Genomic DNA, 72,089 nt, shown 5'->3' with positions numbered 1-72,089 from the left:
TGATTGGTGGCGTGGAGGTGCTGCGCCCTAAGAATTTTTTCATTGATTGTGGGGTTTAACGCGCCGACGCAACGCAGGCGATGAGGCGCGCTGTAGTGGACGGCTCCGGATTAATTTTGACCACCTGGGGATCTTTAACGTGCGCCAAAATCTCGTACACACAGGCGTTTTTGCTTTTCGCCTCCATCAGAAAAGCGGCCGCCGCGGCCGGGAGTCGAACTAAGCATTTTTTCCTCCGCAGTCTTGCTCCAAAACGTATATTTGCGGCGAAACTACTGCCAAGCGCTGCTTCAGTGCTCCGAAAAATCTGACATGACACCGCGGTGTTCAATGCAAATCCATTTTCACATGAAGCAGTGGAAGGCCATACCGAAATACATGCATTGTCTGCAGCCGCCATTGCAAGCGTTTCGCTCATTAAAAAAAAAAAAAAAAAACCAAGTAGCATTGCCGGCTTTGCTGTTCAATCTAAACTGCGCGCCCGCGTCTTGTCATCTTATCGAGAGTGGGTTTGGTGTTCTATAGTTCTGAAGTTAGAATGGTCATGCCGTATCGGACAGGATGAGATAAGAGGCGCTGCCCAGACACCAGCTATAGGGTAGCTTGTAACAACCTGGCCGATATCTGCGGCTTACAATACCGGAAACATTTTTTTTCTGGGTGTCTTCTCCCCCCCCCCCCCCCCCCCTTCCGCCTTCCCTCCCACCCCCGGTAAGCAGACTGTTAATTTACGCGTCATTAGAAGAAAAGACGGGTGCGTTCGATTTGTGCTGTGTTCTACGACGTGCACATGGTTGCGCATTGTTTTTGTACGTAGATATAATCCAGCAATGAGTGTCTGCAGTACGGTCATTGTGTCGCAAGTTTTTTATGGCTACATTTTGTTGGTGTGAACATGATTTCTCGGAAGTGTATGCAGGTTAATGGGCGGGTCAAGGCTTTCTTTCGGAGTTTGCGTTAACTCGCCCGAAAGGCAGGGCTTGAAGCATAAGTGTGCGTGCTTTCATTTCACATATAGGTTCCCAATTATTGTCTCTAAACTGAAACTATTTTTTTTAATGTCTAAAGAACATGCCTTTCTCGAGGTGAGCCCAAAAAATAAGTATACATTAAGTGGAACTTTCAAGTTCTTTTCTTCTCCCGCCGAGGTGTGCACGAAAAAAAATGGTGTATAGGGACTACAACTTTCGAAGTTCTTTCGTAATGAAGTATTGTGTAGCTAAATGTGTATTCATGGCTGTAACTTAAGCGCAACTTTAGACGGAGACAGATACAAAAAGGGACACGAAGACCTGTACCTGTCACCGTGTAAAGTTGCGCAAAAGTTACAGCCATGAATTCAGAATACCAACTAGCCCGCCTAACCGTGTTATTGTAAATGTGTATGTAGCACGTTTTTTCCCTATTGTACAATATTGTATGCCTAAATTTGCATATGTCATATTTTTGCTTAGTCCAATACTGTGTACGTAAAATGTATGTGCAATATATCAGTGTAGTACATGTGTTTTCATGACTTCGAATCAAAGACGTCCTCATATGAATTTTGAATAAACGCAAAGCGAAAAGAATGTGTGTGTAACACTCCAATTAATATCACCACAAAGACAACAATTCGACGCTAGAAAACGTACTATTACCTACATGTTTTCTTCGTTCAATTATTAAACACGTTACTGCACACGTAACAAACGACGGGCGGCGGCCATTTCGAGTCATCGCCGCCGCTCGTCCAACTTTCGCGCCTGGTGCCATTGCCGAGCGGCCCATGAGGCAGCGACCGGCGGCAGTCGCGAAAGTTGGGCGAGCGTCGGTTTCAGGGGCCGGGGCGCGGGGGCCCTTCCTGGCTGCCACGGGAAAAATGACGTCAGCAGCATCCGTGACGTCACCAACCTCCTTTCTCCCCTCGCCACTCGTTGCCATGACGATAAGTGCAACGTTTTTCAGACGCCACGTACCACTAGGGGAGGATTTGGCGCTGTTGCGAATTACGCGGGACCACGGTGAATGCTACAGAGGCCGCCCCGTGTGGCAGCCAGGCCGGGCCCCTGAAAACGATGCTCGCCCAACTTTCGCGACTGCCGCCGATCGCTGCCTCATGGGCCACTCGGCAATAGCACCAGGCGCGAAAGTTGGACGAGCGGCGGCGATGACTCGAAATGGCCGCCGCCCGTGGTTTGTTACGTGTGCAGTAACGTGTTTAATAATTGAACAAAGGAAAACATGTAGGTAATGTTTTATGGTGTCGAATTGTTGTCTTTGTGGCGATATTAATTGGAGTGTTACACACATTCTTTTCGCTTTGCGTTTATTCAAAATTCATATGAGGACGTCTGTGATTCGAAGTCATGAAAGCACATGTACTACACTGATATATTGCACATACATTTTATGTACACAGTATTGGACTAATCAAAAAATGACATGCAAATTTAGGCATACCATATTGTACAATAGAAAAAAAAACGTGCTCCATACACATTTACAATAACACTGTTAGGCAGGCTAGTTGGTATTTTGAATTCATAGCTGTAACTTTTGCGCAACTTTAGACGAAGAGATACAGGTCTTCGTGTCCCTTTTTGTGTCTGTCTCCGTCTAAAGTTGCGCTTAAGTTACAACCATGAATACACATTTAGCTACACAATACTTGATTACGAAAGAACTTCGAAAGTTGTAGTCCCTACACCATTTTTTTTCGCGCACACCTCGGCGGGAGAAGAAAAGAACTTGAAAGTTCCACTTAATGTATACTTATTTCTTGGGCTCATCTCTAGACGGCAATGTTCTTTAGACATTAAAAAAAAGCGTTTCAGTTCAGAGACACAATAACTGGGAACCTATATGTTAAATGAAAGCACGCACACTTATGCTTCAAGCCCTGCCTTTCGGGCGAGTTAACACAAACTCCGAAAGAAAGCGTTGACCCGCCCATTAACCTCCATACACTTCCGAGAAATCATGTTCACACCAACAAAATGCAGCCATAAAAAAACTGTTGCGACACAATGACCGCACTGTAGACACTCATTGCTGGATTATATCTACGTACAAAAACAATGCGCAACCATGTGCACGTCGTAGAACACAGAGCACAAATCGAACGCACCCGTCTTTTCTTCTAATGACGCGTAAATTAAGTCTGCTTACCGGGGGTGGGAGGGAAGGCGAAAGGGGGGGGGGGGGAAGAAGACACCCAGAGAAAAATGTTTCCTGTATTGTAAGCCGCAGATATCGGCCAGGTTGTTACAAGCTACCCTATAGCTCGTGTCTGGGCAGCGCCTCTTATCTCATCTTGTCCGATACGGCATGACCATTATAACTTCAGAACTATGGAACACTAAACCCACTCGCGATAAGATGACAAGACGCGGGGGCGCAGTTTAGATTGAACAGCAAAGCCGGCAATGCTACTTGGTTTTATTTATTTATTTTTTAATGAGCGAAACGCTTGCAATGGCAGCCGCAGACAACGCATGTATTTCGGTATGGCCTTCCACTGCTTCATGTGAAAATGGATTTGCATTGAAGACCGCGGTGTTACGTCAGATTTTTCGGAGCACTGAAGCAGCGCTTGGCAGTAGTTTCGCCGCAAATATACGTTTTGGAGCAAGACTGCGGAGGAAAAAATGCTTAGTTCGATTCCCGGCCGCGGCGGCCGCTTTTCTGATGGAGGCGAAAAGCAAAAACGCCTGTGTACGAGATTTTGGCGCACGTTGAAGACCCCAGGTGGTCAAAATTAATCCGGAGCCGTCCACTACAGCGCGCCTCATCGCCTGCGTTGCGTCGGCGCGTTAAACCCCACAATCAATGAAAAAATTCTTAGGGCGCAGCACCTCCACGCCACCAATCACTGTGGTAGTAGGTACGCCGTGGAAGGCAAGAAGCGCGTACAGTTGAGCTTGCCGTCTTTGTGAGCAGGTGCGTCGTCATGACATTGTATGGATTGAGGAGAGTCACCGGAGGAAACGTCCAATGAAGTCACGAACCGTCCTCGACTTGGGGCCCAAACCAAGACTCATACCTGCTGCACGAAACAACAAAAAAATACCTTGATAAGTATAATGAATCGACGTTCCAGCAGTTACTAAGGCAATCAAAAAAACGGCAATGCCAATCTTGCGCGCAAGAGTGTGCGTGCCAAAGACGCGTTTACTTCTACTAAAACTTTGCGTACCTGCACAGCTGGGATATATTTGCACATTAGTTTCCACTCCAAGACGAGTGACATGTATCATTAACTTCACGTTACATGCGTGAAATATTTTGAAAACGGAAGAGTGCAATCGGTCGGCTTTTAAGGAATTCACTATAACTTGTACAAAGCTAATTTGCTTACCTGTCGTCTTTGGAGAAGGCGAGAAACTTGGCCGAACTGTACCGCCCTGTGTTGCTGCACCACAGAGCTGCGTAGGAGTGGTAATGCTCCTTCCTACCCTGCCCCATATTTAGAATACATTCGAATGTATTTTATAATGCAGCGAAACTTTCAGCCCGTGGAGGCGTTTAGGCAACCCGCGCAACCCTGAGCTCTGTAGATGCGGCTTACAATACAGAAAAGCTTTTTTTGGTAAGCAGACTGTTCACGCGCAATTAAAAAAAAAAAAAGGACTGGTGCGTTCGGTTTGTGGTGTGCGAAACTGCGACGTCGTTGCACATTATTTTTGTACGTAGATAGCATCCACCACTGAGTGGTCAGTAGTGCGGGTAATAGTTTTAGCTGACCGTTTTCGAGGGACCGCTCTGGTACCGGCGGCTCGCTCAGCGCAACCGGAACCAATGCCGTTCGCCGCCAAGCGCGCCAGGCATGCGCAATGGCGCTCCCGCTTGCTACCGGAGCGGAGCTGAGCAACGTCAAAAACGGTCAGCTAAAACTCGCTATTGTGTCGCAACACTTTTTTTTTTCTCGCTGCATTTTGTTGGTGCGAACATGTTTCAATTTACACGGTGCTGTGCCGTCAGCACGGACGCCGGGCGGACAGGATTCGGCCCTAAGGTGCTTCGCCCCTAAAAAGCAACCGCTGAGCCAGGAGGCGTTACACACAGTTTGTGGTGTGCAATGTGTGCGCGAGGTGCCGATATTTCCGTGGAATGTTAGGTTGGTCAGGCTGGCATGCGCGTTTATTTTCCGACGCCTTCATATAGAGTAAATCCAAAAAGTCGCGTTACCTAAAGTACCTAAGTGTGTTTCATTCAACTGCGACATGTTTTCCACATCACACAGATTTCCTTCTAACACTGACGGTTATTTCCCATTCTAAATTTCTGGTGACACGTCTCATGTTATGAGAAGCACTGTAATGTCTGTCGCTGAGAGCGCACCTGTTTCGTGACTCGATCATTAGCCGCTCAAGTGGCGCAGTGTGGCTCAATCCTGCGTTTGCTGCAGGATTTGCAAATGCAAATCCGCAGTTTGCGTGATCGAACTTTGCCATATTTTATTATGTCCAGGCTGAACTCGCTCACCATACCATTTGGCGTCATGGAAGGAAGGTGGGTGGAGGCCGGCAACGGGGAAGCGACGCTCCGTCGTCACAGCCTTCTCCTCCACCTCGCGGTCGGGGTGGTCCTCCTCTTCGCCTTCCTGGGTGTGTTCTTCTTCCTGGCGGTGAACTTCGCCCGCACGGTGGCCCATCAAAACGGGTATGCAATCGTGTTCGCCTGGGAAAGCTTACCCCCCTGCGACCACTGGATGATGTTGTCGCCGAGGACGGGCCGGCCACCTATCTAAGGACTGGTTGATTGACTAGTTCGGTTTCGATTTGGTTTCGATGAAGTTTGACTAGTGTGGTTTGGATTAGTTTGGTTTGGAACTAACCTGGTTTGGATTAGTTGATTAGAAAATTAGAGCCAACATTTCCAACGTGTTTTGGCCTTTAATGGGACAGCCAACCGAAACAGATTTTTGTCGAGTATATGTTCTCTATCCCAAATGAAAAGGCATCCCTTAAGACACCGTAACAACCCTATCAAAAAAAGCCATACGATTTTTATATGGGTCCCATAAAATTCATACGGGTCCGTAAGAATTCATATAGCAGCCTATACGAATTTTTATGGGCCCATATGATGCGGACCGATAAGAAGTCTAACCACATGAATTCTTATGGGCCCATATTAGATCCCCATATGGGATCTTACGGGCACATATGATACGGACCCATATGAAATGTCCATATGGATTCCCACGGGCATATATTATACGGTCCCATATGGGATCTATCCCTATACGAATTCTACGGGCTTGTTTCAACCACCATACAGTATTACATGTGGTTCACGAAGTCATGTGGGGGCATACGGGGAACCATGCAGCTTTCTGTGGGACTTTCTGTGAGTGATATAAAGCTATACACAGACCCACGTTGTTACCACACTGTTGCAGATCGGGCCCGTAATGTTGTAAATGTTTTAACAAATTAAAATTCATGTGCTACACGGGCATTAATTGTGAACTAAATTACATTTATTTTTGTTCCCTCTCATAATGATATCTCAAACGGCGCATTAAATATGTGCACCGTACCCAACTGACTCACTGTCACAAACGGCCGGCCAAGACCTCAAGTTTTTCGTTCGGGCGGCCGAAATGACGGCTTCCTCAGCGGGGGACGGCCATTATATTCGCGCTTCGAGACCCGAGTCACCCCGTCTCCCTTTTCCCGCGTTTTTCTTTCTCCTACCTTTCGTTGGCGCTGCTCCGAAGAGGGCACGCGGCGGAGTCACGGGGGCCCAGGGAGAGAGGGAAACAAAGGTGCGGGACAAGGGGGACAAAGGTGCGGCACCGTCGGGCGATCTGGCGAAGTTTATCGGGGTCAGAGCGGGGGCTAGAGGCAGTCGGCTGGAGATTTTTCAAGGTGTAAGTCGCTGGAAAGGGTCCGGAGTTGACGCGGCTTTAGCGACAAAGTCCATCGGTAGGCCCGCGGCGGAACGACCAGCGCCTCCTCAACGGGAAGGAGTTCGCCTTGTCGTCGTGCGTATCAAGGCCGACCAGACCTCGCACCACGGATCGCCGAAAAACGTCAGCGGCTGCCCGGCGAAGCCGACTCGACTTCGCCGTGACTTTCCGTCCTTGGGCTCGCGGTAACCCATAGCCACGCCTAGCGTTAAGACGTAAGCCTCCTCCTGTTTTTTTTTCCTGTGTCGCGCACAGCTTTCGGACCTGCTACGTTTTTTTTGTTTTGTTGTTGCGTTGCATAGCGTTAGGATGTAAGCCTGTGTGTCTGTATTCCCCCATTGTATAATGTTTTTGTTTGGTTGTCATTGGTCTAGTTAACGCCGTGCGTTAGTCGACCTGCGCGCACATTGTAGTGTCCGCTTAGCGCCTGTAGTAATGCCTTAGCGCCCCCAGCTTAGTGCCTGCTCGCACAAAGCCGATATCCATGTAAAACGTGTTTTTTTTTCCTCGTCAAGAGTTGGCTGTCCCCATGTAATCTCTCCCTCTTGTGCATGCAGTAAAAGTATTTTGTTTAAAACGTGCTTGTGCACCCCTGTACCCTCTCCATTCACTCCAGCAACTTCGGCCCACGTGCGCACGCACGGGCCGGCCACCCTGCAAATAGAAATGACTGTTGTCGCGCCTCTTCGTTTGCGCGAGCGGGCAACCGGGGTCAACCGTGACATTCCCCTGACCCACTTTTCTGAATTTGTAAGCTTTCGCATGAACCATGAAAGCTTCTCAAATGATGGTCAAGTGTCCATGTCACGGTTGACCCCGGTTGCCCGCTCGCGCAAACGAAGAGGCGCGACAACAGTCATTTCTATTTGCAGGGTGACCGGCCCGTGCGTGCGCACGTGGGCCGAAGTTGCTGGAGTGAATGGAGAGGGTACACGAGTGCACAAGCACGTTTTAAACAAAATACTTTTACTGCATGCACAAGAGGGAGAGATTACATGGGGACAGCCAACTCTTGACGAGGAAAAAAAAACACGTTTTACATGGATATCGGCTTTGTGCGAGCAGGCACTAAGCTGGGGGCGCTAAGGCATTACTACAGGCGCTAAGCGGACACTACAATGTGCGCGCAGGTCGACTAACGCACGGCTAACTCTAACACACGACTAACTCTAAATCGACTAACACTAACTAGACCGGTGACAACCAAACAAAAAAAAACATTACGCAATGGGGGAATAGACACACACTTACACCCTAACACTATGCAACACAACAACAAAAGAAAAACCTAGCAGGTCCGAAAGCTGTGCGCGACACAGGAAAAAAAAAACAGGAGGAGGCTTACGTCTTAACGCTAGGCGTGGCTATGGGTTACCGCGAGCCCAAGGACGGAAAGTCACGGCGAAGTCGAGTCGGCTTCGCCGGGCAGCCGCTGACGTTTTTCGGCGATCCGTGGTGCGAGGTCTGGTCGGCCTTGATACCCACGACCACGAGGCGAACTCCTTCCCGTTGAGGAGGCGCTGGTCGTTCCGCCGCGGGCCTACCGATGGACTTTGTCGCTAAAGCCGCGTCACCTCCGGACCCTTTCCAGCGACTTACACCTTGAAACATCTCCATCCGACTGCCTCTAGCCCCCGCTCTGACCCCGATAAACTTCGCCAGATCGCCCGACGGTGCCGCACCTTTGTCCCCCTTGTCCCTCACCTTTGTTTCCCTCTCTCCCTGGGCCCCCGCGACTCCGCCGCGTGCCCTCTTCGGAGCAGCGCCAACGAAAGGTAGGAGAAAGAAAAACGCGAGAAAAGGGGACGGGGTGACTCCGGTCTCGAAGCGCGAATATAATGGCCGTCCCCCGCTGAGGAAGCCGTCATTTCGGCCACCCGAACGAAAAAATTGAGGGCTTGGCCGGCCGTTTGTGACAGCGAGTCGGTTGGGTACGGTGCACATATTTAATGCGCCGTTTAAGATATCATTATGAGAGGGAACAAAAAAGTAATTTGTTCACAATTAATGCCCGTGTAGCACATGAATTTTAATTTTTGTTAAAACATTTACAACCTTACGGGCCCGATCTGCAACAGTGTGATAACAACGTGGGTCTGTGTATAGCTTTATATCACTCGCAGAAAGTCCTACAGAAAGCTGCATGGTTCCCCGTATGCCCCCACATGACTTCGTGAACCACATATAACCTTGTATGGTGGTTGAAACAAGCCCGTATAATTCGTATAGGGATAGATCCCTTATGGGACTGTATAATATATGCCCGTAAGAATCCATATGGAGATTGGTCCATAAGAATTCGTATGTGGTTAGACTTGTTATGGGTCCGCATCATATGGGCCCATAACAATTCGTATAGGTTTCTATATGAATTCTTACGCACCCGTATGAATTTTATGGGACCCATATAAAATCATATGGCTTTTTTTTATAAGGAACACGCGTCATGCAGAACCATGGCTTGTTCCCATCCCGAGAACAAATTATGGCAGGCATAACCAGCGATTTGTAATTGTTGTTCCCATTTGGTCTTGATACATATTTTGCTGTATTTCGAACTGCGTGATGTCGGCATTTTTCGTTTCCTTCGGTGTCATGTCTTACTATCTTGTAACAAGGTAGCAAATTGGGCGAGTTGGATAGCGTCTTTCGGGTTGTGCGAGTTGTGTCTTTCGGGAAAAATGTTTATGTATAACTCGGGGGGGGGGGGGTTGTATCGGCTCCAGAGTGGCGCCTGTGCTTAGTAACATTTTCTGGGTAGGATTGACAGAGCCTTGGAACAAGACTTTGAGGGGATCGCACAACATGTCTTCAGATATGTGGATGACTATTTAGTGTTCGTGGACCGTGCGCATTTTACCCGGAATATGATCGATGTATTGAAATTGTTTAAACAAAGGGGAAAAGGCCTGACTTTCACATCTGAAGTTCCAAAAAAGGATGTGTTGCAATTCCTAGACATGTCCTTGCAGTTCCCGAAGGACCATGTTTGCTGGTCATATCTCCCCCGATCTGTAAAGCCGTTAAGTTTTCATTCCGCACACTCAAAGATTGTAAAAAAAACGGGTTGGCCACGTCGTGTCTCCGCGCAGCACTAAAGAAGTCTTGTGCGCATGTCATGCAAGCAGCCTTTCTGCGCCAAGTTGCCAGATTGGAAGCGGCAGGTTTCCCGCGCCTGGCTCTTGCTTCTGTGTCGCAAAGACTGTTTCATCGCTTGAAGCGAGAACAAAACACTGACCAGGAGGCGGTAGCACCGCTTTCAGATAGGAGAAAACGGTTCGCCGTAATTCTCTATCTACATGCTGTTTCACACCGCCTCAAAAACATTGCCGGGCAGTGCGACGTGAACGTCGTCTTTCGGGCAGGCAACAGGCTGGGGGGTGTGTGTGCCAGCATTGATAGAAAGGTGCAGGACGGAGGAGCAGCCCTTGGTGATAAGTGCTCGGTAAACCACTAAAAGCGTTTCACCAAATGCACCTGTGGAGTTGTGTACTCCATCCCGCTGCTTCCGTGCGGTGGCCAATACATTGGCCAGACGGGGCGGTGCTTACATGTCCGTTTGAGAGAACATGCTGTGTCTCTCGAGGGAGTGCCGTCCTCACACCTGTCCCGCCACTGCAAGGAATGCGGTTGCGCTCCCGCCTTTGAAAAAACGGTCGTGGTGATGAGAAGCAGAAGCCAGCGCACGAGGGAAATTGCGGAAGCGTACAGAATTATAGAAAGCGGCGACACGTGCGTGAGCCACCCGTCTATCGCACTAATAGATGAGGAAATAGATTTTCTTGACAAGTCGTGTGTGTAAAGTGCGTACGTGATATGGTTGTGTGACTCGTGTATGATTTCAAGTTTTTATCGCTTTTTGGTTGCTTAAATAACACGTGTTCTTCCAATAAAATTTCAGTTGCTAGACAACGCCTTTGTGTGTTTACGTTCGCGCCGACCACCATGAATTACTATCTTGTATTTTTTTTCCCTGCAGGCTGTCAGCATTTGTGTACTCTTGAGCCGGTGTACTTGTGTTTTTTAGATTGTATGCCCCTAAATTCGGTGGTGCTGCGGTATTGCTAGCTTATTTTGCTGTATAAATGCGGATTTTATACATGCGCAGTCCGCACTACAATTTGAATGTATACTTTTTACACCGCCTGTATAAAGGGGCACGGACCCCGTCAAGCCGCTGTATTTTGTTTGGCTTTTGGCTTTGTTTTATTTTGGTCCGTGCTCCCGACATCTGTAAGTGTGTGGACGCCAAATAAACTGATTGATTGGACGGTAGGTAGAATGCTGGCTTCATGTTGTGGAGGTCTGCAGTTCGATTCTTCCCGGGCGCGTCCTCCTTTTTTTTTTTTTTTTAAGCTGCTGTTCTCGTTTTTGGAAACTGAAAACGAATATTTCCCAGATGAAATGCCCCTCACAATCGTCAAAGCTCCATCACTGGGTCTGTTTTATAAATTCCGCCGTTGTTTCTGGTACAGTGCCTAGAACAGGGGAACCGTCAGGGTCGGATCCTATGGCTACCGCTGTGGCCGCCTTCAATGCATCCCTGAGATGGCGCGAGCGGTCGTTTACACCAGGCGCGTAGCCAGGATTTTTGTTCGGGGGGGGGGGGGGGGGCTTAGGTTGTTCTCGCCCCCCCCCCCCCCCCCCCCGAAGAAAAAAAAGTGCGGTAGTTTGCAAGCGCCCTTAAAGGCTATGAAGATAAATTACATGTTTGGTTCATTAAAAAGTCTGCCTTGTCCCTATATCAATGACACCAGTTTTATCGCAATCTTCAAAGGAATAATCAAAATATTAAATTAAACGTTTGAAGCAATGGCGAATCCCCGCCCACTTTCCGGCGGCGATTTCACCATGACAGTTCAGGATCTTGTTGGTACGATTGGCGCCCAACGACTTAAGTCACCGCCACGGAACATGATTGCGCGATTGTATAGACGGGCCTCCATTGATCTTATCGTTTGAATTCTAACGTGCAGTTAACACACTCATAACTACGTTTTAGTGCTAGCCTATATATATATATACCACTCCTGCCGATATCACTTCACTGCAGCGCTAAATTAAAAAAAATTTGACATTTGTTGCATTGCTTCTGTTTGAAAAACGCCTGTGATTGGAATGGAGCTGTGCGAGTTACCAAAGGCTATAGTTGCTATTCAATTGAACAAGGTTGTATTGTCTTTAAAAGGCCCTTTAAGGTTCTCTCATGATATTGGTGTTGATTATGATTGTATTTGTGCCAGCTGAAGTTGTAAACTGGGCGGAAATCCGCAGACCACGTGGTACAAATCTCTGCCCGTGATACGGGACGTACATTGCACGCACGGGAACCTTGTGCAGGCATTGCATTAAACGGCCATAGTTTCATGCAATTACTTGCTTTATTTCAACGTGTGGAGAATGATGAGTGTGACATCCGCAATGAAATGACGTAGGCTGTAAAAATTCGATTTTTTTTATTTAGTTGTCCTTGTCCAAAATGCAAAATAAAATGTTTTGCATACGCCTGCACAGTAGCGGCCAGTGTCAGGCCAATGGAGCTCATTCTGTGCAGTATACATGCGTTTTGTGTAGCGCAGGTCTTATCTTTAAAAAAAATGAGAGGCTATGAATTGTACATACAAGAAGCGTTATATCTCTAGCAAAAATTTTAACAAATATCAACCCTAAACACACACACATCATGAGCAATAACAGCGCTGTTAAGGGCGAAAATTACATGATCATGGCAAGATTAGTCCACACCAAAGCGGAATAATTCAGCCATTGGTATTTGTTAAGTCATGCCAGTTTAAATTTGCGCTTCTGTTTTGATACTCAACACAGTCCTTTTCGTAGCTTCTATATCGGGTCTCCGGGCGGACATGAGAAGCTTGTGCTTTGTAACATAATGGGTCTGGTTTACATTTCGGCACAGCCCAAATGTAGAGTCTGCTGTAATGAGCTTGGTGTTCTCAAATAGTTGCATTATTACCTGTCAAGTTTTCAATGCTTCGTGCATAAATGCCCTATAGTCTGCCTGAAGGCGTGTACTATCCAGTAACTTTTCTGGAGCAGCCACCCCATTTAGTTACCACTCCCAGATGAGGTAGAGCAAGTCACTGCAAAGTTCACCATTCGATGCTGTATCGAACTTTATATTTAGCAAGAAAAAATAGTAACGCAAAGACGACGATGTCTGACCATACTCTTGCGGTAAGGCATGTTCTGTGCAATCTGAGCAAAATATTGCTGTTTTGAATTTTGTCGTGAGATCTGAGGAAAGAGTTATAATGCGGTCCTACCATTTCGGTTTCAAACTTTAATGAAAGGACATACTTTTTTAGCAGACGCGTGCACTGCCATTTTTCAGCCGAGTACACACTGCCGGATTTAAAGCTAAACGATAAAAAAATATCAGTGCATAAGTATGGGTGGCTCTGGAATGTATAGGGCGCACAGGAGTTTTGTAGTTTTTGTTAGAGACGCGGGAAATGGAAATTATGTTGGGAATCTCCTTGGTCCACCAGAAAACGGAGGATTGGGCAGCTGTGCAGAGCCAGCATGACCTTCGGGCGTGGTGCGATGCCCGAAACAAGTCAGCATTTCGTTTTCCGGAGTGCACCAAGAAACCATGCGTATTGGCATGGCCCCGCATACAGAAAGACCAAAGACTACCATGCTTCAGCATGAAGCGGACAGTAATGACATAGTTAAACTATTTCCTTGGTTGACAGCGAGCGTGATGTTGAAATTGAAGCATGGTTTCAGGCTACGACAGGATAGATTGGCTAAAAGTTGCAAAGTTGTTTACCGTGATAATTCCCCGGTCATTTCGGTTACTTAAGAAATGCTGACGATTGCTCAAAGTGTCCTTCATGCAACATTTTAGAATGTATACGTAGCAGTTGTGGAATCAGGAAGAAAGACAACAGCGCGCACCCGTATGTGTGTGTGCGGGGGGGGGGGGGGGGATGAGAGGAGGAGGAGAGCGGAGATGTGCTGGTGCTCTTGAGAGGGCCTGCTGTCTGTAGCCCGTTTATTTAATTAGGAAATTCTGTTGTCTTGCACGACCGATTGAGCCTTAAAAGAACGATACTCCTGCGTCCACAGAACTTCAAAGAAGGCCAGGAAGAGTTAAAGGAAAATTCTACCAGAAAGGCACGTTCGTTTCTTCGCCACCAGTACGAAGGTCCTTCACTTGCGCTGTGCACGCTGCTATGGGTTTAAAATTGGGTGTAGCAGTCGATGCACGCGTAGATAAGAAACGCGGTAACAAAAGTCCCGATAACGCGCACACAATGCGACAGCGGCTACATCACATGGAGTTTCGTTCCAGTAAAAGCAAACTATTAAAACTGCAGCCAGAACAAATATATTTTTCACTCTATGTACTGATACTAACGCTGTCCCGATACACTCTGAGTAACCCTCTACAACTTCGTGCATAATAAAATATTTAGGCGTTTACAGGAGTTGAATTTACGTTTTCCCTCATTAAAAATCACCTATCCACTCCACCGTGGGCGCTTTTAACGACCAATTCAAACGCAAATACTGCATTCGAAATAAAACGAAATACACAATTTTAGCTCGCAGACGCAAGGTACTGGGGCATCGTGCAAATATAAAGAAATTATTATTTAAATATCAGAGAATGCATAACTGATCTGCACTGCACAACTTAACGTACAATGCAACCTCCATCGCCAAAAGACATCAGTGATCATGGAAGGATTAATCACTGGAAGAAAATGACTTACAATTCGAGGCCTCTTTTGGGTGTTGGCACTTGCAACATGAGCTTCTCAAAACCAGGTGCGCTTCTAACCTCGCGGCATATTGCCGTTGTATTTCAGGCCCTTAATATACACTGCTCTGGGCAGCCGCCGTCCAGGGAAAAAGCGGCCGTGGACGCAATGGAGGGGCTTTAGTTGTGATCGAGGTAGAACATGGCCATGTGATCGTTGTTACTGTTGCGACGTCGTCTGCCTGTGGCAGGGCTGGTGACCGCCGTGCCTTCACATTTAGGATAAAGTCTGGGACTGGCTCGGGGAGCTGCAGCGCGCCTTTTTTGTCGAACCGCTGTTCTCCAGTTTCCTAGGTTAGGGGAGAATACCGCCGAACAAAGCTGCCTAATCGCAGGGGTGAAATTGATTGTCGCAACATCGCCGTCGGAAGGGGACACTCAGTGCGCGCAATCTCAGCCCACTCCAGCAAAACCCTCCCGGGCTCGACAGAAACGTGAAAAAGGAAGAATGAAGGGCTGACGCGAGGAAGAGGGGCATACCTTGCTGTGTGTCTCATTCGCAAAGGCCCTCTGCCCGCACACGACATTCATCCAGCTAAACTGCATGTTTCATCCATTACGTAGCCCCATCGCATTCTTCAGTTACCTTGCACGAGTCTTGAATGTGTGCCCACGGTCGCTTGATCTCCCCTTTTCTAGGAGATGGAGCGGTCGTGGTCAGCCACCGCCGCTTGCAGGTTGTTCTGCTCAACATACAAAGATCGTCTGTTCCCTTTCGGGCCTGCATCGTACCAGTCTTCAACCATCAATGACCGGCGGTCCCTGTTTTAAAGGGACACTGAAGTGATATGTAAACATTGCGGGATTACTAGCGCAAATTGTAGCCCGGAATCCCCAGGCCATGTTTCGACCACTCTGGGCGCGTTTACGCGATTTTATTTAGTAGAAAAATTAATTCGAAAATGCTGTCCTCCTCTCTTTACGCTCGCCCATTTTCTGTGGCGCTTTCGTGTGACGTCAGGAGGTGCCGAGCTCGCCATTGGCTGCGCTACTGCACGGCTCCCCGGCCTTCAGACAGAGTCAGTCGGCCCAGCGTTTCGTCCGCCGGCCGCCGACGGGTCGTCGCAATTCCTTCGCTCAGTTGAAACGAAGCCAGGACACGTTTGTGAATGGAAGAATGTGCCTTTCTTTACTTGGTTAGTTTGTACACTGTATCTAGCTCCAAGTCAAGGTCGCTTCACACAAGCGCTGCACAAGCGCACATGCGACGCTTCGCTGACTGGTACGCCAGTAGGAAAATATAAGGCCTCTTGAAGGCGGGAGAAGAGTCAGCGAAGTCAATATAGGTACTAAGGAAATAAAATCAACTGATATTTTTACCGTACAGCGTAAAACTAGGGTGCGGGAAGCACTTTTTTGCGCTGGGCGAACAACCACAGCGGTCAGCAGCACGACTACGCATCTGCGAACGCTTTTCCGTCTACGAAATGCAGTTGCTAGACGTGAGCTATTGTGGAAACTCGGGGTACGCTTACTGCACGAGCGCAATACAACAAATAGTCACCTAAGCTGCTTGAAATGCCAAAACTAAATAAAAGTGTAAACGTGTTGTACAATATATACCTTATATAACCAAGGTCTCGTGGCCTCGTGGCCTAGTGGTCTGGTGCTGTAGGTGTGTTGTCGCAAGTGTTTTGCAAGTCACGAGTTCGAGTCCCCGCGGGTACGTGCTTTTTTTTTTTTTTGTAAGTTAACTTTTTCGTTTTCTGCCGATGTTTTCTACATTGAGTTCACCTTTTTTTTGGGCCGCAACGTTCATGGCTCCACGAACTAGTTCAGTCTCCGGGGCATCAGGGTCTGAGAGGTAACGAGGCCGCGCACGCGGCTGCCCGAGCGCTTACCCACCGGGCGCCTCACCCATGCTCTCCCGGCTCGGAGATTAGCAAGCCACTTCTGCGGTTTAGAGAAATCGTAAAACATTACTGCGATAACCGCCGGCTTTACACAGCCCCTGCAAAGGGTCTGAGCAAGGCCGATGAGCGAATACTGCGGCGCCTGCAGACGAACACATTTATGTGCCCTGCAGTAGCAAAGCATTTCGATTCTAAAACAGATTGGCGGTGTCTGCACTGTGGGGAGGTGTCCGACACCTTCCACGTGGTGTGGGCATGCCAGCGCAACCCTGCGTTATCCCCCAACCCTTCCCCTACCAGAGAGGCATGGGAGGCGGCCCTGCTCAATTGCTCGGGGCTGGAGTCTCAAAGGGCTCTAGTTCGACGGGCGAGAGTGGCGGCCTTGACCAATGGGGTCCCGGAATAGGGACTGCACCTGTGCGGAGCGCCACAGGCCCTAACTCTCTTCTATTCTGATCAAAAATAAAGTTTCACTCCTCCTTCTCCTCCAGAACGCGCGCAGACTGGCACTGGCGCGCTAGCGAGTTCTCGTTGGCGTGCTGTTGCCATAAGCACCGACTGCTTGCGGGCAGTGGGCACAGGCCAGAATGAACAGACCCTTGGCCTGGTGCGAACACGCTTTTTACGGTACAGGCATGAGTGAGGCAAGCTCCAAATATGGGGGAAAAGCGCATGACATTTGGGCGTCTGCGGGTACGCGGAGGGCGTCCATGCACTGCGTAGGCCTCGGCTAGTGAATGCTACGATTCCAAGCCGTCCTGGGAGGCTTATCTTTATGCATTTTCACAGCTGACAACATGGCAGAAGCGCGGTACGATGATTACTGAGTTATTGAGAATGCCCATCCAACAACGCCACCAGTTGTGTTTTACAGAACCGAAACCGAAACCGAAACTTGTTTGGTTGCTCACCTTGGGCATCGTCCAATCACGGTGCCCGCTCCTCCTAACGTCACAGCTTTAGTTGGTACTACCAACTAACTACCAAACCGCGCATGGTAGTTTTTCTTCTTTCGCGCTTTGTAAAATAATTATCGATTTGTCAACCGGATAAACCATGAAAAGTGTGCTAATTTGAGCCAGTCTACGCAGTCCAAGCAAAAACGGGAGCTTGACAAATTCACTTCAGTGTCCCTTTAAAGCAAAGCTTTCTACCTCTACCCCCCAAGGGTTCTTTCGCGACCGTTGGTGTCACCAGAAAACTCCCGCGAAGAAATAAAAGAATTTCCTGCACCGCCAGCAATCGAACCTGGAACTAACAGACCAACAAAGCAAGAGCCCGTTGTCTTACCGATTAAGCTACGAGCCCACGTGGAATCAGGGAAGACAAGTGGTGCACTCACCAAGCACATCTAGGGGTATAACCCCTGAATTCTTGCTAAATGCCACGCGAAAGCAATTAAAGCAAGCTCACACCAACCCATGGCATCTCACTTCTAGTACGCCAATGGGCTGTGGCTTCCAGTGTTCACGTAAAAATCTTAGCTCCTTGAACACATTCAAATACTCCTTGATGGCCAGGCCATCACTCAAAGCCCGAGCATCAAGATCCTGGGATTCCATCTTCAGGCCAACACCAAGAGTGACGTATCCTTGCAGCGCCTCAAACACACCATCAATAAATCATACACATGATCAGGCGAGTTGCCACCAAGAAGCGAGGCCTCAAGGTATCCCATACCGTTCGATTAGTTCAAGCTTTTGTCCTCTCGATAATCACTTACGTCAACCCCGTGTCTTCTTCTCGGCAAGGAGTACGTGAACATGCCTTATATAATGATTATAAAGGTGGTTGAGCAAGCCATTGGTCTTCCAGTGAGTGCGTCCACAGAGAGCCTGCTTAGCACGGGGCTCTAACACGGTGGAAGAGCTGATAGAGGGCCATCTTTCTATCCAGAAGCTCCGAATGAGCAGAACTGCGGTGGGTCGCCTTATATTTCACGAGGTTCGCTGGGCAGCACAGAATGTCACTCCGCTTGATGTACTCCTGGACTTTTGGCGACAAGAAACAAAGATGCTCCCTTTGCTTAGAAATATGAACCCCTCAGACTACACGGGTCGCCGACAAGCACGGGCTCAATAGCTCAACACTACTGCTGCCCAACATCGAGGGCAGCAGTAGGCCATCATCGTGGCTACTTTCAGAACCAACCTCCTTGCTTGTGCCTCACTCAATACCGAAGACATGACGGCAGCAGAAGAGGCAGCCATCGCATTGGCTCTCACTCAACCATGGGTTTGTAAGGTAGTCACCACTTCCCAACAAGCCTACCGGAATTACCTGTCGAGTTTGGTGCCCCGACCCGCACTGCGTGTGCTAAAAAACCACTCCCGAAATGGTTCCATTCAGCTCATCTGGATGCCCGCTCATGCTTCCATGGAAGGCAACGAATACGTCCACCAAGCCGTACTTTTAGCCCCCCTGCTATGAAGCTGCATGATGACGGTCACCCGCTTGTCTCAATCAGGGACGTATCCCAGCATTATCGCTTTCTGAGACAGACCCTACCTTCGCCTTACCCTGACCTTTCCATAGAACAACAACCTACCCTATGGCTCATACAATCCGGCTCATTCCCACACCCGACGCGTCTTCACTCAATGCACCCGAATCGCTACGACGATGAATGTAAACTTTGCTCAGAAGTAGGGACACTCTGCCACATAATCGGGGTGTGCGACTTTAGCCCTGAGCACCCTCCTCCCTTTCCGTCAACTACCGAACAAGAGCCATGGAAGATGCTGCTGTCCAGCCCTTCTCTGCCTACCCAACTTCAGCTGGTAGAGAGAGCACACGTGGCGCGGACTGAATATGGGCTACATTGAAGGAGGAATCACTCCCCTGGACCACACTCTGGGCCATTCAGGAATCTGAATAGAAGTATTTCCTCCTTCTGCCTCTCTTACTCCTCCTCCTGATCCTGCTCCGTCTCTGCCGCTGATCTCGTCGCCTCCGTTCGCGACGGCAGAGACGGAGAAGTGAGATCGTCTAACACCGGGTTTGAGCTTTAATTTTGTGAAAGCCGTTTCCACTCATGTGCTATACCAATACAACTCAACCAACCACCATTCATGCTTCATGCATTAATTTGACCTTACCAAGAATATCTGTTTGAAGGAGTAGAGGGTAAGGGTATGCAAAGTGAATTTCACTTCTCTCTGGTTTCAATATTTGTAGAGCGAAGTGAGTGAATTATGTGACGTCGCATTAGTAAGCATTGTGGGTGCCGTTCACAGCTTTGCTTTCCAAACACATTCACAGGGTGGATTGGCGTTAATTTTTTTTTTTTTCGCCGAGAGTTAGTGCGGACCACTCCTTGCTTCCCCGGCCGAGTCAATCTCCTCTGCTGAGAACGACTCAGCTGGCCTATTATTCTCTGTGTTGCCACATGTCTCGCACAAAGGGACACAACGCATGCCTTTGTCGTCCCGTGCGCTGAGCTTACCTGAAGGCGCCGTGGCTTTCGGGGCTGCCCCCTTCCGCAATCATCTCTCAGCGGTTCGCACCCTTCAGGCGCTTCATTTTGTCACGGCCGGACTCGACTCCCTTTCCGCAGCGCGGAAAAAGAGTCAAGTCCGGCCGTGGTTTTGTGTAAACACCCTTGTGTAGGGCAGACATCAAAGGATATGCAGCTTTGTTCACAGGCGACGTACCAGGCATACAGGCAGCCCGGCGACGGCCGGAAAAATTTCGGGGGGGGGGGGACTGAAGCCCGGTCAGCCCCCCCCCTGGCTACGCCACTGGTTTACACGTCGAGCTGAGCGCACTATGCATGGACGTACACGTGGGCTTTCCACTCATTTCTTTGTAAATTTTCGCCGCGCTTGGTCGAAGTTATGCTAGATGTGGTGCTGGCAGTTGGACTGGGATAAGCCACCTCCGTTTTCACTGTTTTGTGCTCGATTGCCCGACGGGTAATAAATGGGTTCAGAAGTGTCGTTTCCTAAATGTTTGTATTTATTTTTACAATCCACCCTTTATAACCTGAACAAGATGTGCCTGTATTTTTTGCAAATTTCTGGAATAGTACATTATGATTTGTTTCATTTATGTGAAGCATGTAAACTTGTTTAATGCTTTTATTTTGTTTATATATAGTGCGTTTCTTCTTCTTTCTTTTTTTACTCTTTTTTTTTGCTATTTCTTTCGATCTCCATCAATTTTGGATGGAAAATAAAGGAGCTATTATTATTACTTGTAAACTTTTTGCCCGTATTTATCGTACTTGTAGTTGCAGTTGTAGCTGTGTAAGTGTTGTTTTGATCATTGTTCTCGCGTACTCTTGAATACCTGAAATTGTTCATGCCGGCTATGTGTGTTTGTCATCGGCGCCCGTCGTTCCCGCGGGCGGCCAAGGAACCCTCAAGCCGTCCCGGAACGGCTTTTACCCTGGTTACCTCTCACTTTTGTGAAGACAAATAAAAAAAAAAGTTGTCACTATTACGGTGTCGCAAGACCAGTTAATGTGGCTCAAGTGGCAGAGCAACACACCTTGAGCCGAGAAGCCGCTCGAACATTTCGATCCGCAGTCAGCGTAGAACGTCAATTTTGCCGCAACACCCAAGGTGAAATAGTCCACTGGCGCAACCATCTCAGCTTTGATGTTGTGCACATGAATTCCAGCTAAATTATAATTCCCCAAAAGGAATGTTTTCATCTCTTTGCATGTGCACGTTCATAAATGCTTCCAAGTTTACAAGCACTCCAACAGGAGAATAGGGGGGGGAAGGGGGGGAGGGTCCTGTATAAACCACCGATTAACACATTACAGTCATTTTAATCCAAAGTAGTAGTCTAAAGTAGTAGTAATTAAAAGTATTTCTAATTCAAAGTGTTCTGAGATCACTTGGATCATCAAGTACCCTTATGGAAATGTCTTTTTTAACTATGTATCTACCCTCCACTGCTGGTGCACCGATCATTTCTCAATATCGAACATCCAAAGGGCGGTACTTCAAAATCGGCCGCATCAGGATGCAACCATGGTTCTGCTATTACCAATGCGTCTGGATCGTACTCGATTATACTGCTTTCTAGACACCGTGTTTATTCAGCACGCTCCATGCATTCATGTTCAATATTTTAAAACTTCCATATTTATTTTCATCGAGTTAGTCATTTTCCGAAGCCGAACGAAGCGTGGCCGTAGAAGGCGAAAACGCGTACTGTGACTGCTTACTTCATCCCAGGCGTAGAGCACATTTTAACCTCTTGTCAAAAGGCCATGTCACCTTTGCTCCGGTTTTCCTTTCATTTGCTGTAGAGTTCCATAAGGTTTTTCCGTGCGGTCACTACTCTTTTGCAAAAACCTTCTTGCACGCTGAACGGGGTTAAATTTCATTGTGAACTGCTGTTAAATATTTGTGTTTCTACCACCTCGGACCGGCAAGGACCAAATCCTAGCTAGTCTTTTCAGACAAACGTTTATTTCTTTCTCTCTTTCTCTCTCTCTCTCCCTCAAGTCTCCTACTGAAAGTATCGCTGACCGATTTGTTCCCGGGATCTTCTTACCTAACTGATTCATTCTTTCGATAGGGTTCAGTTTTTGTTTTAGAATGTAAATGGAATGATCGCGCAGAATCATCTGTGGCTAGGTCAGGCTATGTTATGCCTGTAGTAACGATCAACCAAGACAATTGAAGCGTGAAGACGCTTCGTCCTGTAAGCCCACTGTTGTTGCAGAATCAGGGTTTTGCTCTTGTCGCAAGGGAAGCTCTTGCATAGAACTGGAGGCAGGGCAGGCAAGCCGCTATCGACAGCACATGCCGCATTTCTCAATGAGTACGCTCAGCCTAGTCAGCTATAAAGGCTTGAAGGTTGGGCCAGTTGGATACTGTTCAGCACAAAAACAGCGTGCAAACTAGACATGACGAGGCCACAAGAAGACACAACAAGCGCTGTGTGTCACGACAACCCTTGTGGTGTCCTGTGTTCTCGTCCTGTCTGGTTTGCGCGCTGTTGCTATTATGATGACTAGTCAGCTAACACGGTGTGCCGTCCACAGAACTTGACCAGTGACATCGGACAAGGTTTTGCTGGCGAGCAACGTGAACGGTGTACTCTAAAGGGCGCGGACATGCCACTGCATCCCCCAATATCACCGAAGTAACATTGGCCAGTCTTTTCAGCACGGGACGCCGGATCGCTTCCGTGCTCCAGGCGGCAAAGAATATCCAGTCCAGGAGAGTGGCCTCTTTGTTTACCAGTGCGGGAGGACGAGAGAGCTGAAGGTGTGCTCACTGGACGTAGTCGTGGCGGCAGTAGACGTTCCCGTGGCGCACGAAGCACGACGGCTGCCGGTCCAGAGGCGCGCCGCACACGCAGCAGCGTAGGCAACGAGCGTGCCACGAGCTGTCGCTGACACGCAGAAGGAAGCGATCGTTGATCAGCTCACCGCAAGCACTGCACAGCTCCGCTTCACTCTGCAGCAAATCCAATCATTGCGTCTTTTTATTCGTTTATTTGAAAGAAACGCCCCATGGCGACCACTAAAAGAGCGAAATAGGAACACATGTTTAAAAATAGACTGAACTCCCGTTCAGACAAACTCGAAGGGGACATGATAATTTGTTATCAGAAGGCCTCCCCCCCCCCCCACACACACACACACACAAAAATCTTGAACACGCCCAGATGCATGCAAATATCTTGCTTCGAGACGGTGAATGAAGTAGACTTACAATAGAGGAAATACACAAAAAAATCATTTCAGTGCGCAACTAGATAGAAGACGATCTTCAGGTGCTCTTGCCTGGTTTTATCCAATACAAGCGACGACGGATAGCGTACACCCGCTACCTCAAGCGACAACGCAACACAGACAGAGAGGGAACTCCTGGCTTTTTCGGCGGTGACGCGGTACGACTGGCAACGCGAACCGCCGCGAACTAACATGATCCCGATGAGAAACGGCATTGGTCAGGCGACCTGCTGCGTTCGCGAACAGGAAGTCTCTGTCGTCACTTTTGTTTTTAATTTTTATCGTCCTAGTTTTGCTTCTCTCTCATGAGCAGAGCGGCCGCAAAACTCACCCTCGCTCTTTTTTTTTTCTTTGCTTTGCGCTGGCTCCGCGGGTTGAAGGGTGGGAGAAGTGGTAGCTTTATCGGCGTGTCTTTTTTCCTCGCTCCCCCCCTTCCTCTGTGGCGCGAATTCGCTTCAGGCTGTGGTTTTCTTTTGCGGTTCTTTCCCTCTGGTCGCGTGAATGCCGCGCCGCACCCCGCCAAGACTATCGTGTTCGCTGCCCAGAATCTCCAGCATTGGTGGTCCCCTCGAAAGTTGTTCGTCTTAACCGAAACGCACGTGCAAGGCGTCTTGAGCGGACTTTTTTTGCGTTGGGTCTAGAGAAAACAAAACAAACATTCCTACGTTGTTCCGCATAAACGAGAACTCGTCTTAATGGGAGTTCACTGTATATTTCAAAAAAACTTCCTTACGAGGACAAGCTCCTCAAAACAACCTTTTTTTATTAATGAGGCTAGAAGTCTGAAATTTTTGCAGCTTGTAAAGATTGAGTTCCTCTTGTCATATATGCAATCAGATTTCAAATATCTGCTCCGGCTGAAATTTTACGCAGCATGACGTGCAGAAAAATGGCTTTTTTGTGCACACCATAATCTATAGTAAAAATTTGTACTTAAAGTTTTAAAATAGCTTAGGTGGTTCCTTTTGAACTGCAGAGTGCCGAAATCTACCTGAGAAAGCCGTATATTCTATTTCCTCACCACGAAAAAAAGATGACTGGAAGTGTGCCTTTTCTTGTTCTGCATATTTTTGTTTTATGACTGTCAGAAATATCGGAGGAGACAAATGGCATAATTAACAAGATTCCGGCACTCTACGTGTTATAATGAACATATGTGCAAAATTTCATCGTGATACGACAACTTTAAGTGGGAAAATAAGTGTGCACAAACTCAGAAAACGAACAAAAACAACAAACTGAGAAAAACGCAATTGAAAGTTTATTTCTTTGGCAGATTCAGAAATTCTTTCTCAAACAACATGAAACTTGGTGGGGATATAGTCTGAAATGTCCACATTGAGGTACTAAAACTAGAACGCTCCTGCTGCATAAGTCACCCTCACGGTTCTTGCGGGTGGAGTCCTCGGTACAGGCCCGTTTCACCAGGCTGTGGCGATGGGACCCAGCCTCAGCAGTCAGCCTGGCAGAGATCTGCCTGATCCTCCGCTATTCACTTGCACTGCTTAGTCTAACCAGTTCTTCTGAAGGGAAGATTCCCAGTTCTTGGAGAACTTGCTCAAAGCTAGTGTGGCCCCTGCTGAACCACAACACCGTGAGGGCAGTGGCCGTCTCCACTACAGTGAACTGCAGGTTGTACGTTACCACCCTGTGCCAGCTAGATGCACAGTGCTGCTTCCGTTTCCATGGCATGGGATGAGCAGTCGACATTTTTTTCACACACAGAGGCATGAAAGGCTTGCCACACTTCCTCCTCTTGCTCATCAAGCTTTTGGTGGCGGCTGCAAGTAGTTTGACAGCACCTCAAAATCCAGGCAGAGACCAGTGTCTAGAGAAATGGCAGTGCCAACACTGTTGTGGCTCTTGTGTCTTTGCTTCTGCCAAGTACCATCAAACATCACACTGACGTCAGTATGACCAGCTTGCAACGCAGTTACTTGCCTTGCTTCAGCAAGGTTGTCAGAGACGACTTTTGTGGCCGCAACATGAACTTTCTTGGCAATGTTGTGGAACGTCTTGTGGTGCAGTGGTTTCGGTAGACCAAAAATGGCACAAAACCTGCTCAGATGATCGTGTTCGATGCCAGCCGCACAGGCAGCGAGTACCGCTTTCACATTGATGGCGAAACTATCACGGGGACTTCCCCTGCAGAGTTCCGGGTCGCGGCCTCCGCGACTGATGGCGGCAGCGCGCTGCGACGAGTTAACAGAAGAAATCCCTCCCGCAGGGCACTTCTCGTTTTTGCACTTGAGTTCCAGTACCGATGTGAGGCCCTTCCGCTTGTTCGCAACGTCAACTACGATGAGTTCGCACTTCGCACACGTCGCGCACACGGCGTCACTCTCAAGGTCAGTCAGAGCGCTGACTTCACAGATAACTGCACCTGCACCGCTCCCGTTGCTGGCTGTCTCCTCACCTTGGAAGGCTGCCAACTTCTTCTCCGATGCGCTTATAAAGCCGATATCGTCGCTGATAAAATCAGCCCCGCCTAGTTGAGCCGCGCTTGCAACGCTTGAAGGCCCGGCGCCGTCAGGCCTCACGGTGCCGGTCGTGCCGGCATTGGCCGTGGTCGTCGCGATGCTGCGCCGCTTGCGATTTCCTTTGTACCGGCATGAAGTTCACTACTTCCGGCAACAAAAGTCACGCTTCTCCTCAACGTTCACGATTAAAAACACACGATAAGGAAATAGAAAAGATAGCGCGAAGTAGCGAACGGAACGATGCAGGCGATGGCTAGAGTTCCTGTATATAGCTCCCGCAGGGAGCTAAGAGTTGCGCGACCCTTTTCCACGCGCCGCCATGATTGCGACACTCCGGTTATCCATGCCGCGCAGAGAAGCCCCCACTACGGCTGCGCCGCAGCCGCCGACGCGGGCGGCACCGCGCCCCGCCCAGGAACAGCAGCAGCAGAAGCGTGAGCGACATCGCAGGAATCCAGCGTAGCCGCCGTAAGGCGCCGTCGACCGAAGCGCCCCTACCACTCGTCGGCCGCCGTCGGAAGCGTGGCGGCGAGGCTCCTTCACTCGCGACGGGCGGCTTTCCCGCCGCAATCCGGATAACAAAGATGGCGGTCGGTCGCGCAACTCTTAGCTCCCTAGCGATGGCGGCTCACAAGCAGCAAAAGCCAACGGCGGTCCCGATTTCGCGTCACGTGATTTAAATGCCCAGTAGGAGCTCGCAAAACAAGCGGGAAGAAATACTTTTTTTATTTTTTATGCGGAGATACGAAGCTGGCGAGCGGCTCAATCGAGAGAAGAAGGCTTGATCTACCTCTCTCCCAAGTGACCGAAATGGCGACGAGCTACGCTGCCGTGCGGAATAAATTCTCAAACATGGCCGGAATTCGGCTTGATTGCGCGATTTCTTGGGTCACCGCGAGTCATTCAGACACATTTTTCACTAAGTTCTCGTTCGTATTTCGTTTTCATTTTTTCACCCATGAAAGAAACATAGTCAAAGATGATAATGCAAGGGAAAACAAAAAATCGGCACATTTCGAAAAAAAGCCCAGTTTGTATTTCGCGCGTTCGGTTTTCTGACTGCCTTGATGGTAGTTCGCGTCGCAGCTGAAAGATGGCGCCACCAGTCCACGGCGCGCGCGCCGCTCGTGGGACCTTGCTCTCGGCGGTTGCACTCGGTCTTGCAAGAGGTAGCGTCAAATATCCCCCTCGCGAGGGGCACGATCAAATGCAGAGCATTTCCGGGGGCGCACGACGTTAAGTAGTTTGCGTTACGTTAATGTTGTTGCACTTGTGGCAACTGCTGGCGAGAGAGCGCTCGTCAGCAGTAATTTGAATGAGTCAACGATATAAGGCACGTTCGTAGCGTCCCAATCTGTGAAAAAAAAAAAACGGCTTTGTGGCGCAGTGGGTAGAGCACCATGTACATTGCGTTCCGCCCGCAGGGTCGAGGGATCGAAACCAGGCGCCGGATAGTATTTTATTTTATATAGTGTAGGGGGAGGGGTGCGGACAACGACGGTGCGGACTACGACGGGACAACGCGGGTGACATCGTGAGTTACTGAAATGCTCTGCATTTAAAAATCGCGTTTTTTCGACCCGCGTGTCCCCTTAAGCATACACGTTCCTGGAGGGAAATGAGGCGGCTCACACCGCTGCCCGCGCCCTTCCACACCGGGCATTCCCTCAGGAACAGAACCCACGGTCCAGCCTCCTCCACCTGCGCTGTTCCATCACGCTACCACGACATCCTGCACCATTATCGCAACCTTCGTCTCACTTTGCCTCAACCTCACCCTCAACTAACCAAGGAGTCATCTGGCGTCGATTACTAACAAACGCCCATTACAACGCACCCATCCTCCACGCTATCTCCCCTACCCAATACACCCTCACCTGTCAATTCTACCCCTCTCTTAATGCTACCTACCACACGGTGTGGGCCTGTCAAAAACCACTTGTTCAAGTATCCCCTTCCCTTTTGGCCGGAAGGCTGAATCGAAAGAAAAACAGCACATACTTTCTCAAGCTGCACTGTAGCGCGTGGTTGCTTTTTGCGCATCATACACCGTGCTCCAAGTTTGGGGCTTGCACGGCATCAACTGAGAGAAGAGTGCCCTGGCTCTCCCCTAGGCAAGCTATTCGCAGTAATTGACGATTATGTACTGTGGCGTAATCGCTGTATAGGGCTGTTGCACAGAATCGCAGGCTACGTATGCAGTGACACTTGCTTTCGTTTTTAAGGCAACACGTCGTCACCTTTCTCGGAGGCGAGTAGGCCCTGTTGGAAGAGGAAGAGTTTCTGCGACACTAGCCTGCCCGGTTTATATACCTGTCGAACAAAAGGATTATTATTCATGCCAGTTTTCCAGACCTGTGTCCTTAGGGATTTGCGTTGTTACAATTGATTAGTTTCTTGTTAGAATTGGTTGTTATTGTGCCACAGTACTCGTTGTGACATTAACACCACCCTTGTAACGTAAATTGCTGCATTCTTCCGCTCTTCAGTTTCCGCTCTTTTTCGTCCAAGCGAACGACGTGCGTATGTCCCATAGCGACTTAACACCTCGAAGGCCTGGACCTTTATTCTAGCCGACACACACGTGGTTGTCCCTTTCGCTGCCCATTTGTAGGCACGTTATTGTCTGTGCAACACACCAACCCAGACCCAAACTGCTTGCTTGTGGAGGACATCTGACAGGGTGCATTGAGCCATGAGACTTCCACGTTTAAATCTACCACCACAACGGGGATGTTATCGGTAGCGGCATTAAGCCCTGCTGTGCGTGCGTGCCCCCTCCCTCCACCCCAAACCCGTGCACGCCTAAGCCGGCGAACGGGGATGGGCGCATAATTAGGCGTGAATTACACCGGCGAAGGGAGAGAGAGAAATACTTTATGTGCGGTCAGATTACAACATTTATTATTATTCTTCGGCCAAAAGAACTATGACCAGCTGGTCAACGAGGGCCGCCGACGCGACAATGCCGTTTGTAATGGCTTTCAATCTAAATAATAATGATTTGCTCACGACGGCGTTCCAACAAGGCAAGTTCCGACGGGGCAAGAAAAAAAGCTTTCAACTGGCACGGACTCCTCCGTGGAGCGCGCAGTTGTGGTCACCATGCTCACGAACCACCAGCTGTATTACACCTTCCGGTCGTCCTCTAATCTTGAAAATACTCGTGAAGGCGTGGTGCCAAAGGGCAGTAAAGGACCGTCACCCACTGTCAGTGCGCGTGGCCGACCGGAAGAATGCTCCTCTTCATGCGCGGGCAAAAAAAACAACAACGATACGTTGGCTGCTCCATAAGCGTGTGACGAGAGAATGGGCATGAGCCATCCCTACTGGCATCTCTGGTGGCCAATAGCAGCCACTCCATTGATCGCCCAAACAAACCTCCAGAGCGGCACGACCGCCGGGCAGCAACTAACAGAACGAAAGCACGCCCGCAGACAATCATCCCGAAAACATGAATGCGCACTGCACTCCTTGGAAATCTGGGAACAGAATTATGCCCGAGGTTGCCTGAATGAAAGTTTTGTCTCGCCCTCCAGAGCTCGCAAATACGACAAAAGCAGCGGATAAAGTACAGCATTACACACACTTACTGACATATTGACTCGACATTTGGCTCTCCTGTTCTACTTCTGCCTGTTAAGGGCTCGGCGATCCCTACCCCCACGGAAGCGATCACTACCCAGCCGCCTTCAAATGCGTAGGCACTGTCCCTAACAGTTCTATTTTATACGGAAGTGTAAAGCAGCTGGTAGAAACTGGCTGAAATAGGAACAAAAACGTATGTTTTATAAGGATCTGTAAATTGATTAGGCATTTACGAAGCTTATGATCTGGTTACTCCGATATCCTGAGGGCTAACGAAAAATCTCTTCTGCATTCTTCCACCACCATACGTAACGCAAGCAGGACTTGGTTGTATGAAGTGTGTTGACGTAGACGAGAGACTCAGAAAGAAGGTGTTCTTTCCCGACCGCCAAATGCACAAAACCTCATTCATTTCAAGCCCGCAAACCTATTGGAACCGCCCATTTCCGGGCAGAGAGAGTAAACTGGCGTTTGGTTCTAGCATCAGTGAACTTCTCCCAGGTGTACCACACAGGTGTACCAGATGTGAAATATATATATATATATATATATATATATATATATATATATATATATATATATATACTATAGAAACCGTAGACAAAAACGTTACTTACCGCTGGCGACATTATTGAGTATCAAATAAACGCACTAGTCGAACTAAACGAGCACCTACCCAAGTTCAATAAAAAAAAATAGGAATAAACCCACGAGAGGTAATTACATTCCGGCGCATCTTACAACTTTCGATTTTAGGGGTAACCGGTTTCGTAAGGAACAATACTTTGTTAAAAGAGCGTATGATATCCTTGGTGTAAATTGAAGCGTGAACCCTGAGAGTGAGAGAGGCAGATGGAGAGAGACAGTAGGCAGAGATAGAATGAACTTTATTTAAGCCCAAACTGGTAAGGGGGAGAGAGAAGTCACCTGGCCTTTCCCGTTAGATGGCGGCCATGAGACCGTGGGCCCTAGCGGCAACTTCTGCCAGTTCGACGATTTGTTGCTGTGAGCAGTGATGTTCCGTACTGGGGAGAAATGATTCCCATTTCTCGGTTCAGAAATTCCCTATTTTTAGCATATTTTCCCTGCAGGTGTTTTAAGAATTCCTTGCAAAATTCCCTGCCTTCTGTCTCTGCAGCTGATGGTTTCCTGTTAGGTTTCCTGCTCGGTTTTCGTCCTTAGCCAAGGTGTTGTGCCACCAAATTTGTTGCTTGTGCATTCTTTGTTGCAAACGTTTTATAATTCGTTAGAAAGCATGATACATGCTCTCACACGCACATATTCTGAGTGAAAAATTTATTATCGCACGATTCATGTGAACAGGATTCGGTTTCGGTTTCTGGGCGCCGATTCAAGCAGTGACGTCAATGCGTTGCGCCATAGCCTCCTTTAGTAGGTTATATAGGAGGCTATGGTTGCGCGGACGCTCTGCCACGCGTGTCTACCATGCGGCGCTGCGGTACGTTGCGACTTTACTGCGGCGTCTGCTCCTCCACATACGTGCTTCACCACGGAAGTAAACACGCCAACTCGTCACGTCAAGCCGCGACAGCTCCGACCTGGATTCTTTGTCTGCATCCTCGGATGCAGACAAATGAAAACCATGGATTTGCAAACCATTAAAATGCTAAAAAAAACGCTAAAAAAAAAACTGCCCCCGCCGCGAATCGAACCGGCAACGTTGACCGGACTGGCGGAACGCGCGAGACCACTGAGCCAGCGAACAAACGATTCCGCTTCGCGATATGGCCGGTGTACTAGATGGAGGCCCATCCTTGGAGTCGTACGTCGGTGTTTACTAGCTAGTTTACAGAATTCCTGGCTTGTAAACTCACATTTTTTAAATAGCGCTTGCGCAGCAAGGTTCCGCGAAGCCCCCGCGACAGCTTATCGCCATCAACTCTGCTCTTCTGCGAAAGCGCTCGCAAAAATAAGTGTGCCCGGCTGCGACTGCGATTTTGCACTGAAGGGATAGTGCTTGCCGTACTTTGGTTTTACGTTTTACGTTAAAAACCTTTGCCGATACTGATCCCTTATTACCCAAATTACCCTACGTAGCTGTTCTTCTGCACGAAACTGACCTTATATTTTCAACAGGCGAGCCGATCGCACACACATTCCGGGGTAGCGGCGTCGCCGAAGAGCACGGCCGAAGCGTCGAACGCCAAAATACGGATCGCATTAGCGCTAGTGTTGAGTTGTATGGGCTTCATGGAACTTACTGAGCTTATTACCCTCCAGAAACTAACAAAATAGAGCCGCGTTCATTGCGGCACGAATGTTGTCGGGGCGCAGTTCTCGCTTCTCGGTCGATTGACGACGCGTCGTGCGACCAGTCAGGCGACCGGTTTTGTTGGCGTCTTCGGTCGGCGAGTCAGTCACACTATGGCGACTTTCCATCGGCCGACGTATTTGTGTCGCCGTCGGCGTGGTGTGACAACGCGGTCTGGCAATTCGGCAGTCGGCCGATGTTTTAACTAGAGTAGTTCACTCTAGTTTTAACGACTCGCCGGCGTCGCGTCGTCGTCGCCGTCGTATCGGTATAGTGTGTCGATACGACCAAGCGACCAAACAAACTGTGGTAACTGGAGTTCACGTTCACGTCGCCCGAGTCGCTAGCGTTGTATGACGTCACAAACTTTGCGGCGCTGGCAATTCACTGACGTCATGGTTAGTGGCGCTAGCGATGGGTCCCGATTTCCAGAAGAGCATTTAGGTAATTTTTAGAAGCGAATTAAAATATATATTAAGCGCTTGCTGTACCCAGCACTTCGTGTTGAGGGTCGTTGCATGCAGAGGAAGCCTACAGCAGGCTTTTTACAGACTTAAAATTTGGTGGCACAACACCTTTAGCCAACGCCGCCTATGTCTACTTTACGTAGCCTTCCGGAAGCAGACGCCATTCAGAGAATCAGTTTCGGCGTGAACCAAATTCCACTACATATGCCGCTCAGCAGCGTTTGGCTATGCATTTCACGTTTTATACCAAACAGCACGCTTACTTCGCACGCTAAAGATCGAAGTTCAAACACCCAGTATGAAAAAGAACAACACACATTTGGGAAATCGAGGTAATTTTTTCTCAGCACCGCGACTGCTGGCGCCATCGCTTGTTGACTGCTAGCACGCGGACTAAGTCACACCCGAAATACTTTTGTGTACACGCCTCGAGCGCGGCCTGTAGGGGCTAAGGTCCCTGAAATTACTAAGGTAACGCCATCTTTAGATCTCGCCGCCTTTCGCCCTCGCCCGCGCTCCTTTCCTCCTTCGTTTTTTGCCATTTTCTTTTTCGCCGGCAAACGACGCGCGCCATTGGTCAACGGCCAGTGACGTAGTACCTCGTCCCCGCGTTGTTTGTTTTTTCTTCTCTTCGCCGCCACTGTCCATTTAAATTCGCCATTTTAGGCTCAGCTGCCTCGGAGCAGGCCTTATCGAAGCCGCCAGCGTATAACAACTGATAACAATCGAAGAGTTAGCTGCTCGTTTCAAACAAGTGTTGCGTCGGCGTCACTTTATGTAGCTTCGCGATGCCGAGTTGTTGTACCTTCGGCTGCTCGAATAAGGTCAGTGCAGTCACGGCCAGCTCGGCTGTAGCAAGCTGTAATTTATCAAAGCCCACACATGAATCAATGTTAGCTGTACAGCATAAAAAGGATTCACAATTGCGCTTGTTAGCGCGCTTCTGGCCTTGGAATACGGTAGTTATTATAGAACTAGGCACTACAGCTAATTGTAAGCTGATCGCATTCTTTAACTGCACGTTCTTTGTGCCAGCCTTTTCCAGGTATGCCCTACAGGACCTTACTCGAAGTAATTGTGAACGCCAATCGCACGAACATTGCTATGCCACGGACGCACTGCCAAAAGTACAGCCGTCATGGGCGAGGCCAACGAGGAGACGCGAGAACTTTGACCCTGACAGCAGCCTATAACGACGCGAAGGTGACATAATTTACAACAGCGTCAAAGCACCGGATAGTGCACGGAATAAAGGTGGCATGAATGTCAGTAGCTAATGCGGGACGCATACTGAGCGCTGCCTAATTGATCTACAACTAACGCAAAAAACGCGAACGCAAAAAAGCCAGCGCAGCGCTCGAACTGCCGCGAACCAAGGTCACCGCGAACCATGCGCAAGCCCTCTGTGCAGCGCTTGCACGACCACAACTTAATCACGCAAATGCAAGAACGGAATTACTGTAACAGAGCAATTTGAAACGTCCACGTTCGATCCTTTCGCGTTCACGAACTATCCTGAGCATGCCGCACACGTAAACAAACACCGCGCTGTCCGTATGCGCCCGCGGCATCCACCCCGCAAATATCCCCTTCTAGACAGAAAATATACAACAAAACAGCCTCACTTAATGCGTGTTGGTAAAACGGGGCTCTAGAAATACTATTAATGCTACCAAAGAGCGATTGCGGCGCGAAAACAAGAGCAAACTGCACGAAAAACTGCAGCGAGCGGTCCGAAGCGTTGCGAGGGCGTCTGCTCTGAGGAAGCCAACAAAAATGGCGGCCCCGCCGCGGAGTTAAAGGGACCGCGCCGCCGCGGATGAGGGGAGAGAAAAAAGAGGAGGGCAACGGAGAAGGAGGGAGCAGTTGGCGCTACCTTAGTAATTTTAGGGACCTTAGTAGGGGCGCTACTGAAATCCCCCTAGCGGCCCGTTTCGAAAGCAGCCGCGGGAGTCCGCGCCCCGCTCCCCAGTGCCGCCGCTGCTTTTGCGGCACGTTCACGACTGAGATTTACGGTTTGCGGGCGTTTGAAATCCATGTTTATGTGAAGCAGTCACTCTGTTCGCAAATGGGATGTGTTTACGAGAGTGTAAATGTTTCTGACGCGATATTCGGTCTGTATAAGCGCCAGGAGTGTGTCACAGGCTAGCGTCGTGAAGCAGGCGTATGATGGAGCCGATTGTAGTTACACTGACCTGAATTTACTAGCCATGTCTCCGTAACCACCGGTTCCTCAGATGTTCATGCTACGGCTATACACTACGATTTAAATCGGTTTTGTGCGCGTACATAATCAGCGGAGCACTCATACCTGACAACACACCAGTTACGTTTGCCAATATTATACCTGAGATATTGATCACCACCATTTACAAGTCAGTCTGTGTTAATTTCGGGAATATTCAACAAAAGCACGATGGCCAATGCATAATTATACTCGGGGATCAGAACACGACAGAGTGGTCTTGTCGTGAGGTGAGCGCCCGCAAACATTCACCTGCTACATATATCCTCTGCGAGCAGCGCGGAGACGGGCTTAGAATATAATCCGCGTCCGCGACTAAATGCTTCTTCGAAATATCGTCATATGGCACAGGGAGCCTGCAGAATAAAGAAGAAACTGAAATCAGAGGGCCTTATCGCATACCACACTCTTCCAACGACACCTTTCATGATTCATCGCTTGTTGAACAGCCTACCCTGTATACTTCCAAAAATGCGTCCGCCGTGCGATCAGCTCTTCGTTGAAGTAGAAAAAAAGGAAAGTGAACGCGAGATTTGTGTGTGGGATTACTAAAACGTAGCCATGTGCGAATAGTCATTTTCTTTTTCGAATCGAATACGAAGCGAATAGTGATATTAATCGAATATTTTTCGAATAGTATCCAATATTTTCGAATCGAAGGGAATATTTTCTAATTGAATGTAATTCATAATAAATATATTAAATGGAGCAATTATGCTGGCATAAAAGACAATGGTAGTAGTATTAACACTTATTTTACTGTTTAAATGCAAGACAAAGGAAGTGACAATAAACTCGGGTTTAATGCAAGTTTATTGACAAAATGTTATGTCTGGCTCTGTGGAGGCATTGCTTGGCTTGCATGCACTACTTTTGTGGCGAGCTATTGCTGTGGATGAACACGAGCTGTTCCGCATGCTCGGGAAGGAGAAGTTGCCTCCTGCACGCGACGACATTTCCTGATGCCGAGAAAAGTCTCTCGCTTGAGACTTGCGTGGCTGGGATTGAGAGGTACATGAGAGCGATCTTCGACAGTACTTAGTAGCGGCTCTTCCCCGTGTTCTTCCGCCAGAGATAAGGGTTCTCAGAGCGAGGTATCACGGGTATGCGGAGATAGTCCTCTACCTCTTCTTGTGGCTGCTGTCGGCTGCTCGCCTGCGATGAGGAGCTAGTAGAGGCCAGTGCACCAAAGACGTCCCAGACATCACTGATCACAGGTGCAGGTGTGCAGCTGGCATCAGCTTCCTTGCCACTGTCCGGAGGAAGGACCTTCTCCACGGCTGAATTGAGGTGGTTCTTTAGCCACTGTTTCTCGGTTGCTTCTGTGTAGCACACTGCCTTGAACCTCGGATCCAACAGAGTACTTAAGGCATGTGCACTCTGCATCTTGATGTCCACAAATCGCGACTTCATGCTCCGCAGAAGGTTTCCCGCAAACGCCGCTTCTTCGCCACCATTTTGACACTGACGAGATAGAAGAATCTGCATACAGTGCACCAGTGGTATCACTTGAGCTAGTGTGGGATGCTTCTCAGAACACGATTCCCGTGTTGCCTCCTCGACACACTTCAAAACTGACATGACAGCAGCCATGAGACGCCATTCACTGCAAGTCAAGTTATCGATCGTGTCTTGTTCGGAGAGATCAACTGAAATTGCTTGTCGCAGCTTAAGTAGACGACACATCATCTCATACTCGCTGTTCCACCGGGTGCAGACATCCTGAATCACCTCAAGCGGTTCAAGGCCCATGTTCCCTTGTGCTTCTCTTGGGCGGCTTCTTGCTTGCGAGCTCCTTTTGTAATGGCCCACAATAGCTCGGGCCTTAGAACAGAGCTCCTCGAACTTCGGTGTCTCCTTTTTTGCACTCTGAATGCACAGCTGCAGTGTGTGCGCAAAGCAACTGATGCTGAACCATGGCGTTCGCGACACTGCTCCAAGAAAATTCCTTGAGTTGTCTGTGACAACAAAAACGGGAATACCTTGAGGCAGGCCCCAATCCTCTGCAAGCTCGAGCAGCACGTCCTTCAGGTTAGCTGAAGTATGGCACTCAGGCACATGCTTGCACGCCAGGTTGTACGTGTGCACTCTGAATGCACAGCTGCAGTGTGTGCGCAAAGCAACTCATGCTGAACCATGGCGTTCGCGACACTGCTCCAAGAAAATTCCTTGCGTTGTCTGTGACAACAAAAACAGGAACATGCTTGCACGCCAGGTTGTACGTGTGCACTCTGAATGCACAGCTGCAGTGTGTGGGCAAAGCAACTGATGCAGAACCATGGCGTTCGCGACACTGCTCCAAGAAAATTCCTTGCGTTGTCTGTGACAACAAAAACGGGAATACCTTGAGGCAGGCCCCAATCCTCTGCAAGCTCGAGCAGCACGTCCTTCAGGTTAGCTGAAGTATGGCACTCAGGCACATGCTTGCACGCCAGGTTGTACGTGTGCGGTTGAAAGTCAGAATCAAGCAGGTGGCACGTCATAGAGACGTAACTGTCCCCTGTCTTTGACGTCCATCCGTCAGTAGTTAGGGAGTAGCACGGCGTCCCCTTCTCGAAATGATCGCGCAACTCGCTCAGCACGTTTTCCTTTCCTTTAGTGTAAAGCTCTGGAACAACACTTCGGGAAAACGTGGTTCTTGACGGCACTTTGTACTCGGGTACGGCGGCATGCATTAACGCCAAAAACCCTGGCTCTTCAACGAGCGAGTACGAGTGCAGCCCAGTTGCAATAAATTCAGCAACCTTTTTTGTCAGCACTTTAGCCCGCTGGCTGTCGTTACTTAAAGGAGCCATGAAGAGAAAACAAAAGTTTGTTTTATTCGAAAGATTAGGTGTTTCATAGTACCCCAAGCGCTTTCCCGGAAGCAAATGATGCTTTATTCACTGAGAAATAAGGCAATTTAAGCCAAAATTTTAAATCTCCCGCTAAAATTGAACATTCCGTGACGTGTACAATGGCGTCATAGAGCCGGTCCATGAAACAGATACTTAGTATGTCGACTCCATATAGCACCCACACGCGGGAGTCGATCGAGACGGCGGCCATTTTAAAAATACTAGTAAAACCTAGTGCACCCGCAGCCCTAGTCATGGAATCGCCTGATCCGGAGAACAAAACTCTCGCCGAGGAGCTCGGGCTTGCATTTAACAACCTCACACCACTTGAACGCTCAATGCTTCTAAGTGCACTAGCGGCAAGAGTTGTGGGATACGCGGTGGACGGGAAAGCGACCATTCCGCGATAGCCACAAGAGACGAACGCCCAGCCGTCGGCACCGCTGCCTCGTCAGCCCCGTCGCGACGGACGAATATAGACTGGTACGTATGTGCCGTATTTTGATTACGGTTAATCAATTTCAGTAGCAGTATCACTTATGCCAGTTGGCCGGTGTCGTGTATGGAAAGCCGTTCGCGCGAGCTCTCTGCTTCGACCAGAAAGATACGAGCGTCAATGCGCGGTGTTTACAGCATTTTTTTCCCCAAGGTCAGAGCGATTTCACGAAGTCGGCGACGAGCGCCAGCATGTCCCAGGAGTGAGCTAACGTAAGGGTCAATGCCGTAACTGAACAAACTGAAGTTTTCAGTGGTTGTAAACTGGAAACGAGCTCGTAACGACAGCAGCAAGCCAACACCATTCTTTTTTTTTTTGCGAGAGTTTGCCTTACGGCATAACAGTTATATGTACAACATCACATTTGTGTCACGCAGAAACGTAAGCAGAGACCGGTACTGCGGGCCCCAGATCCACCGCTGTAGATCAGGGGGTCTCCCAGGATGGAGCCCTGTGCCTCGGAGGTGTTGCAGGCGAGAGGTTTGCAGGGCAGGGCAGGTCCATAGAAGGTGGCTCGTGGCGGCTTCGGACGCAGGGACCATACAAAATGGACAGGTGTCCGCAAACGGTGAATGATAGCGGGCAGGCCAAGCGTGGGTCACTGCTGGGGATAATGCCACCCCAACTCGAAGCCTCCGCAGCAGCACCTCCTCCCAGCGAGCGAGCCCACTGGGGAGGTCAGTTCCACGCGGTGGAAGTAAAGCACGCGTGGAGCGGTCGAAACTTACGCGACGACTGGCACTATCTCGTCGCTTCTTGCTGTTCCTTACTCCCCTCGTTTCTATTTTTACCTTTGCTGGTTGGCGATATGACGGCCAACCTCCTGTGAAGGGATTACGATACGAAGCAAGGTCGCGGCTGTGCGTGCTGGAACGGTTCGTTGGCCCCGAAGAGCCTCGAACCCGAAAATTCGTCTGCGCGACGGCGAGATGTCGAGCTCGGCCGGCGCGCTAGTTTCGTATGCATTGGCGCACACGCTTGCGAGTTCGTTCGGACCTTCAACCGTTTACTCCACCGTTCTTTGTCATAAAAAGAATGTGCAGTATGTTTCACGGGCATTTAGCTCGCTATGCAAGCTCTAAGCCCTGCCTAACATGCGTTTGCTTTTGCCGGCCTCCGCCAATCGCAGAGCATTCCCAAGTGACATCACAGGTTCTGTTGCGGAAAATGAGCTGGTGGGTCGCATGGTCATTTCCTTTTTTTCTAATTATGTAGCTTATTTGAGCGAAGTTTGCGTTATAAGTGGTGTCGTTATGGTTCTAACGAGGCAATCTTTCGAATGAACCAAACTTGTGTTTTCTCTTCATGGCTCCTTTAACAGAGGCTTGAAGTAATGGGGTGGGCTGGCAGAACTCACGTTCGACCTTTTGTCTGCTGACCTCTTAGTACTGTCAGCACACTCAGAAGCGCGGATCTTCTCGTACTCCTTGAAGGGTCCCGGATGAAGCCGCAAGTGATTCACGAGGGTTGTGGTGGTGCCCGTTGGTGTTTTCAAAGACTTCTTACACGTGCGACACTTCGCAGTCGTAACTGAACGTTCGAAAAAGTTCCATATTGCACTGCGAGAACTTCGTTGAGGAGTCCCGTCCATGTTTTCGGTGTGCGCAGATCAAATTTGATGAAAGTTCGCCGCACAGCCCTGATACCGAGAAGGGAATGAATAAAGAATGGGCGAAATGCGCGAATGCGACGAGACCGACGCGACAAGGCGATGGACCAAGGAGGTATGGTCCCATATTTCTAGGGACCATAATGGAGGAAAGAATGGACAAAGCCAAAAGCTTCCCGTGTTGCCAGACTAGCAACGTCGTAGCGAACAAGGCTTTAAAAAATGACACAAAATAGTCATAAAAATCTGCCGCTTATCTTACATTACTTTATTACGTATCAACTTGCGTTTTCAAAGGCAGTTTGCGTGCCAATTCACGCCCCAGTCTGACGGTTGCTTTTACTGGGACGCTACGCTTTTGCGGGTTGCGTGTAGCCAGTTCTTGCTTAGCCGTTCGGATTTGTTCTTGTTGCTTCGACAAACCAGTCGCACACAATGTTTCTATACTTACTTTTTTTTTAAATATATATGTGTTGGATAGCCAGGATAGCTGCTATAGCTGCACGAGCTGAATTTTTACACCCCCCTCCGATCGCCAATGGCATCACGGGTGTGTTTGTTTACATTCGCTCGTCCTTGCTTGAATTCGTCACCCGCAGTAGGAGTGGACAAGCGCGCGGCGGTCGGTAAAACATTTTGTAAGCGTTGTAGCACATGACTAAAGACACGGTCTCTCGTTCATTAAATCAAAATCTTGCGAACGTGCAAGGGAGGTTGATTCACTGATGCACGACCGGCTTTATAAAGCCGGTCGTGCACTGATGTATATTTAGGCGCTAACGAACGGGTGAACAGAACGAATGACAGATGTCACGCAATTTCTTGACTTGTGTGCGGCCGTTTGCGGGCGGATTTGCGTTTTTTCTCTGATTGTGGCGGTTCACCTCAGCAGAACTGCCGAACTTCGAAAATATTCGAACTTTTCGAATGGCCAAATTCGGTTTCGAAGCCGAAGTCGAATATCGGGTATTCGCTTCGAAATTCGAAAATTTCGAATATTCGCACATGGCTAAAACGTTCATTGCTTGATTCCGCTCCGCATTTGTACACAGCGTCCCCCTCCCCTCCCCTCACCCCCCCCCCCCCCCTCCCGATGTCTCACGAAATAGCAGTGCATTTCGCGTATAGTTGGTCTAGTGAACCCTACCTGGCTTAAGTTTCGACGAACGTCTTTAGCATGTCAGAAGCTGCACTGTTTTTTTTTTTCATTTCCGATAGAGCTATTATATTTCTTAATTCCGCACTTGCACAGCATTTATTTTTCCGTGGTTTCATTAACTTGCCTTGGTTCTTGCGATATGTCGTGTGTGGACACATATTTAACGACGCACAGGCTTGGAATATACTTAACATTTTCGCATGGTTTATATTCTTATAAAAGGCATGAGCTATTGTCCGGGATTGGTAATCACATCTCCGAAACATATTTTTCTGCGACGTATATATTCGAAACGAAGCCGCATTCGATGTCCACGCTGCAAAATGAAGCCAACCTCTCATTGTGCCAGTAGCAGGTCTAAACGAGGCGACAGTAGAATTCATTTGTGCCTGATGTTTTGCAGGTGACATGAGTGATATGTTGCTGCCATCGCCGACGCCCAGAAGAGCGGCGACGAAGCGCGCAGAACCGCGTCCCCGGGTAGCTCTTGCAGGCGATCACGTACTCTACGAAGACGCAGCTGCTTTTTAAGTGACCTAAACGTACTCTGTGCCTATAGACGTCACCATAACAAGTTTTTTTTAGGGCGGGGAAAGGCGAAAAGAAGCGAAACAGAACCAAAACACTGCACGAACCCCTATCAGCCACGCAGCGCAAAGCGTGTTTCCGTCTCCAAAACGCTGTACCGCAAAAACTTCCGGTGACGTCACACAAAAATAAAAAACAAAAAACAAATACGCAGAAGCCGCCTATGCATTAAGTAGTAATAAGGATAATCATAAAAAGTAAAAATATTGCTGCGGGTGTAAGCATTTGCATCGAAACGTTTCACGCATTAACGAAAGTGATGATGATGATAGTTGGTGTTTAATGGCGCAAGGCCGACGAGGGCAAAGAGCGCCAGAGAGGTTATTTAATGAAAAGAAGTGATTACCACAAAAGGTAGGTATAAAATGTGTAAACTGGACATAGTAAGATCAATAAAGATAATGGTGATGGCTGGTGTATAGGGCCAGATTTGGTTATGCATGATAGGAAATGAGGTTTAAAAACTTAACATCTGACAAATATTTAAAAACGCGTTTTACAGAAACCATGGCATCGTCACCTAGAAACAGGAATGGGTGTAGGGGAATATGTTGTCTGTAGAGTTCTCTGAAGTGTTTGTGTCGTGTTGTGTCAAGTGCCTTACATTGTATGAGGATGTGGATCACGGATAGGGCCTCTCCGCACCTGCTGCACTGGGGTCTAGAAGATCCCGTCAGCAGATACGAGTGCGTTGCATGGGTGTGCCCTATCCGTAATCTGGCCAAGGCGACTTCAGAGTATCTATTGCGTGTGTCGGTGGTGTATGGTCCCAATTGAGGTTTTATTACGTGTAACTTGTTGTCTGTTTGTTCACTCCAGTGTGTTTGCCATGTTTTGCGAAGTTGTTGTCTGATGTGTGGTTTCACGTCGGTGTAGGGTAATGTGGTTATGTCTACTGTATTCGAGAGTGTAGCAGCAGCAGCCATTCGGTCCGCTGCTTCGTTCCCGGCAATACCACAGTGGCCAGGGACCCAGCAAAGAACCAGTTCAAATTTGCGTACATACGCAGACATAATACCCTTGACAATCAGATTGACAACGTGGTTTTTCGAAGGCACTGTTGACCACAGTGCCCGTACAACACTGAGGGAATCTGTATAGATAATGGATTGTGGGATGTGGTTTTGAAGTATATGATTGACAACAAGAGGTACACCGTAAGCCTCTGCCGTAAAGATACTAGTATGACTATTCAGAGTTCGAGTGACACTAAGGCCGGGCCCATGCGCCGCGCAGGACACAGAGATGGCAGATCTAGAAGCGTCCGTATAAAATTCAGAGCACTCATACTTCTGCTGCAGATACAAGAAATGCTACAGAATTGCACATGTGGGAGCTCGCTTTTTATCTAGATGTGTAAAAGATGTGTCGCATGATACAGGGCGGAGATGCCATGGTGCTATAAAATCCGTTAGAGAACTTTGGATTGTATCTAAAAAGGAGACAGCAATCTCTGACGCTTCCTCTCTAACTCTGTAAGAGAAGGGCGCAGAGAACGATGGTCGATTTAAAAGGAGTTCAGTCATGGACGTATCATGAAAAACTGATTTAAAAGGATGGTGAGGCATGGATGAAATTTTAAAAGCATAAAGGAGATCTGTGTATGCTCGCTGACGTTGTAGGTTCCATTTGTTGCACTCCACATATAGGCTTTCGACCGGGCTAGTGCGGAAGGCGCCACACGCCAGGCGGAGCCCGAGATGGAGCACTGGGTCCAGCATTTTGAGGGATGTTTTACTTGCTGACCCATAAACAACGCTACCATAGTCCAGTCGTGAGCCTATCAAGCTGGTAAAAACACGTAAAAGAAGTTGTTTGTCATCACCAAAAGAGATGTGCGACAGAACCTTCAGGATATTCATTGTTTTTAAGCATTTATGTTTTAGTTGTTTTATGTGGGGGTTGAATGTGAGCTTTTCGTCAAAGATTACACCTCAAAACTTGTGTTCCTTTTTGACAGGAATAGAGGAACCGTGGAGTCGAATGTCTGGATCCGGCCGAATGCCACGCCTCTTAGAAAACAGAACACAAGCGCACTTTCCTGGATTAAATTTAAAACCGTTGTTATCTGCCCAGCCGGCTAGCTTGTTAACACCAAGCTGGACTTGGCGCTCGCAGACAGACAGGTTACAAGACTTAACGTCGTCTACATAAATGGAGGAGGAAATCGATGGTGGTAGCGCCTTACGAAGAGAATTCATTTTTACAATAAAAAGGGTGCAACGTAAAACTCCACCCTGCGGCACGCCGTTTTCCTGCACATGAACCCTAGAAAGTGCAGTTCCAACTCGCACGCGAAACGTTCTTTCAGACAGGTAACTGGCAAGCGTGTTCATCATGTTACCCGACATGCCTAAGGACTTCAAGTCGCTAAGGATGCCGTACCGCCAAGCAGTATCGTACGCCTTTTCAAGATCAAAGAAGACCGTCATGCAGTACTGCTTGTGGAGGAAAGCATCTTTGATATAAGACTCTAACGCAACGAGTTGATCGTTGGTAGATCGCCCCGCCCTGAAGCCCGCCTGGCAGCTCTCGAGAAGACCATTGTACTCTAAGAAGTACACAAGTCTCCTGTTTATCATCTTCTCGAAGAGCTTACACAGGCAGCTTGTCAGGGCAATGGGGCGATAACTGGCAGGAGAGGAAGGGTCCTTCCCTTCCTTTAGGACAGCCACTACTATGGCCTCCCTCCAAGAGCGAGGAATGTGCCCCGAAAGCCATATTTTATTGTATAGGTGTAAGAGTGTTTCAAGAGTGTATGGGTGTAGGCAGGGTGTCGAACCGGAACCGGAACCGAACCGAAAACCGGAACCGAACCCGAATTTTTGCCCGGAACCGGAACTGAACCGGAACCGTATTTTTTCCGCCATTTTGGAACTGAACCCGAACCGGAACGAATCGAAGGAACCGTTCCGAACCGGTTCCGGGGCCTCAGAAATGTGATTTTTAGTTTTCCATTCCGGTACCCTACCTTGCGTCTGAAGATATTATGCCACTCGCCAGACAGAATCATGAAATATTTTGCGTAGTCTGCAGTTCCCAAGGCCCATTATGTTCTCTTCTAATTATTGCCCTCAATTTAATGTAAAGTTGTCCGTATATACTATCAGTTTGCGTTAGGTACTGCCCATCTCTCCCAATTATCTTTTATATTTAGCATAACTTAAGTTATAACGCATATTACAAGGCAACATATCATGAAATATTCTTCATGGTTTCTATCTACATGGTGTTTAAAATCGTGTAAAGTTTTCAATGTGTTGTTAATTCGCATGCATCCCTGCCCACTTGTGAAGGCCTTCAGGGACACCATCAACAATAAATCCATATCTTCCACTTATTCTAGTTTGAATGGGCAGTTATATACAAACAGCACTTAGACACAAACACTCGCAGTTCTAAAAATTAACGTCAGTTTTTCTTGTATACACTGCCGTTGTATCCTTTGGTTACTGCTCTAAGAGAACATGAGATATAAAAAATGGGGAATCCTAATTTACACTTTTAAAGTATATTTGATAGCATTTTTATGTTATTTTGAATTTGCTTAACCGTAATCTTAAGAGGCGGGTGGATTGAAGTCGATTAGTGCGGGTTAGCGAGTAGACTGTGGTGAATTAGTTAGGTGAGTGAATGAGCTAATGTGAATTAGTGGGACTGGTGTGTTGATTAATTTGGATTAAAGGAATTATCGGGTCAGTTAAGGCGGATTCGACGGTCGGACCAAACATGATATCTTTGGGGTCCTTGGCATTTGGAAATTTTGCAGCGTTCTCCTTCACGACCAATCAGAAAATTTTGTCACACACAAAGTAGCCGCAGAATTATGTGACGACCGCCTGAATGCTCTAAAAGGTCTTTCTTTATGCCCGTATTGCGCTATTATGTTGTTGCTATATTAAAATTGACATCTCGCACTAAAGTTAATAACTAATTGCCTAATGCATATTTTATATTCATCAAAGGGTTTTCAAAACGTGTGTATATATATGAGGGGAGACAGTTGGAAAGAAACTAAACTCCAAGAAAAAAGGGAGGAACGATCAACTGGTTTGATGCAAGAGACGCCCGATAGCATTCTTCAATACCTTCTCTTTCTTTGTGTTACCGTTCTGCAGCCTCCCACAGGTGTAGTATATCAACCCCCGAACACAGCCCCCTCTAAGCTGAGGAAGCGGCGATAGCCCGTGCGCTTAACCAAAGCGGCCCCAAAACTCTCATAACAGACTCTTAGCAGGCGTGGTCCAACTTTGCCAACGGTCGATTGTATGTTACAACACTTCTGATGATCAATCAGAGACCACCAACGAGGCCAGTCACGATTGTATGGGCACCAGCTCATACTGGCATCCCCGGCAAACAAGATCACGAACCTCGTGGGTCGAGATTTGACTCGCTTAGCCAGCGCTGATGAAGCCCGGCCCGAGTGCATGCATCCTGCAGTCACAGACCAGGAAGTTACTCAGCACTATGACATCTTCTGTAGAACGTATTCCTCTCCGCACAAATCACTACCGATTAACCAGAAAAGAGTACTCCTCACCCTGTGGGCATACACCTTCCCACACTACACCAGACTTCACCTCTTTGACGGAACACAACTCTCCATTTCGTTGCTTCTGTGGAGAGCCTGGGAACCTCATACACATAGTAGGCGGCTGCGACAAGTGTGCCGTGGATCCATCCAACCTGCACGTTTCCATAGAGAATTGGGAGACAGCCATGGCCAGCTCCGGCCTGGAAGATCAGTGGCTCTTGATGGAAACGGCTGTCGATTCGGCCCCCTCGAATGAGGACGCCTTTTTGAAACCTTGACTCGATTGAATTAAATAAACTTCACTGTCTCTCTCTCTCTCTCTCTCTCTCTCTCTCTCTCTCTCTCTCTCTCTCTCTCTCTCTCTCTCTCTCTCTCTCTCTCTCTCTCTCTCTCTCTCTCTCTCTCTCTCTCTCCAAGTGATCATTACTGCTGCTTGTGACTTCACTTGGCTATCATCTTTCCTAGAGCCCAATCGCTGTCACCGGTCGCTGAAGGGCCATTAGCAAATTCCTATCTCCGGTGGTTACCTATCCAATGCCGTCCTATACACGCCGTCCAATGAGTCTTTAGAGCCATTCTTTCTTTCGAACAGCTCTGTTAGCAGATAAAAGATGAGCAGAAGGAAATTTCTCTAAATGCCACCTGCTACGCTTGGCAGTCGGCGCCACATACTCGTCACACTACCATGGAAAACATTTTTCAGGTACAGTTAAAGGAGCTCTTCAACAATTTAGATAAACTCGCCGCGGTGGCTCAGTGGCTAAGGCGTTGAGCTGCTGAGCACACAGACGCGGTTTAGATTCCCGGCCGCGGCGGCCTCTTTTTTATGGAAGCGAAAAGCGAAAACGTCCGTATGTCCGAAATTTCGGCGCACGTGAAGATCCCCAGGTGAACAAAATTAATCCGGAGCCCTCAACTATGGCGCGCCTCGTCGTCGGCGTTGCGCCGGCGCGTTAAACCCTAGAATAAATAAATAAATAAATAAATAAATAAATAAATAAATAAATAAATAAATAAATAAATAAATAAATAAATAAATAAATAAATAAATAAATAAATAAATAAATAAAAATGACAGTAACTAAATAAATCAACTTTCCATAAACGCTTTTACTCTTTTTCGCATTTGGAAGCATTGCGAAAACTATAGCTATTGCCAGCACAGAGCAACAGTGCGTGATTTGCTAGTCGCTGCAAATGCACCTTCCGTTTCTGGTTCGCTTTTGTGGCTTTTTTTTAAGTGGCTATCAAATGCGTTCTATTCTGCAACTTAAGGAAAGCCGGCAAACAGCCGCTGCACCGCTGTAATGACGTCATTCAGCGGTCGAAGAACGCCGAGACCGGGAAGGAGAGAAAAATATTTTGCGCAAGTTTCTATGTTATCTGACGAGGAGAGAGCAGTAATTTTTGGCTGAGGCACATTGCCACCCCATAATCTAATGTGTTGGTTGACTACTTTCTGCAAGCACTCAAGATTTAGCAAAAAGTTAAAAAGTGTTGCAGCGTCACTTTAGTTTGGCGAAGACAAAATATTTGGGCAAAGAAACCTTCATTATGACTTTGTTTTTATGCCGACTTGATAAGGAAACGAAAACGAGCGCAAAAAAATTACCAGAAAAAAACACGCCTGCTTTTTTTATTCGAACCCGCTTGAACCCGTTTGAACCGGTTCGAACCGGTTCGAACCGGAACGGAATGGTGCTCTGGAACTGAACCCGAACCGAACCCGAAAGGCTTGAACCCGAACCCGAACCGAACCCGAAAAAATTCCGGTTCGACACCCTGGGTGTAGGTGTTGTATCATGGTGTATGTGATTTTGTCTGCACCTGGAGCTGAAGGCTTACATGTGCTCAGAGCAACCTTCAGCTCATGAATTGAAAAACAAGAATTGTAAGAAGTGTGCGACTTGTTGTTATCACGCAGGGACTTCTTTTCTACAGATGTTTTGTGTTTTATGAAAGTGTTTGTGTAGTGTGCTGAACTGGACACGTGTTCGAAGTGTTGTGCAAGTGTGTTAGCCTGGTCTTCCAGTGTGTCCCCTGTTGTACTAACCAGGGGCAGGCTGTGTGTCTGTTGTCCTTTTAGTTTTCGTATTCGTGTCCAGACTTTGTGTGTATCAGTGTATGAATTGATGGAAGTGAGGAAGGTGCGCCAACTCTCCCTTTTCGCCTCACGACGCACTCGCTTCCCAAAAGCCTTTGCCCGTTTAAAAGAAATGAGGTTGTCTGACGTGGGGTACCGGCGAAGGACACCCCACGCCTTGTTCTGGGCCTCTCGCGCCCGCCTGCAGTCCTCGTTCCACCAGGGCCTCCTTGGGCTGCGGGACCCACTGGAGGCCTGGGGAATGGACTTTTCGGCGGCATCGAGGATGTGCGCCGTGACGAGTTGGGCGGCTTCCTCCACGTGTAGGTGTTCTATGGATGTGTGGTGTAGTTGAGATGTTTGTGTGAATGTGCTCCAGTTTTCTTGTGATTCATTAAACCTTTTATGGGAAGATGGACTGCTCGGGCCTGTACCTATATACGTCAATGAAGTGGGGAAATGGTCACTACCATATGGGTCTGTGCCCACACCCCACTCAAGACATGGAAAGAGAACTGCGGAACCAATAGCCAAGTCAAGATGCGAGTATGTATTGTGTCCTAGGTTATGGTATGTAGGCTGTTTTTTGTTGAAAAGGCATGCTCCGGAGGATGTAAGGAACTTCTCTATCAGGCGACCTCGGGCATCCGTTCTGGTGGAGCCCCAAAGAGAGTTGTGCGCATTAAGGTCGCCTGTTAGTATGTATGGTTCGGGCAGCTGGTCAACCAGTGCCTCGAAATCAGAGCTCAGAAGTGCAAAATCAGGAGAGATGTAAATGGAGCATACCGTTATCAACCTATTAAAAATTATGGTACGGATCGCTACAGCCTCGAGGACAGTGTTTAAAGTGACAGGGTGGCATGCTAATGATTTCCGGGCGATAATGGCCACACCTCCTGAGGAGTGGGTGCAGCCAATCCTGTCCTTTCTGAATACCATATACCTATTTAAGAAATTTGTTTGTTTAGAGTTGAGGTGGGTTTCCTGGAGCACGGCCGCTCGATGGAAACTAGGTCCGGCCTGCTCATTCACGCGCCGGCAATGGGCGGCGGCGTGAGAGCGGAGTTGTCAGTTGCCGCCGCTACTTTCGGCGGGGGCGCCACGCATCGGTGACAGCTCCCGCGGCGGTCGCTTCGGGGCGCCTACGGAATACCGACGGTCATCGTTCCTTCAAACGTCGTTCACTCGCGTTGTAACATGCGTATCTGGAAAATAATAACACCACAATTTACGGCAAAGACATGCCTTCAACATCTAAGAATTTCATCTGTTTGACGGCGGTAAGTAATTCTTGCTCGCGGTTTAAAAGGACGAAAGCGATGCGACCGCTCCCGCGACCCAGTTCCCGCGATGTTCGGGAATATGACTGTAGATGTTACAATGCCAATTCGGTTTGAACACTGCAGCCCGTTTGTGCTGGAAAATAAAATTCCGTTAAGCTGCCATTCACCATATGCTAATTGAAGGACAATGTTAAAACGGCCGTGTTTTAACATGGCCAAGCACAGGCTCAGCAGCACCAGGGCTGTCTCATGTTTGAATTCAGGCACGGTAATTTTGCCCCGAACTACGTGTCCCCAAATGCGGAGAAATAGTTGGCCACATCACTTAGTAAACCAGTTATTTACTCGTTAAACAGGGACGTAAAATGCTGAGATGCGCTGCGAACCTGATTGTTTTGCTAGAGAAACACCTGCGTGCTATCGGTAATGTGTTTGTGGTTTGCTTTCTTCTTTCCGTATTTCGTTTGAATCGTGGTTTGATTTCGCATGTGCGATCGAGTGTCCCGTATGTGTGAAATTTGTTGTGTGAAGTCTGAAAGGCCGCTTGGGTGTGTATTCAAAGATGTAATAAAAACTGCGTGCGAGTGAGAACTTGTGTATTTCTGCGTGATTCTATGTCGTCTAGCATTTGCACTGCTTGTCGTGTTTCATTTTGAACAGCAACGAATTAGCTCAGCTTCCAGTTTTAGTAATCCGTACATGTTAACTTCAGGAGAACAGCAACGAATTAGCTCAGCTTCCAGTGTTAGTAATCCGTACATGTTAACTTCAGGAGAGTGGAACCGGAATAACCCGGGCAAGCAACACGGTTGGAACACGGCCCCTCGATGGGATCCATCGAGCAGCCGTGGTCGGAAGGATTAATGCGGCTTGCACCATCGCGCGTGGGCGACGGGCGAGGTCATGAAAGCGAAGCTTACGGTTGCCGCTTGTACTCGCAGTGGGGCGCCACGTATCAGCGCAGACTACGGTTTGGGCGCGAAAAGCAGCAGTGGCGGGAGTGTTGAAGCTCGCGTGAGCGCTTTGAGCTTTTCGTTTCGCATACTTCCGCGCATTGCGCGCTTAATATAACGTACTAGTGTGCTTCAGGCTATGAAATGCCGAAGTACTGCTGCGTGCCGCGCTGCAAGTCGAATTCCTCGAAAACCTCGGACGTCTGCTACCACGAATTTCCGGCCAAAGAGCAACTCCGTGACGCCTGGCTGCACAACATCTCCCGTCAAGGTATCGACAAGGGCAGCCAATGGAAACCAAGCTCCTGATCAGTCGTTTGCTCGCTGCACTTCAAAGAGGATGACTACAAGGTGGGATTGAAGCGCAAGTTCTTGCTACCAACAGCTGTGCCGACAAGATTCCCGTCGTACCCAACGTACATGCAGCCGGGAAGCCCGAAAAGAAGGAGGGCGCTTGTTCGGCCGCCGCTCGAGGCGTGTGCGCCGTCATCTCAAGCAAGCAATGAAGAGCAAGTGAGCACAATGGTTGCATAAAATTAAACGATTGAACGTTCAATTCTGGACCTAACTGGGAATGAAGAAAGAGATCAACCGCACTCACCGGCAGAGGAAGACACAATCCTGTACGCTCTCACGGACATGCTATCATGCGGCCAACGTAATTTTGAGACTCGAGAATGCCAGACTTGGTTCGATCTGGCAGGCTTTTTCGATAACACCAAGAGAAATGCCCGCCGCCTTAAAATGAAAGAAAACAGACTAAACGAAAAACTAGAAAAACTGAAAAAACGCTGCGACGAATTTCGCGAACAAGTGAAGAATTTCGAGGAGGACCGCGCTGTACAGGCAGTTCGACACAGCAGACAAATTTGTAAGCTCCTTTCAGACACCGTATTCCCACACCTCGCAGACTGTCCGCTGATGTGGTGCGCCATCAACAGGGACCCGTACCACTGTCATGAGCTGTGCTAAATGGTCTTGAAAAAGCTATCGAGGCTGCTTCTTGCCACCTGGGCTGGCGACGTTAATAGCTCTGTGGAGAATTCACTGAAGCTTTCGCGAAAACATTTCTCGCCAAAGGTTTTCCGCTTGTAAAGCTGATGGCCGGTGAGCCATAGGCGAAGAGGACTTACATATTTTCTGACAAACCCAATAAATCCCCCTTTAAATGGTGTATTAAATTTATCCTTGATGTCCCAGCGATTTAATTTCAATTACCTTTCAACTGTATATTACTTTTTGCAACTAGTGTAAACCAAAGAACGACTGCCACAGTTTTACCCCATTCCAACTGCATCCTTTACGAGTTTTGGTTCCCATGTAAATAGTACTCTTGTTGCAATTAATCAGTTCATAGTTGCGTTCACCGTGTCCACTTTATTCGTGTGTCCTCCATAATTTTGTGTACCCTGTAACCTAACGCGCAGTCTAACAATATTTCCAAAAGAAATGGGCCAATGGACCCTGAAAGGTATTAAAATTATTCCAGTTCCCTTTGAAAACGCAGCTAAATCAGGGTGTGAAAATATTCAGTCACATTTGTCAGACGCGCATTGAGAAATGGGCGTGTACGGCGCAGCATAAAACGTTTACGTAATTTTTACGTACGCGCAAGTTATAACGTCTTTTGTTATAAATAAATGCGGTTGCTCAGACTAGCTTGCCTCGCCAAATATTATTCCTGAAAGCCTTGGGAAAGTCTTTAGAAAGAAATCCGCCTATTGCGCTCGACTTTGTCAATGCGCCACATGATAATGTCGCATGCGGTGCGCTAAAAGGAAAACAAATTTAGCGCTGTGCCTACTTCTGAAATAATAGTTAGTACGTGACGCCTATATTGTGAGTTTCCCCCTCACGTATCACCGCATATTATTATAAATTATATAGATGCTGACTTCTGCCGTTCGTGCAGTCATGAACAACTTACACCGCATTGAAACCGTGACCGCGGCCGGCAGCCGCCGCTCTTCTTTCACCGATGATTAGCGCCACGACTGACGCTGCGGCGGAAAGGGAAACTAACGCCGTCACCGGCGGAGAGGCGCGTTCGGCAGGCCGGACCTAGTTTCCACCGAGCGGCCGTGCCTGGAGACACATAATACTTGGCTGACTGGCATGCAGAATCTCATACACATCGTCAAGATTTTTAAGGAGGCCTCTGCAGTTCCATTGGATGATATTTTCGGTTCCCATTATTTAAATTTAAGAATGACTGGAATGTGTGTGTTCGTGTGTGTTCATGTGTCGTCTTTCGGGGCTGTTACTCTTGGATTCGGCTTTTTGGGCCTTTCTGTAGGCTTGGAAGTCGGTGGCCGCTCCTTGCGCTGCGTTGCAGGCAGGAACGGCCCAACATCCATCTCGTCGTCGGATGTCCGAGGGGTGCCCGACGGACCGGGCCCCCCGGACTTGGCCCCCCTTCGGGAGCCCTTCGTTTGAGCCGCCACCGTCAGGGGCGCCAAAGGTGGCACAGGCGGTGCGGTGGCGGTGGGAGCCGGTGCGGGGCCCGTGGTGTCCATCACCTCGGTACCCTCCAACGCACTGGAGGACGGGGAGACAGAAGCGGGAGCGGCACCGGTCCCGACAGGAGTGTTTTGCGCCACAACCGCTGCTGCCTCAGCAAGCGGCGTGGTGCGGGGTTGGGCTGCGTGAGGCAACCCAGCGGGGGGCGGGGGCGGGACCAGGTCAGACTCGCTCAACTGGGTCCCTGTGGACACCAGACGCCGCTCCGCCCCCCGGCGAGCCGCGTGAGCGTACCTCCCCAGAGGGAAAGAGGCGAACCTCTTTCTCGCCTCCGGGAAGGTGATGTTCTCGGTTACCTTGATGTTGATTATCTTTTTTTCGAGTTGGAACTTTTCGCACTTGCGGGAGTACGCTGCATGCGGTCTCCCGCAGTTTACACAAGTGAGGGTATCGGATTGGCAGTTGTCACTAGGATGATCGTGTGCCGCGCATTTCGCACACGTCGTTCGGCCACGGCAAGAGTTCGTACCGTGCCCGAACCGCTGGCACTTAAAACAGCGCCGCGGGTTCGGGATGTACGGACGTATTGAGCAACGGATAAAACCTGCATTGATGTGTTGTGGAAGAACTGCGCGGTCGAAAGTCAAGATAATGTGCTTGGTGGGAATCTCCTTGTCGTCTCTACGGATAGTGATGCGTCTCACGGCAGTGACGCCCTGATCCTTCAAGCCGGCAAGGAGATCCGCATCCGTTTCGTTCAGGAGGTCTGTCTCGGATATCACACCCTGCGAGCTATTGAGGCTCCGATGGGGTGTGACCCGGATGTCAAGATCAGCCAGTCTAGTCTGAGCTAGAAGCTTTGCAGACTGCTGCTTGTCATTTATTTCAATTAAGAGTTCACCAGACCTTTGTTTTTTGCATTTATACGATTTTCCTACTATGGCTTCAAGATACTTGGCAATCAAGAAGACTGACTGAGATGCAAGAGGGTGGGTTGGATTGAGCGATTCCATCACAAGAAATCGAGAAAAATTATCTGGTTCAGGAAATGTCAAAGATGGCAATGGGGGAAACGATACTTCGGTGCGGCCCCTTTTAGGGGGCCGGTCACGGTTGGAGGGGGTTTTAAACAATACCATAAAGCATAGTATAGAGGCAGGGAGACGGGGGTACTTTCTCCTTTGACCTTACCCTGGTAGTCAAAGAGGTCCCGGAGCTCCCTGCCTGGTAGACAGGCAGGGAGCCCATCGGCCGAAGCTTGACCAAGGCTCCGACGGCCACCGTTTACGGCTTCTACCCTTCACCTTTAAACACGTCGCCACGGTTGGACACGGCTTATGTTGGGAGCTCGGGGTCCGCGGTGTCGCTGCTCACCGTCACCATGAATACTCAAGGTGCCCCGTGCGGGGCATTAACGAAAGTGGGGCGGATGCGCCACGAGCGCCTACTAGTGGTAGATAAAGCCCTCCATCACGGACAGGGCCGCTTTTTTAAGTAGCGCCATCCTTTGAAGAGTGCCGCCGCCGTGTTCCGCTTCCGTATCCGCCTACTTCTGCTTCCGCAACTGCGCTTTCCGGTTCCGCGGGATGCGGAATATCTGCTTCCTTCCGCCAAGAACTGTCACACACATGGCGGCCCTCATGTTTACTGGCGCATTTACGTCGCTTTCTACGCCCAAGTAGGCTGTTTTTTACACAACGTGAGAAACAAACAGTTGTTACGGTTCCTCCGTGACTGATCCCGACCCGTGGGAGTCCTTCGCTTGATGTCTTCGGTGCGTCGCGAAGAATGCCGTCGTGGTGCTGCGCCCCCGGCTGCTCGACACGGTCAAACAGGGGAAAGTCTCTTTTCTCGTTACCATTTGCGAAGCACGACACCGAGAGACTGGACGTCTGGTTGCAACGCATTGGACGCGCAAGTTTCCAGCCTAGGAAGCATTCCAAGCTCTGCGAGGTACGTGCATGCGTGAAAAGCTTGACCTCGTCAGGTATTTACGTTACCGGGATGTGTATATCAACTGGCGTAAGAGCAAACTTTGCGGGGTAAATAAAGCGCGCATTACTTATCAGATTTCAGCTGGCTGCCATTGTCATCCTTGAATGCACATTATTACATCAGTATTGCTGTGTAAGTGTCGCTGACGAGTACATTCGTACTGCACACGCAATACCGGCTTTCATTACTTTCAGGTACTTTGGCGGTTACTTAAACTGCGAAAACGAAGCTGTGATATGTCGCGTTCGTTCAGTAAAACATTCGAAAATCTTCTCTGATCTGTGATGCACAACTTCGTAGAAGTAAATTTCTCTTTAAAAAAGCGGCCGTGAATGCCGATAGAGGATCTTCGCTACAAGCGCATCATTTTGCGATTTCCAGCTGTTGTATTTCAACTACACCTTCATAAGGTTCCAATCGTGTAGCATAAATTTTCGTAACAGGAATGACAAGGAAACAAGTTCTGAATTTAGTCATAACTCACCTAAATTCGTTTACTCACTGGGCGTAACTATAGACATTGCAATCTGTTCCTGATCCAAATAACTCTCAGTAAGCACCCGTGCTTTAGCTGCTGTGCTACAAAGGACGCCATTTATTGGTGCCGGTTTATTTCTTCAAAGTACAGGTCACAAGCTAGCCATCCTGGCTTGAACATGTTTGAGAACTAATAATTCTTTTCACCTGCATAGGACCACTTTGCGGACGACCAGTTCGAGCCTGCAGTGCTTAAAAACTATGGTGTGAAGAAGCTGAAATGCACGGCTGTGCCTTCACTGTTTCGTCTCGTACCACAGAATCCAGGTAGGCACAAACGACACATCGCAATGCCACAGTCTCAAAAGGGAACATTTTCATAATCGTTCATGGCATGCAGTTCAGCCAATTTTATTTCATTGCTGTGCAGGTACAGTAAACGACCATGGATGATTGTCCAGACAACCCGGAAAAGAAAACGAACAAGGTACGTTGAAAAAGATTTCCAGTGACGGCTTGAAAAGATTTCTACCAATAAATCGTTTTGCGGATTGTCATTCCTATCAATTGTAGTAATCATGCTGAAGTTTAGTGCACACAAACTAGCCTAACTGGTTAAATGTCTGGTTGTTCATGATATTTTGTTACACTGAGTAATTTACTCCATGCACTGCACTTCCAGGAGGACCATCAAGCCACTTGTTTTCACAGGTGGCTGTGCCGTCGCCTTACTCCGAACAGTTGGTCCCTCTACAGCCACTCGCTCCATTGACCACACTGACACAAGGTACATAGGACTGCCTTGGAGAGGTTCAAGTAAACTAGAATGCATCATGAAATGTCTCGTGGATTGGTTAGAATAACAGTGACAAATACCTTACGCTAGCCTTAAGTTTCAGAACCTGCTTTGCCTCAATATACTAGCTTTAAGGCTCCTCTATACTGGTCTCATGCACAGCCATAAGCACCAGCCACTTTTACCACTGACCTCAGTTTCTGTGAAATTCTTCATTTACCGTGCTTAAGGTGTGATACGTGTGCGACTTGTGTGCTTCCGTAACGTCACCAGGTCATTAATTGTACTTTTTGCATTCACATTTTTCCCAGACTCGGGCTGTGCGAGTGCAGCGGTCGGCAGGTCGCTGCTGACGCCCCGGCAGGCATTGCCCGCCACGTCTAGCCCAGGGCCAGATCGCAGAGGTCCTGCCAATGCAATTGACGCAGCTGGTACGTGCACACAACGCGTGGGGTCATGCAACCGCAAGTGCCTTCGTTCCTGTAATGTGCTATTGACTTTTCATGCGTGCAAACTTTTCAGTGTTCACCGTTGTGAGCCCGCCTGCTGGCCGGTCAGTGCTCGGAACACCGACAAGGTTCTCCCCTACACCCAGTCGGCACCGTGGTAGGCACAAATTTGTCAAACTGCAACATAGTGTGCGACTTGTGTGTTTCCGTAACATCTGCAGGTCATTCATTGGGCTTTTTGCATTCACATTTTTCCCAGACTCGGGCTGCGCGAGTGCAGCGGTCGGCTGGTCGCTGCTGACGCCCCGGCAGGCATTGCCCGCCACGTCCAGCCCTGGGCCAGATCGCAGAGGTCCTGCCAATGCAACTGACGCAGCTGGTACGTGCACACAACGCGTGGGGTCATGCAACTGCAAGTGCCTTCGTTCCTGTAATGTGCTATTGACTTTTCATGCGTGCAAACTTTTCAGTGTTCACCGTTGTGAGCCCGCCTGCTGGCCGGTCAGTGCTCGGAACGCCGACAATGTTGTCCCCTACACCCAGTCGGCACCGTGGTAGGCACAAATTTGTCAAACTGCAACATAGTGTGCGACTTGTGTGTTTCCGTAACATCTGCAGGTCATTCTTTGGGCTTTTTGCATTCACATTTTTCCCAGACTCGGGCTGTGCGAGTGCAGCGGTCGGCAGGTCGCTGCTGACGCCCCGGCAGGCATTGCCCACCACGTCTAGCCCAGGGCCAGATCGCAGAGGTCCTGCCAATGCAACTGACGCAGCTGGTACGTGCACACAACGCGTGGGGTCATGCAACTGCAAGTGCCTTCGTTCCTGTAATGTGCTATTGACTTTTCATGCATGCAAACTTTTCAGTGTTCACCGTTGTGAGCCCGCCTGCTGGCCGGTCAGTGCTCGGAACGCCGACAAGGTTGTCCCCTACCCCCAGTCGGCACCGTGGTAGGCACAAATTTGTCAAACTGCAACATAGTGTGCGACTTGTGTGTTTCCGTAACATCTGCAGGTCATTCATTGGACTTGTTGCATTCACATTTTTCCCAGACTCGGGCTGTGCGAGTGCAGCGGTCGGCAGGTCGCTGCTGACGCAGGCATTGCCTGCCACGTCCAGCCCAGGGCCAGATCGCAGAGGTCCTGCCAATGCAACTGACGCAGCTGGTACGTGCACACAACGCGTGGGGTCATGCAACTGCAAGTGCCTTCGTTCCTGTAATGTGCTATTGACTTTTCATGCGTGCAAACTTTTCAGTGTTCACCGTTGTGAGCCCGCCTGCTGGCCGGTCATTGCTCGGAACGCCGACAATGTTGTCCCCTACACCCAGTCGGCACCGTGGTAGGCACAAATTTGTCAAACTGCAACATAGTGTGCGACTTGTGTGTTTCCGTAACATCTGCAGGTCATTCATTGGGCTTTTTGCATTCACATTTTTCCCAGACTCCGGCTGTGCGAGTGCAGCTGTCGGCAGGTCGCTGCTGACGCCCCGGCAGGCATTGCCCGCCACGTCCTGCCCAGGGCCAGATCGCAGAGGTCCTGCCAATGCAACTGACGTAGCTGGTACGTGCACACAACGCGTGGGGTCATGCAACTGCAAGTGCCTTCGTTCCTGTAATATAAAAGCATTCTGATTAGAGTTAGACGGGCAAAAGTACTGCATTGCATTGTTTATTTTCAGGGCCAAACGGTGACGATTCCTTGCAAACGGAAATCTCCGAGCTGAAAAGGAAGCTTGCTTTGGCACAGCGAAAAGTCAGCGCCCTCATGGTGGAAAATGAAAATCTTCGAGCAGGTGCGCAGTGCAATTCCATCAAATTCATGACATGATCTATGCTTTCATATAAAGGGCCATTTCCAGATTTTTTGCATTACCTATGCAGGCGTTGTTGGCTACCTGAACCCCGACCAGGCGACTTGCCTGCAGAAGAACACTATGCGAGGTTCAACATGGAGCGATGAAACAGTCATGAAGGCTTTGAAACTGAAACTCTCCTGCAGATCTAAAGGCTACGGCGTAGCTAGGGAATTAGGAATGCCTCTGCCATCAGAAAGGACGCTGCAGCGGAAAATAGAGAATTTCAAGTTTTCCCCTGGACTCCTAACAGAAGTTATGGACCTTCTTAAGATCAAGGTTTGTGTCTACACTCTTGTTTTCTAACAATCCATGATGCTGTGGGTAATTTGTTTGTCTATTTTTTCTGTTCAGGTGGGCGAGCTTTCTGAACAGGAGCGTCATGCAGTGCTGATGCTGGATGAAATGCAGATCGCAAAGGGCTTGGATTTTGATCCTTCGACGGGGACACTTCTTGGGCGACCGACTGTTCCATTGTGCAACAACTCCTTGCCGGAATCTTGCCATGCAACACATGCACTCGTTTTCATGCTGGGAGGCATTTCCACCCGGTGAAAGCAGGCGGTGGCATATGAATTGACTGGACATTCGTTTCATGCCGAAACCATTAAAAATAAGATTAATGCCATAATTTGTGCTTGTGAAGAAATTGGAATTAAGATCCAAGGCATCGTCACCGACATGGGCCCTTGCAATCAAGGGCTGTGGAGTTCTTATGGTATTAAGATTAGTAGGAAGAGTCGACAGTGTCATGTACCGCACCCTATTGACTCCAGCAGGCGTCTCTACTTTTTCGCTGATGCGCCACATCTTTTGAAAAATCTGAGAGGGCAGTTGACGCAAGGAGACAAAATAGAGTTGCCGGACGATATAGTGACGAAGTACAAACTCCCCGGTAGAGTGGTTTCTCTTGAGCATGTTGAAGAGCTGCTAGAACTTGAGGAAGGTAAGGAATTTCAACTTGCTGCCAGGTTAAAAAAGTCCTGCCTAAATTCCTCACATTATGACAAGATGAAGGTTGGCCCTGCGTACGCGCTGCTGAGCCACGACACGGCAGCTGCGGTGCACTACAATGTGCAAAAACGGGAACTAGATGAAGAGGCAACAACAACTGCGTGGTTTATAGACAAAATAAACACCTGGTTCACGCTGCTCACATCGCGAACGAGAAAGCAGGCTGAAAGACATCTAGGTGTACAAGGGGATGCTTTCTTTGACGAGGTGATCACTTTGTTTGAGAACATGAAGATCGTAGGAAAAGATGGTAAATGGAAGCCCTTCCAGACAGGAGCTATATTAGCTACAATGTCGGCACAGTTGCTACAGCAGCACCTTGTCACTATGGAAGGCTTCGTTTTTGTCCTCCTTTCTCGCTTCAGCCAAGACGCGTTGGAAAACTTCTTTTCAACGATAAGGATGAATAACGCTGTGCCCTCGCCGCGCGAGTTCAAGTGTGCACTGCGCAGTGCAGCACTCTCGCAGTTTCTGCGTGCAAACCCAAAGGGCAACTACATGTGCTCAGATGGTGTTGCACTAGTGGGTATTCAGGGCAAGCAACAGCCGTGCACTGTTGTTATCTTTCGCCCGACGCCTGAAACCCTAGAAAACATAGTTGTTGATGAGGGGTTTCGGTACGTTTGCGGCTACACAGTAAGCCAAATAATGAAAAACTTTAAGACATGCCACAATTGCGCCGAGGCCATCACAGGTAGCTGCTCAGACCTTGCAGAAAACGACTGGCTTCGGGTCAAGTCTTATCTGCCCCACAAAGTTTCACTGGTTGTGCCTTCAAAGGCAGCTTCTGAGCTGTTGAAGCTCTGTGAGGCCTTCTTCGGGAGCAATGTGGAAAGCGTTTTGCAGAACAGGGCTTCATTGGTGCACATCAAGAAGGAAATTTTTAAAGATATGATGACCGACATACCAACATGCCATGATGTGCCACGCAAACTGGTCACTGCATTTTTGAGGACGAGAATTCACATTTTTCTCAAAAACAAGAATGAAGCCCTAGTCAAAGAAGCGCCGCAACCGAAATGTGGAAGCCGAAGTGTCGGCATGCGTGAGGCAGTAAGGGCAATTAGGTAAGATGAGGTTGTCAGAAGTATGTAGCAGGTTCATAGTCTCAGTTCATACTGGCTTATCAGCTTGGCTAATAACGGATTCCACTGCAGAGAGTTCACGTAGGTATTCGTAGAACCGCATTGCACCCATATTGCAAGTGTTACCTCTGTCTGTTGAAAGGCGATCCTTAGTGTCAACTATCTTTTCTGTGTCGTGTGTGGGGCTGTTATGGGTTGTTGGAGTTTTTGAATTTGTGTGCCAACTAGTTTGCATGCTTAAGGGTCTTGTAATGAAAGTGTGCAGTTTCTAGTCAGCATGTTCTCTTGTCGCATTACGCTGTTTTGAGGTTTCGAGTCTCAATGTTTCTGTATTTGTGTGTACCACTCAGTTTGAGTGCTAATCTAGTAGCTTTGTTTTATCCATATGCCTAGCCATTGTAGTTCTGTTGACATTTTGAGTGTCCATGCCATGCAGACTAGCATCTGCCGTGGCCATGGTTGGTTGTAAACAGCACGGCATACAGTCAACAGTCCTAGCAGTGCATCTCTCTTAGGAGCCGTAAATCTCGCTGCCCAATATGGCAATATTCACGGGCGCTTGTCTTCGCACCGTTCTCATCAGTCTTGGGTAGTAACTAGTTACTTGTAACTGTATCTAGTCACTTTGAAGTTAAAGGGCCCTCTTACTGTAACATTGTTACCTTTTTACGGAGTAACTGTCACACTAGTAACTACCATTGCAGTTACTTTATTTTTTTATAGAAAACTATCCTATAGCAACACTTGTTAAGGGCCGACGTACAGTTTATGCTTTCTACTGCTTCGGACTTTTTTGTATCTCCACCTTTTTCCTTTCCATAACACTGCTTTGCTCACAGTTTAGAAAGGGTCCCGAGAGAGTGGATTTTCTTTCCAGCAAAAGATCAAGGTCAGAGGTTGTTGGTATCTAAAACTATTCCTTCGCCTTGAGCGAACAGACACACACAACAAAGAAACTGGAAATTACACCCCCGAAAAAAGGGAATCTTTCGGTTGCAAACTTTGAGAAACAGCGCACCCTACGTTACAATGAATTTTGTCGATGAGTTCCTCCACACAACGGGTGCATCAGTAAAAAAGTTAATGCAACAAAATTAGGCGCACATAAGGATTGTTGTTGTTAGGCTTGAGTGCACCCCTCTTTAGGTTCCCTTCACCTACAGTTTTACTAAAGCCCCTGCATGCTGCCCTTCTGCACTGCCTAGGTTGAGGGGCTTTAGGTTTTACCATGTGCAATATAAACTTTATCGTTTGGTTTGTGATATGTTGCTTTCCTAGCGTCGGTAACGAACACTTACTTTTTGCTGGTAACATGCCCACGACTGGTTCTCATCCACTATTCATTGGCACAGCATTTGATGTGATGCTGAAGAGTCTTTCAAATGTAGTGTGCAATTCCTAGCTGGCATGTTTTTTTGCCACATAGTGCAGTTTTTAGGCTTTGCGTCTTGATGTTTCTGCATTTCTGTGTGCCGCTCAGTTTGAATGCTAATCTAGTAGCTTTGTTTTATCTACATGCCTAGCCATTATAATTCCGTTGGCATTTTGTGTCCATGCCATGTGAACTATCATCCGACAAGGTAATGGTTGGTTTTAACAGCCCGTGTATAGGGCTATGGAACAATCCCACCTGTGCGTCTTTCTTCAGAGCCGCAAATCTCGCTGCCGAAAATTGCAGTGTTCAGGGGCACTTGTTGTTGTACTGTTCTCAACCACTATTTATTGGCTCGGCAGTGGATGTGCATGCTTGAAGGTCTTTCAGCAAAACTGTGCAGTTTCTAGTCAGCATGTTTTTAATGCATAACGCAGTTCTTAGGTCTTAAGTCTGTTTCTCCATTTCTGTGTACCCCTCAGTTTGAGTGCTAATTTGGCAGCTTTGTTTTATTTACTTGCACAGTCATGGGAATTCTTTGTGTATATTGTATTTTTGTGCAGTTGTTGAGTGCTTAGTCGTGTTACGTTATGTACCATACGTAGTCCTTGCAATTGCGTTGTTTACGGTTTTTCTGTGCAGGTGGCTACCATAATTGAAGGATTATTTTGCAACTTTGAAGGAGCATGTTCTGTGCTTTCTAGAGCTTACCAGCTGGCAGATGCTTGGTTGAAATGAAAACGGCCCAGAGCACAACTGAAAGCACTTATGAAAAACTTAGAATATGAGGTCTGAGTTCTATCTGGAAACTGATTTGTCCGAAGTTGTGAACGAAATAAACATACTTAAAGGAGCCATGAAGAGAAAATACAACTTCGTTTAATTTGAAAGAACTAGGATTCAGTATCTCACTCAGCTCCATTAGAGCCACAAAGGATGTTTTTTTAACGAAAAAAACGCAAGAAGTATTTAAAAACTTTCAAATTTTGCGCCACAGTGACGTGTTATGAGCAACAATGACGTCATACGGGCCAACAATAAAATATAATTTTCAGTGCGTTAACTGCACGTTAGAATTCAAGTGATGCGGTCAAATGGAACTAGAGGCCCCATTACAGACATCCAGTCGTGTGTCCTCGCGACAGGTCAGTTAGGCGGCCGTCAATCGCACAAACAAGGTTCCGTGACGTCATAGAAAAGTTGCGGGAAATTGGCTAGGGTGTCGCCTCGGCTTTACACGTTTTCTTTAATATCTCCGTTATTTGTTCGAAGATTGCAATGATATTGGTATCATTGTTATCGGGACTAAGCAGTCCTTCTAATAAACCCAACTTGTATTTTGTCTTCATGGCTCCTTTAAGTGGAAGGTTTGAGTGCTGGTTATTTTGGCAGAAACCATAACAGGCATACAAGATGTACTGCTTTCAGTAACTAATGCACCGGTGCGGTGGAAATGATTGTTTCTATTCAATTGTTTTATTAGCCACAGTAAGCATTGTACAATGTGTCCGCTCACTGACTAGCCGGAGTCATTGGCCACAAAAAACAAAAACAAAAAAAAAAACGGCGCGGGGAAAATTCGTCAGTAATCTCGACGAAACCCACTGACAATCAGGTGGTTTTCCTTCCTTTTTTCTGGGCGGAACTTGCACACTTCACGTTAATTTCGTCCAGACAAAACACTACTAGACACAGCCATAATAAAAATATATGAACTTGTTCCGCACTGCTGCCTGTACTCGGCAGTGAGAACTGCGCATAGCTCTTACAGCGAGAGCGCAAGTGCTCCACACGAGGTCGCGGGTTCGATTTCCGGCCGCGGCGGCCGCTCATCTGATGGAGGCGAAAAGCAAAAACGCCCGTGTGTACGAGATTTCGGCGCACGTTAAAAATCCCCAGGTGGTCAAAATTAATCCGGAGCCCTCCACTATGGCGCGCCTCATCGCCTGCATTGCGTCGGCGCGTGAAACCCCACAATCAATCAAATCAAGTGCTCCGCTAATCACGAATACATCACTGCGTTCACCACCACACCAAGAACTCCCGGCGTTGACTTGCAATTACTGGTCGACGGCCTCCGACGTTATAACCACAAAACAAACGTTTTAGCGTAAGTAGTGCTGCTTCAATGAACGCTCAACCAGGGCTACTTCATAGTGCTGCATCGCCGCGGGACGAAGGAAGCACGGCAAGCGGGATAAGTGTCGCACGCGTACATTGATTCACAGTCCGCGTCTCGTGCTCACGGACGACAGACATCACTCATTATGGAAGCGCAACATCGAAACTCGCATGAAGACTGCAAAGCCAATAGCCTGTAGTTACAACCGCTCGCTCCGCTCATGCTTTTTCATGCGCACTACACGTAGCCTGAGTAAACCTTGTCAACATCACATCTTCTCGCTGCAACAACATACGAAATAACGTGCAAAGCAAAATTACAACTCAAACCAGTGGAATGCTTGTGCGTGCCGTCAGCCAGCGACAGCACAGAGTGACAGCGTCGCGGAATTCGGCGGCGGAAACGGCGTCACTTGCGCCCCTACTCCATGGCGGTTCTTCCGCTTCCGCAGCTCGGGGAAGAGGACGGGGAAGGGCAGGTTGGCGCTACTTAACCTAGGCGGACGAGAGCAGTATGGAGGGGCTTTAGTGGTAGAAAGCACCCGTGAAAAAAAAAAGGCTGTGTCTGCTGCAACCCGGGGCTTCCGAGCCGCGTCTTCTGATGTGTGCGATTTGTCCACAAAGTTTGTGCAGGAACTGTTACGAATGTAGTGCATCATAAGGCTCTAAAGTCGTCTGCGCCGTGTGTGTCTTGCCAAGTCGTCATTTGTACGTGAGGAAGTCGTGGTGGGCTGTTTTTACTCGTAGCGTCGTCACCTATCTCCTGCCGAGAACGTCCTGGCTTTATTTGTTGCTGGTGTGTTGTGTGTCTGTGTAAAATCTCCCTGATGGAATCTGAGTGGCTTTGTTTTACGACAGCAGTGGTGACAAGCTACAAGGGTTCTTTTTCTGGCTGTGAACATGGGCTCACCCGACGTTAAACGTGAGGCCTAAGTAGCTGGTGTTACAACTCACATTCTAGTTCACTCTACTGACAACGGAAGGTATCCTTTACGGAGTGGTTTCGCAAGTTGCTCTGGGCGGTAGTACAATCGGAGCAACGATGCGTTTTTATCCTGTACACAATCGTCTGAGACTGCGTATCTTACAAACAAAGCAGTATGAATGAGCGCGAATATTGTTCAGGTAATCAAATGCGCTGGCGTTATATAGAGTGTTTCATGACTGCTATGGACTATGGTTGTTCGTAAGCATAAGTAGTTATGTCGGCTGTACAGATACACTGCACTGCACATCGTGTGTGTGTGTGTGTGTGTGTGTGTGTGTGTGTGTGTGTGTGTGTGTGTGTGTGTGTGTGTGTGTGTGTGTGTGTGTGTGTGTGCGTGTGCGTACGCATATTACAGAGGTGGTGCCACATGTTGGCATCTACGGATAATATGGCGGCACATGGTGCTTCTGCGGGCCACTACATCTTTCTCTCCCGGGGAACAAACAATCATTAGACTAGACATGCCTGTCTGCACAAATCACCAATACGGTCACCGTTTGTGTGCAGAAATCACCAATACAGTCACTGTATGAGCCCTGACAGCTGTCGAATCACTGCACGTAATCTTGGAAGTGCACTGGAGGTCTGCGATTTCTCCTTGGCCGGTCAGGTAGTGGCCCTGGCATTGAGTCCGTTTCCCTCTACCGGTACACTGCACTCCTCAGTGCCAGAGCCTGGAGCCAGACTTTGTGGCTGCGAACCTTGCAGCTGTGGTGGGCTCGGTGGCACATGTGGTGGTACAGCGCGTGAAGACTCAAGTTGATCTGCGGATGAACTCGCAGATTGTGGTTGTGGCAGACCCCCAGGTGCAGTGATCCAAGTCTTCGATGGTGCAGCTCTACTTTGGTAGTCCGTCAACGGGGGCATGTTGTACGTGCAAGAGTTGTCCTTAGTTTCTTGCCCTGGTGATGCCTCTTTTGATACCGCTGATAGCTGTGAAGCGTTCCAAGTTCGACCGTCTTCCAGATAGAAGGACCAGCGGCCAATTTTTTTAGGATTTTTAATAGTGGTCTATAACTTGGAGCCAGGAACTGGTCCAGGAACTGGTTTCTTCACTCGTATGTAGGTGCCAACTTGGAACTTGGGGACTCTTGCAGCTCGCTGCTGTTCAGCGTATGCCTTACTTTTTCGTTCACACTCTGCGACTCTTTTTCCGAGCGGACTCATCTCCCGTGAAGGATTTGTGCTGAAGTCAGCTGTCAGCTGACCAATGACGTCCAAAGAAGTTCTTATGTGTCGGCCATGTAGAAGAACGGCCGGGGAGAGACCGGTGGTGCTGCGAGGGGTGGCTCTGTATACTCCCAAGTACTCAGTCACAGTTTCCTTCACTGGACGCTGCTCCAGCAGAGCCAGTTGAATGTATGACTTCAGTACACGATCAAATCTCAACGAGGCCACTTGCCTGTGGGTTGTACACGGCAGAAAAGATGTAGTTGATTCCACGGTCTTCAAGGAAGGACTCAAATTCCTTTGATGTGAAGTCGACCGTGAACAGACACTATTTCAGTAGGTAACCCTCACGTACGAAGAGTGCTAGAAGCAACTTTGTCGCCGTGTGAGTGGTAACGTCAGTGCAAAAAAGCCACTTCTGGCCATTTTGAAAAATAATCAACTACTGAAATGGCAAATCGGTAGTCTCCAGGTGCACGCTGAAAAGGAGCAACAACGTCTATAGCTATCTTGTCCCAAGGTTTGTCAGGAAGTGGAATTGACTGAAGTGGTGTGGGTGAGATCTTGGCACTTTTTTCCGCGTGCTGACAAATGGAACTGCGGATAGCTGTTTCATCATGTTTGCCTAACCCTGGCCATCATACTTCTCTCATAGGCATTGTTTGGTTTTCACGATACGAGGGTGCGATTTGTGAGCCAGCTGGAGAAAAGTCGCTGTGAGCTTGACAGGAACTACGATGCGCTTAGTACGAAAGAGCATGCCATCAACTGCTGTCAACTCCTTTCGGACTTCATAGTATGGAGTCAGCTTAGGTGCCCAATTCTTGCGGGGTGGCCACGATGTCTGCACGTAACCGGAAACTTCTCGGAGAGTGTTATCCTCCACTGTCGCTTGTCTCAGTTCATCTTGATGTACATACGTCACCAGAGACACTATTTCTTCAGACTCGCGTGGTTTCGTGGTGGGCGGTGACAACTTGTTTGAACGCTGTGGATTCATTTTGGGGCCTTGTGTCAACATTTTACTTGGTTTGTGTCAATGTTTGGCCATAGTAAGGCAGTGTAATTCTGTGCCCACAATCTGGAGACCAAAAGCTTGTACGGCATCAATACCCAGAAGTGATGTTCCACCTTGGGTAATGTGGAAGGTCACTACAGCTGTTTCCGATTTGTGCACAGTGAGGGCAGGGAACTGTCCACGCACAGGAATTTTTCGACGTGAAAAATCCAGTAATGTTGGTTGCGATTTCTTCAGCTCAACTTGGTCTCTGAATAGGTTTTGAAAGCTTTGTTCTCCCATTATCGATACAGCTGAGCCAGTGTCCACTAAAAATTTTATGATGCGCCGGGGTGATGCCAGAGAAACAGGTTGAATCAAAGTAGACACCCGTACGCTTAATTATCAGTGTGAACAGTAAGAATGTTCATGACACTCTCAGCGTCTTCCTCTGGAACAATTCGGCGGCCGGCCTCTTTCATGCCCATGACGCAAACTTCGACAGTACTGTTGAAAGTGACCTCGAGGTGGCCGCACGTTGTTAAAAATATTAGAGGAAGAAGAGGTAGATTGGCAACTGCCTCCTACTATCACTATCATTGTAAAGTCCCATCCGCCATTAAAACGAATCACCCACGTCCCGCGGTCCCCGCCTCGGTTCTTCAACAAAATGGTGCCGTGACCAGGATGGGAAGATCTACACAGTTGGAGAACGGAGTGTGTGGGCCGCCATCAACGATGACGCGAGTGACACGGCTGCGATGGGACTGAACGGTGACCGCTGACCACGGGCCGCAGGCGGACGTCACTACCCACGGATCAATTGAGGGCTCACCAAGCAACTAACGACCAGGCGCCCTCACCAACGCTACCGAACGGACGCCTGCGGGGACCAACGGAATCAACGACTTCGGTTTCTCGCCTATCATGACTCTTCTCGGCGACCTAAAGATATTAACGACGCCGAGAAGCGACATGGAGGCCTTGTGTGAACGAAGAAACCTAATCCGAAACGACGCCACCACACTGATCGACGACATAAAATCACGGATAAATGCCGATGCACCATCAATCGGTAAGCTAATTTTCCTCAAGAAGAGCCTGATGGAAAAATATGAAATACTAAAGAAACTGGACAGCGAAATCGAAGAGCTTGTCGAACTGGATGATTTAGAAAAAGAATATGAAGCCGCCTATGAATTCGAAGATCTTATCCTATTGACGAAATTTAGAATGGAGCGATTGTTCCCAGAATTGCAGAAGTATTCCACCGATGACACTGCTACAATAGCCTTGAAAAAGCAAGATGGTATCGTAAACGTCAACGAATCGGCTTTGGAGAACAGTCATCGTCCAAACGAAAACAGCGATTTGACGACTCCTCTGAAAGAACATCATGAGCCAGAAGTCAATGAACAAGTTGTTTCCTTCAAACAAGGGGTTAATTCATGTAATAACCAAGTGGAGGCACCCGTTCCTGCTGCACGCTCAGACGAGTGCAACCCTAACGATGAAATTTGTCGATTACCGGCCACAAAAAGGACGAATAATTCCATCAATGCTGTGCAGGAACCTGCAGATCGGTTTTCTGTGCAAGGTTTTAGCGGCAAGAAAACAAGATCAATGCGCAAGAAACAACCTAATCAAGGACCACACAAACAACCACAGGTCAACACAGAAGCACAGCAGAGTTATGTACGTTACAAAAGGAACTCTGGCTCACCCATGGACACGCCTAATACATTTCATCACAGCAGCATGGATTCAAAGGGCATTTCGTTTACCAAGGAAGAACGTAAAAAAGATCTGAAAACCCCTACGTCCAAACGAAGACGGAGAATACGGCAAAACCAAAATGCCCTACGATGTGCATGCCAAACTTCCGTAAACACGGTTTCACCAAAGCACGTGACCAAATGCCGACTGATCGGTAAAACGAAAAAGAAAAGAGGAGCCTCACGAAGAAGGATCGTTCTACACATGAAAAGAGCCAGGCGGCACGTCAATTCCTCGGCACGACAAACGATCCGACGCTCTTGCCACACGAAACCTTCGCGAACACTGCTAGGTCATCCAGGACAGACGATGGTCAAGGCGAGCCACGTGCCCTGGCCCAAGTCCACAAAGCGCATGTGCCACAGAAGGTGGAAACATAGGTGGAAGCAGAAGAATGAACTATCATTGTGCGGCTAACACGGATCCCACGTAGCTTCTGATTACAACGGACTGTTAGTGAACTTGGACAATAGTGTTTCCGTTGGCTCCAGCTGAAAAGTAACTCCTGGTATTAAGTTAATCTTCCTTTACTTATCGGCCGGCCGGGAGGATGTTAAAAATATTAGAGGAAGAAGAGGTAGATTGGCAACTGCCTCCTACTATCACTATCATTGTAAAGTCCCATCCGCCATTAAAACGAATCACCCACGTCCCGCGGTCCCCGCCTCGGTTCTTCAACACACGTGAAGGAGGTTCAACCGCGGGCTACGGAGGTAGACAGTTGTCAGTTTTGTGCGCCGCAATTTCCACACGCGATTCATGGTGACGGTGTTGGCGACACCGCGGACCCCGAGCCCCCAACATAAACTGTAACCTACCGTGGTGATGTGTTTAAAGGTGAAGGGTAGAAGCCTCAAACGGTGGCCGTCGGAGCCCAGGTCAAGCTCCGGCGGATGGGCTCCCTGTCTGTCTACCAGGCAGGGAGCTCCGGGACCTCTCAGGCTATCAGGGTAAGGTTTGAGAAGAAAGTACCCCCGTCCCCTGCTTCTATTACATGCCATATGGTAAATCGTAAACCCCCCCCCAAACATGATCGGACCTTGAAAAGGGTCCGCACCGAAGAATCTTTTCCACCTCTTCCTGCCATCAACTCGCCGAAACCTGACAACTACCCACGTTTTTTGATAGTTGAATCGGTTGACAAATCCAAGCCTCTTTCCTCACAATCTGTATTCCTTGTATCCAAGTTTCTTGAATCTATCCTAGGCAACACATACAATGCTAAAAAACTAAGAACTGGCGAGGTCCTAGTTGAGGTTAACTCACAGAAGCAAGCCACAACTCTCATGAGCCAAGCCCACATGGCAGACCTGGATATCAGAGTCACACCCCACCGCAGCCTCAACAGCTCCCAGGGTGTGATATCTGAGCCAGACCTCCTAACCAAAACAGAGACCGATCTGCTCGAAGGCCTAAAAGATCAAGGCGTGACAGCAGTAAGGCGCATCGTCATTAGGAGAGATAACAAAGAAATAGCCACCAAACATCTGATCCTGACTTTCGACCGCTGCACACTGCCCGAGCATATTAACGCAGGTTTCATTCGTTGTTCTGTCCAGCCATACATCCCGAACCCGCGGCGCTGTTTCAAGTGCCAGAGGTTCGGGCATGGTACCAACTCCTGTCGTGGCAGAACAACATGTGCCAAATGTGGCGAGCATGATCATCTATCCGACAACTGCACTGCAACCAACCTTACCTGCCCGAATTGCCAGGGTCCACATGCTGCATACTCTCGCGCCTGTGAAAAGTTTCAACTAGAGAAGAAAATCATTAACATAAAGGTAACAGAAAACATCACCTTCCCTTAGGCGCGAAAGAGGTTCGCCTCTTTTCCCCTGGGGAGGTACGCCGACGCAGCTCGCCGGGGGGCGGAGCGGCGTCTGGTTTCGGCGGGGACCCAGTGCCGCGAGTCGGACTTGGTCCCGCCCCCGCCCCCCCCCCCCCCCCTGGGTTGCCTCTGGCAGCCCAGCCCACCTCCGCACCGCTCGCTGAGCCAGCAGCGGTTGTGGTGGCAACCTCTTCCGTCGGGACCGGTGCCGCTCCCGTCCCTGCCTCCCCATCGTCCAGTGCGTTGGAGGGTGCCATGGACACCACGGGCCCCGGACCTGCTCCCACCGCCACCGCACCGCCCGTGCCACTTCTGGTGCCCCCGACACCAGCGGCGGTGGCGGCTCAAACGAAGGGCCCCCGAAAGCGGGATTCACACGACGGAGGAACCCTCTCACGGAGGCGGACGGATATGTGACGTCAACACCACGTGACCGGATTTTCCGTCCGGGTGGCGCATCCACACGTGCGGAGCTGCGCGGAGTCACTAGCAGACGACAGCGCGGAGGAAGCGAGGGCAAGGCTCGCTTTTTCCGCGCGAGCCTCGCCCTCGTCCCCACTGGTCTCTGCGCATGCGCCGGATTGCTATGGCAACGGAGGTGCGTCGCCTGCTTCCTCTGCGGGACCGGTTTTTTTTTCTTCCTTGCTCTCGTTCGCCCGTAGCGCCCCCGAACGCCAAGGCGCGCTTCTGGCTTCTTCCTGTTTTCCCGACAGCAGCACGTGCACGATGGAGGTGGATCGAAAGCGTCGTTTGGCTGCGATGGCTGTGTTGCTTTCGGAGTTGGACGAGGAGGAGCCATGTGCTACAAAAAGAAGTTGTTGGGTGAAGGACTGGCTGGGCCGGAAACACCTGGGAATTCAGAACCAGTTGTTCAAAGAAGTCCTCATCAGTGATCGTGATGAGTACCGCCGTCTGCTACGAGTTAACCATGCGCAGTTCGAACAGCTCCTTTGTCGAGTTGGACCCAGAATAGTTCGGCAGAACACGGTTATGCGGAAGTCAATTCCTCCGAGGACTCGTCTGGAAGTGACCCTGCGTTACCTTGCCACTGGTAAGTACGACGCTTTTTTTTATTTCTCCTTCATGTGTACACCACCTGGAATCTGTAGGTAGGCCTTGCAGCTGTGCCGCGCACGTCTTCTTATGGCCCGTGACAGTTCACGTAATAGGGAGTGGGGGATAACTAGGACGCGCGATTTGCTTCTCCAGGCTGTTGTCATACGGTGGCTGGGTGGGTTTATTGACGATCGGTCGCTCTTTTCTTATACATTCTTTTCTTCTATTACAGGGGAGGATCACTACTCTCTAAGCAGGCAGTTCAGGATTGGCCACTCCACTGTCAATGACATTGTTCACGAGACTTGCAGGGAGATTTATCTTGAACTCAAAGATGAGCACCTGCAGACGCCGAAGACGCTTGAAAGATGGGTCCAAATTATGAAGGAGTTTGAAAGAAGTTGGAATTTTCCCAACTGCGTTGGAGCACTGGACGGGAAACACATAGTATTAAAAAAACCGGCGAAATCAGGATCAATCTCCATTAATTACAAAAAGTCATTTAGCATAATTCTTCTGGCCGTGGTGGACGCCAACTACAAGTTCATTTACACAGATGTTGGAGCTCCAGGGTCGCAAGGGGATGCCGGTGTATGGCAGACGACGCCGCTCCAAGAGGCGATCCTCAACAAGAAAGCCGGCCTGCCCAACGAGGTGAAAGTTGCTAGTGCCCCGGACATATTGTTGCCACCAGTGTTCGTCGCCGACGATGCTTTCCTAATCGGCGGGAACATGATGAAGCCTTTCGGCGGGACGAGCCTCACGGCGGACAAGAGGGTGTTCAACTACAGGTAAGATTTGTCAGTGCA

General features: G+C 48.7%; 1 protein-coding gene and 1 long non-coding RNA gene across 2 annotated transcripts; both read left to right on the top strand.

Annotated features, from left to right (window-relative positions):
* The first annotated feature begins 57,097 nt into the window (after positions 1–57,097).
* Positions 57,098–57,572, top strand: LOC144166545 (uncharacterized). The gene is made up of 3 exons (XR_013321701.1): positions 57,098–57,181; positions 57,273–57,356; positions 57,459–57,572. It is a non-coding gene; the product is annotated as an uncharacterized LOC144166545 (long non-coding RNA).
* Positions 57,573–57,701: 129 nt separating this feature from the next.
* LOC144137882 (uncharacterized) lies at positions 57,702–61,589 on the top strand. The gene is made up of 3 exons (XM_077669899.1): positions 57,702–57,810; positions 57,899–58,149; positions 58,225–61,589. Exons 1-3 carry the CDS (start codon positions 57,783–57,785, stop codon positions 58,423–58,425), a joined length of 480 nt encoding a protein of 159 aa, XP_077526025.1. The 5' UTR covers positions 57,702–57,782; the 3' UTR covers positions 58,426–61,589.
* Positions 61,590–72,089: the final 10,500 nt, after the last annotated feature.

The sequence above is a fragment of the Haemaphysalis longicornis genome, unplaced genomic scaffold (assembly GCF_048455015.1).
Source record: "Haemaphysalis longicornis isolate Haplotype H1 unplaced genomic scaffold, Haemaphysalis longicornis Haplotype H1 scaffold_1, whole genome shotgun sequence".
NCBI classification, from domain to species: domain Eukaryota; kingdom Metazoa; phylum Arthropoda; class Arachnida; order Ixodida; family Ixodidae; genus Haemaphysalis; species Haemaphysalis longicornis.
Note: the sequence above shows the minus strand (reverse complement) of the source record. Positions and strands in the feature narration are given on the sequence as shown.

Bases quoted from the DNA above. Each gene is read 5' to 3' on its own strand.
- LOC144137882 (XM_077669899.1), top strand. From the start codon at position 57,783: ATGGTGGAAAATGAAAATCTTCGAGCAG. The intron at 57,811-57,898 runs GTGCGCAGTGCA...TTACCTATGCAG, and splicing joins AAATGAAAATCTTCGAGCAG to GCGTTGTTGGCTACCTGAAC. The intron at 58,150-58,224 runs GTTTGTGTCTAC...TTTTCTGTTCAG, and splicing joins TGGACCTTCTTAAGATCAAG to GTGGGCGAGCTTTCTGAACA.